The sequence below is a fragment of the Ochlerotatus camptorhynchus genome, unplaced genomic scaffold (assembly GCF_037179485.1).
Source record: "Ochlerotatus camptorhynchus isolate MF236.1 unplaced genomic scaffold, CSIRO-AGI_Acam_v1.1 ptg000414l, whole genome shotgun sequence".
In the NCBI taxonomy this organism is placed as follows: Eukaryota; Metazoa; Arthropoda; class Insecta; order Diptera; family Culicidae; genus Ochlerotatus; species Ochlerotatus camptorhynchus.
In genome coordinates this window covers 134,310-206,398 of record NW_027040900.1, presented here as the reverse complement: position 1 = coordinate 206,398, position 72,089 = coordinate 134,310, and the positions used below count along the sequence as shown (strand labels likewise).

General features: G+C 42.0%; 1 protein-coding gene across 1 annotated transcript; it reads left to right on the top strand.

The window, feature by feature from the left end:
* Positions 1–48,011: 48,011 nt before the first annotated feature.
* Positions 48,012–53,841, top strand: LOC135711000 (uncharacterized). Its single transcript, XM_065233737.1, has 2 exons — positions 48,012–48,964; positions 49,458–53,841. The coding sequence occupies exons 1-2, from the start codon at positions 48,012–48,014 to the stop codon at positions 53,839–53,841; spliced, it is 5,337 nt and encodes a 1,778-aa protein (XP_065089809.1).
* Positions 53,842–72,089: the final 18,248 nt, after the last annotated feature.

The window sequence follows — 72,089 nt, the reverse complement described above, 5'->3', positions numbered from 1 at the left end:
CAAGTTCTATGATTTTCTCTAATGTGTGCAACATGTTGATGGGACGAAACTCTTCGGCTTTAATCGTTCCAGCAACTTTTTGAATAGGAATCACTAAGGATTCCTTCCAAATTTGTGGCACATGTCCATTCTGCAATGATTCATTAATAAGGTCCAGAAAGATGTGGCCAATGACATGAAAGCAATCTTGAATAACTCTAGCATTAACATTATCTACTCCAGTCGATTTTCCTAATGAAAAGCAAATAACTCTTAGTTCATCTAATGTAATTGGGTGAAAACCTTTAAATCTACAACTACTATTAACTGGCTGTTTTATTTCATCAGGTTCATCGGCCAATTCAATGGAATGATTAATCAATCAAACACTTTCGACAAAATAATCATTAAACTTAGCAGCAATTACTTGTTCTGACTGTTCTAATGTGGCATTAAAAGTTATGGACCGCGGTTTGCAATTACTAGGTTTTAATAAAGATTTAATTTTTTTCCATAACTCTTTGCTGTTGTTTTGATGCTGATCAATCTTTCTTTGTACATATTCACAACGAGTTTTCTTTATCGATTGTGAATACTTATTATGCGCGATTGTGTACCTAGTCCAATGATTGTCATTATTAGATCTACAAAACTTGGAAGACGCAAAAGATCCACATTGTACCAGCTGTTCGAATTTTTCAAAGAAACACACTTTTGCTCAACTAGTTAATTGATACACGTTTTGAAAGCGTTATTAAAAACAGATGTAGATTCATCTAAGTTACCGGCCGCGAATGGAAAATCCACGCTCCTCTCAACAAGATTCGAAACAGCTTGCTTCCAGCACTTCAGTTTTACAAAATTATCGTTATCGTTAGCATGGTCTCTGACATTAATCACTAATGTCTCATGATCCGTCATTTTCAAATCAGTATCCGTAACTGAACAAAGGAATCAAAATTGGAATAAACGTGGTAAATTAAAGTTGTATTGTACCTGGAAATACGCGTATACTAATTTACCGTTTACTTTAAATTGAAAAACTCAGCTATTTACCAGCCAAAGATAATAATTCCATTGGATTCAAATTCTACGGATACCTAGATTCAAACAAATTCCAAGGACAACAATTTTTATGGGAGCTTCTGGAAGAATTCCAAGATAAGTCCAAGGAGAATCCCAGCTGATATTTGTTTAGCCCCTCCCTATTGCCCATCCAGGCTACGCCCTTGAAGCAAAGATGTATCAAATTTCAAGCCTCTCATATGACCCAAATGAAGGTAAACGACATCCGACACTGGCAGCAGGTGCCGAATTCCGCACAACATCTCCATCCCGTGTTCGATTTCCCCGTTGCTGTTCGCGGTTGGAATTCATCGAGAAAACAAAGGTGTGTCACTGATGTGCATCAGCCACACTTTTCCCATTCTGCGCGTGCACAAATGGACGGACGGACTGTACGGGTAGTGAAACCTTCAAAAGTACATATAAGACACAAATTTGCAAACCATCCCCGTCGTCATCTGCCAACATTCGAAAAAACCCCCAACGGGGAAGAAGATCTGCGCAACAAATGGTCAATTTCTCTTTCGTCGTCGTCGTGGCTTTGACTGCTGCTGCTGGCAAACATCGGTGTCAGTATCTACCTGCCTACCTACAATAAAACTGCACGTGCTTCCCTCGTTTGTCGCGAGCGTGAAAAGGGGCTTGTCGTTGTCGGGGAGGAACCATGTCACATATTGTTCAGCACACTTAAATTGCATTAAAAGTACATTCTTCCGATGATGATGATGATGATGGCGAGAGCATTGTCGCGTTCGCAGCTGATGGCGGTTGGGTGCGAAAATTTCCTTTACTTTCTGTTGAATTTTATTGCTAATTCAGGTGGCACCGTCTGTGTCTGTTGGGTTTGAGGAGAAAATATTTAAGGAAGCAACAGCAGTGATCACGAGACGGGAGTGTGCAAATGGCGAAGACGCCCTCAATGCATGTCATTTCTGGTGGCTCTCTGTGGTCGATTGACGATTGATGTGTTGTTTTAGATGCCATCTGCGTGATTTGGCAGCAATTTGTGAGGTACTTACCTGAGGAGAAATTTGACACCTTCAAACTCTTCGGGATCTAATTCGATCGGTTATTTAAATATTGAACTATTGAAGATCTCCGTTGATGAACACACCTTATCGGGTGTAGCTTCCTTATCATTATGCTCGTCTTAATTACCATATTTTTACAACGAAAAATGGTGCTCCTCAATTCATCGCATCTCCTAATTTTCCCACAGCATGCAAAAGGCAAAGATAGCCGCAGCAACATCGTTGAAGTTTCCTTAAAGATGTATCATTTTCGCGGAAGAAAGCGGAAAATGAGTCGTCTTATAACCACCACCATCACCACCACCACCACCAACCGCGGAACGGTCGCAGTCAATGCATTCATTGCCAGAGGGGCCAAAGCCGAAAACGAAAAATCGATTGTGAAACAGGAAAATAAAGCAAACCCGCATGAACGACGAACGCGCGGCGGAGACGATCGAAAATATTTAATTTAATAATTATAATCATCGTCGTCATTATGGTCTCATATAAGCGGCACCTCCAGAGCGGTGCAAGTCAACGACGACGACGGCGGCGGTGTGGTGCAGGAAGTTGTAGTAAAGCCGCTTGCGGAGCGAAAAATTGCGGGGAAATTTGTTTGATGAAAAGTACACGATCGATTCGGTTCGATACAACGACACATCTCGCTCGGTTCGAGTTATTGTGCTTCGCGCGACAGAATTTTGCGATCAGAGTACAGTCAATTCTGGTTTTACGCGACCCATCAACTCATGGACCGGGGACCAACGGCTTCACTTCCCTTCCGGAGGAAGGCGTGATCAGATATTTTATGCTTCATGAAATTCCGACGGTGCCGACTGGGATTGAACCCAGGCCCTTTGGAGTAAGAGGCAGCCCCGCTTACTCCTACATCAGCAGAGCCACTATTTTTTTTTTCGAAGACCACATGCTCCGGCGTTTCATCCACGTTGTCACACTCCGAACAGAGGGGTGACGCAGCCTGTCCGAACCGATGTAGGTATTTTCTGAAAGAGGCGTGGCCAAACAGGAACTGCGGTAGGTGGAAGATGGCTTCTCCATGTTTTCTGTTTACCCATGGTGTAAAAATCGGTATTAGTCTATGTGTCCATCTACCGTTCTCCGCCGTGTTCCACTCCTTATACCGATTAGCTGACGACTCCGATCTCACCACTTTCCGTACTCTTCCGGCTTCTCTCCGCCTGTAGCACTCGCTGTCCTCCGCCAGGGTGATGCATACTGCTTCCGACGAGATGATTCTGTAGGCACTCACCACTCGCATGGCCATGAGCCGGAACGTACTGCTCAGTTTTCTTTGATTCTGCTTCGTTTCCAGTGCTGCATCACTGGCCAGAAGACGCCTCTTGCTACTGCTGGGACCAGTGTTGTTCGGCATGTGGTGGGCTATCTGCAGCCACCAAGGATGGAGCCTTGTGGAACTTCCACTGTGATCCAAATCGATCTATGTTCCATGTCTGTCTCGTAGACCTGAACCCGGTTCTGGACGTAGCTCCTCAGTATCCTGTACAGATAGTCAGGGACCCTCATTCTACGCAACGCGTCGGCGATGGCCTCCAGCTGGCGCTGTTGAACGCATTCTTGACGTCGACCGCTATCACGGCCTCCTCTCCGCTTCTGTTTGGACGCCTTCTCGGTTCTCTCAACCACTGTCTGAATTGCATCCACCATTGATCTCCCTTTCCGGGATCCGAACTGCCTCTCCGACAATCCGTGCTCGCTCTCCGTGCATTTCGTCAGCCTGTTTGGGATTATCCTTTCCAAGAGTTTTCCGAGTGTATCCAGCAGGCATATAGGCCTGTACGATGCTGGATCCCCCGGTGATTTTGCTGGTTTCGGCAGCAACACTAGCTTCTGTATCCTCCACCTGTAAGGGAAGTGACCCTCGCCTAAGCATTTCTGCAGGACCATTCTGAACATTGTCTCCGCATCATCTTGGAGCAGGTCAATGAGTTCCAAGAGTCCCTGTAATTGGTATTCATTGACTACGAAAAAGCTTTCAACCGACTATACCACGAAAACTTGTGGGGCGCTCTGAGACGCAAGGGAGTCCCTGATAAGATTGTCAACCTCATCGAAGCGCAGTACGAGGCTTTCTCATGCAGAGTGTTGCACAACGGAGCTTTGTTTGACCCGATTCGGGTAACCGCGGGTGTGAGGCAAGGATGTATATTATTATCACCGCTACTGTTCCTCATCGTAATCGACGAGATCATGGTTGGAGCCGTTGACCGTGTACCGAACCGTGGGTTGCTTTGGCAGCCTTTTACCATGGAGCATCTCAACGACTTCGATTTGGCTGATGATGTTGCGCTCTGACATGCAGAGTAAGCTCGACGACCTTGTGGAACGCTCCTCTGAAGCAGATCAAACCATCAACGTCAACAAGACCAAATCGTTCGATGTCAACACGGAAAACCGTTCCAATTTCACGGTAGCTGGGCAGCAGTGGAGAAAGTCAAAAGCTTCCAATATCTTGTCAACCAGATAGCGTCAGACGGCGGCACCAAAAGCGACATAGGTGCACGGGTTAAGAAGGCGAGGGCTGCTTTTGCCAAGAGCGAATCAGATCAATCGACGCACCAAAATCCGAATTTTTGACTCGGAACGTGAAGTCTGCGCTGTTATACGCCATGGTGTGTATCAGCGGAGAACACTCAGAAGCTGCAGGTGTTTATCAACCGATGCCTGCGGTAGATAATTCATGCCTGGTGGCCCCACAATTGGATCTCAAATTCCAAGCTTCATCGTTTGTGCCATCAGAAGCCGATAGAGACAGAAATTCGTGAACGGAAGTGGAGGTGGGTCGGCCACACACTACGACGGAGCGGAAACGAAATCTGCAAGCAAGCACTGGACTGGAATCCAGCAGGACATCGCAGCAGAGGCCGACCCAGAGGCTCGTGGTGGCGGAGCCTAAACAGTGAAATTATGAACGTTGACCAAAGCTAGTAATCGCCCAGGATGGAAATCTTTCACAATGGCCCTTTGCACCCCTGGAGGTGCGCAGGATCGTTAAGTAAATAAGTATCCTGAACATGTCTTGGGACGCCTGGATCGCCATTTTCAATGCTACATTGGGGATTTCATCCTTCACCTTCAATCCTTTCATCACTGCTACGAGTTCCTCGTTCGTGACTTCGACGTTATCTCCCTCTCCCTCTCCGTACGGTGTAGGTGACCAGGTCACTGGGTCGTGCTTCGGGAAAAGTCCTTCCACGATGACTTTCAGCTTCTCTGGGCACATTTCAGAGGGGAATTTTGGGCCTCTGATTTTTGCTATCACGATAACTTCGAGTAGCTTCGAAAACGCTCATTCCGAACGACGGCCTGCCGTGTACGCGTGAATATGTAAGTGGAAAGAATTTGTTGAATCGCGGTGATCTCATTTGTTTTATTATACAGGGTGCGTGACGAATTTTTGCAGTAAATTTCAAATAGTAATTTCTCATGCTTATGCATCATGATTTAGATATATTTGGCAGCACTGGATAGCTTATACTGTTGGGTGTAAGATTTAAACAAACAATGTTGAGTAAACGTAAAGATGTCGAAACAAGAGAGCAATCTGTCAGCCATTGTCGCTTTGTTGCGCGCCGGAGTATGCATGAAAGAAATAATTCGGTCGGTAAATGTGTCTGAAAGAACAGTGTATAATATTAAAAAAGGCTTGGGAAAGTGATAAGACGGAGCACCTGCTCATACTGCTAATAAAGCACAGAAATGGCTTACGGAAAATATTTCGTAAATTTGGGAGGAAGAATTTTGGCCCCCAAGCAGTCCCGATATCAATCCGTTGGATTATTTTGTATAGGGCGTCGTCCAACGGGATACCAATAGAACCCCTCACACCACACTTAAGTCGCTAAAAGCTAAAATCAAGGCAGTGATGACATCTATGGATCGAAACATTTTAAAACGTGCATACTGCAGTTTCTGGAAGCGTCTAACTACAGTCGTCGAAAGGGAAGGCAATTTTTTTGAATAAATTTACTTACAACTTCCATATGTTGCGAAAGAAAATAAATCGCACAAAATTCATTGCTAGAATAACTAACTGGTGTATTTTTTCTCAAATATGCCATTTACTGCAAAAATTCGTCACGCACCCTGTATGTGCAACAGTTGGAAAAATTCCTTGTTTACGGAAGATGAGTGGTTTTTGGCGAGAAAGTGAGCGTTCATCACCGGATGATTCGGATGCGGAGGATGGCAGAGTTCGCGTTCCGATACTGGCAGTAGATAAGCAGAAATTTTCATTGTCTACCCCAGTGACCAAAGCTCCAAATACTCCAGAGTGGTTATCGGGTACGTGGCCGTTGAAATCTTTCGACGGAACATTGCCGACTAACAAGCCGAAAGCGGAATGGGTTCGCTTCCGCGATCAATTTGAGAGAATTGCCTCATGTAAAGCGCCGGTAATTCCCAGCAAGAGACTCACGGGTATGAAAATCTTTGCCGGCAATTACTTGTTGAGCATTATCGAACTGCGAGAGAAGCTCATTAATCAGGATTCGACTGATGTTTACATCGATACTGTTTCTGCATTGAACAGTTATTTCGATCAGACGTGTGACTCTGCTAAAGAACGTTTGAAGTTTCGTGAGATGCGTATGAACGCGAATGACTCGTTTGGAGATTGGGTGTTACGGCTAGAGTGCCCAAGCAAAATTTTGCGATTTCAAAGACCAACAACGCAAAGAAGAATTTGTGCAAGCTCTATTGAGGCGATCGATTTCAGAAATAGCAGACAAACTCTATGAGATGTCTGACATGTTCGAGAATGATCTTCAACGAATTATCAAACACGGCAAGCATCTGGACTACATCCGGATGGAAGTTGAACAAAGTACCTAAGAAGTCAACAAGCTTCTCGAGTTCGGACCAAGGTGTAGAAGATGTTTAGAATCGTCCAGTTAACGCTTTGCATTCACTAAAGCCAAAGTTGGGATCACGTCGGTTTGAACCGTATCGCAAAAGGCAGCCGGAGTCAGAACGTGTCAACTTCCGTTATCGTCACGGTAATCCACAGCAGCGAAATATTCGAGGTAATGATGATGTTCGACCTTGTACGAAATGTGGACGTTTGCATGGCCCTAAAGGATGTAAAGCTTTTCGGGTGAACTGCTACTCTTGTGGAAAAAGTGGGTCATTATGCTGAGTTCTGTCACACACCGAGAACTACCAACTCCAACTATTATGACCGTGCCAATGAAGTGAAAGCCGAAGCTGAAGTAATTAACCAGGTACATAATGAAATATCCTCACAGTGAAATAAAAATAATAACTGAGAGCCTACTTATCTTGTTGAATGTTTTCTCACGCCTATATAATAATAAAAATAAATGATATGATATGAATGATTATATTTTTTTCTATTTCTACTTCTTTTTTGTTTGCAGTTGATTACTCAAAAGCCTAATCTTCAACGATTTTTGGAAGATCCTAGGCTTGTTGATTGCGTAATCGGTACTGAATGCATCCAATTTTAAATTGATTCTGGTGCTAATGTGAACACAATAACAATCGATAGTTGGAACATGATCAAGGAAAAATGTAGATCGGTGGTTCATGATTTGGTAGCGTACCCAGAGGATATTTTGAAAGCCTATGCCCATCAACGTCCTCTCGAGGTCGAGTGCTCTTTTAGAGCCTACATTTGAGTGGCAAATCAAAAATCTTTTTTCATCTCTTGCATCTAAACCCATCTGCTTGCATTGTTCTCCACCTTTATGCAAGAAATCTTGAAAATCATAATCAATCGTGTTTCTATCTATTAAGCGCGAGTGCATCTCACAAAAGCAAAGCAAAAAATTTCCTGCATCTTAGATAGAGTCACCCCCCTCGGGCAAATCGTAGGGAACCATTACAGTTGGCCAAATTTTTCGTTGTAAGGGGAACTCAACTATCATTGCTCGGATTTGAAACGTCACAGAAGCTGGACCTTATCCGCGTTGGCCCTTCCAAAACAGATGAAGATAGGAGTGATTATGTTCAAAAATCTCAAACTACCTTCAGTCTGGTGACGGATGCTCGAGAATTTCCTAAGATTCTAGCGATAGGCTGCGGACTATGGAGTTGAAGGGAATAATCGAGCGAGCAGATAAGGAACATGATATTATTACACACGTCTCACCTCTTGTACTAGTACCAAAAGGCACAAATGATTTCCGGATAGTTATCGATTATAGGGCCGTCAACAAAGCAATAATTCGGGAACCTTACCCTATGCCATCGCTAGAGAAAATCTGGTCAGACATTCCAAAAGGGACAATGTTCTTCTCGAAGCTGGATTTAAAAGACGCATATTTCCATGTTGAATTACACGAAAGTGTGCGCCATGTCACAACTTTCATGACCGCGAATGGACTTATGCGTTTCAAAAGGCTGCCTTTTGGTCTGTCATGTGCACCCGAACATTTCCAACGGGTGATGGAGAAATTGTTGATCAAATTCAAAACGTTATAGTTTATCTCGATGATATTCTTATTTATGGCTAGACGATGGATGAGCTAAGGAAAAATGTGGTGGCTGTTAAAGAAACGCTGTTCGAAAATAACCTCACCTTAAATAAAGAAAAGTCGATGTACAACCAACAGTCAGTTGATTTTTTGGGGTTCACTATCGACGGATGCGGTATTCTACCTACCAAGCAGAAAATATCAGATATCAAATCGTTCGAAAGGCCCAAAAACACATCCGAAGTTCGAAGCTTCCTAGGTATGATGGCCTTCATAAGCCCGTTTATCAGTAATTTTACGCATAAAACCAAACCGCTACGGGATTTGTTGTCAGTCGATACTAAATTTGAGTGGAATGAAGAGCGTCAGATTGCTTTTGACGCGCTGAGGGATGCAGCTGAGAATGATTTGTTAAAACGTGGGTATTTTGATGAAAGGAGTTTTAGTACAGGATACAGCAGATACCGAAAATCGTCGGATCATCGTCTGTGCGTCAAAAAGTCTGACCACGGCAGAGTGCCGTTATCCGCAGTTGCATAGGGAGGCGTTGGCTATTATCTGGTCAATGGAGGGATTCACTTACTACCTTTTAGGAAGAAGATTCACATTGAGGTGTGACAGCGAAGCACTTATGTTCATGACAAAAGCGAAGGGCAAAGATGTTGGGAAACGGATTTTGTCTAGAGCTGAAGGTTGGATGTTGCGGATGGATCATTATTGTTTTAAGTTCGAGCATGTATCGGGAAATGACAACATTGCTGATGTGGTTTCAAGAATTGGCAGCAGGCGCGACGATCCGCCGTTTGGTATTGATAAGGAACTCCATGAGCTATGTTAAGTTACAGCGGACCCAGGAATTATCAATGATCATCTACTAGCTTTGACCACGGTTGAAGTGAAGGAAACATTGATCAAAGATAACGAACTCCAGACTGTTATCAAATGGCTTGAAAGGAATAAAAATGGCCAAAACAAATCGCAAGGTATCAAGCTTTCCAACGAGATATGTACGTGCAAGGTGAATTGTTGATGAAGCAGGAGAAAATGATTCTACCAAGTGCACTGCGTACTCGCGCGTTGCGGTTGGCTCACCGCAGCCATCCTGAAATGTCCACTATGAAAAATGTTTTACAGCAAGGATTGTGGTGGCCGAGCATGGATCGGGAGGTGGAAGATTTTGTCCGAGGCTGCCCGAAGTGCCAGTTGGTAACTGCAACAGGTAACCCATTGCCTATCACGTTGACGGAACTACCAAAGAATCCATGGGACTATGTCTCTATGGATTTCTCTACGGCGTTGGACATACACAATTGACGGATTTCACGCCAACTCGTCTTCGGAGTTGGCAGCACCCTCTCAGAACCTTATGAAACTTTGTGGGTGTTGAGACTTAGCAATTTTAAGCAACTTTGAGTACTTATTTTTTTCAAAATTTATCTCGCCTAACATTTGATAAGGGTCAAAGTTTTTTGTCGATTTTTTTTTCAAATCGATATAGCTTAAAAATGACAAGCCCTACAAAATAGTGATGTATGGCGAACTTTTAGCAAATAATCTGAAATTTTATAAAAAAATTTAAATAAATTAAAAAAATGGTTTCTACACTCTAAAAAAATATATTTAAAAATTAAAAGTCATTTTCCCAAAAATGGTACCCCTCAGATTTGCTTGATATTTTTTCTCATGAAAGGCAATATAATTATCTAACTTTTCTTCATACATCGCAAAGTGGGCGCTTTTAAGGAAAAAAAGTTGTTCGAACAACAACTTTTTCATGTTAATTTTTTTTTAGCGTGTTTCACTCAAAGTCGAATAGTAATACGCGCACAACCTTATTAAAATCCGTTGAAACTTAATGAGCATAAAGATTTTGACCTTTTGATAATCTGGGCGTGCTTAAAACAAAAATCTAGCCTAACATTTGAAAGGGCCTAATACAGAGGATTTTCCTGCATTTCGAATGGTGTTTTAATAAATGAAAACTCTAGTGTTTTTGTTTAGTGCATAATTTATTTTCCTATAATTCTCCATACATAATTTGAGTTTTTCATTGATTATTAGTCTATCGGAAACAGAGTGAAATTTTTCGGAGTTTCCTTTGAATGTGAAAATCGCTTAGTAGAAATTATGTTTTGAGAAATAGGTACAAAACAATGAAATTTTTGTGTACCAGGTATAGTTTTTACATGACTGAACAGCTCCTTGAGTTCATCGGACATCTTTGTGTATTGATCATTTGATATGAAGCAGAAGTTCAATTTTGTTATGCTTGTATCTGTTTGTTTAACTGCCCAGTCATACAGTTCTTGTGGAGTTGTGATTGTGTTTCCATAATCTCGAGCAAGACTTGCTCTCTTTGCCATTCGTTTGAGAGTTCCTCCAATTGCGTCACATGGGCCTTTCCCATGAGACGTTGCGAAGAAGTGCCATGCGATGGATCTGTATCTGTAAAATTAAAGAAAAGAAAAAAAAATATTACCACACATTAATATATAACGCTGTTAAGGTGATAGTACCATGAACGGGGGTGGTTTTGATAATAGGGGTAACTTTGGTAATGCAGCTAAGCCAAAAATTTATGACTTAAGGCACATCGTACGCAATATTTTGGATAGGAAACCGATGTTCCCTTCCAAAATAATGAATACGAAGAGCATTAAGTCATAACTTTTTGGATTAGCTGCATTATCAAAGTTACCTCCATTATCAAAGACATCCCCGTTTACGGTACATCGAAGCCGCATCTGAATTTTCCCCATGTTTGTGGAGCACGAGCTGCATAAACCGCATATCGTACAGTCGTGAAAATTTGATAGATTGTTCACCGAGGTTGGCCTACCAATCGATCAAATTTGTACGATAAGCGGTTCATCCAGCTCGTGCTTTAAAAAAATGTTGAAAATGAAGTTGTATCTTCGATGTACAATCCTTAAACCACACAGTTGAAACAGTTAAAGTTATTATTATTTACCTAGTGTATCATCAAATTCCTGATGTTCTGATTGCTGATGACTTGTTGATGGTTGCGGCTCTTCAAACTTCCGAGCATGGCTTGATTTCTTTCCATCCGATCGCCTCTTTTTCGGGAGAGGTGTCCTATTGTGCACTAAAATTCCACGACACGATTCACAAATACGCATTGTTACATCCAATTGATGATCAAAGCCCCATGAATGTATTTTCTCTATGAGACTTGATGATAAATTACGTAAATTATTGCGGCTGCAATTGGGATTGTTTATGTTGGCACTACATTGCACCCTTTTAATAATCAATTCAGCAGATTTTTCCATTGTTGTATATATAAACACTTTTTCGTTTCAACAACTATGCAGCACTACACTTTCAACAACTATGCACTACAGCAACTATGAGCATTGTTGTGATATCACCAAACTTAAATATTAGATTATGTCGGTAGAAACAGACTGCGGTGCTTTAAGTTTATACCTTATATCTCTCATGTGACTACCTGCGTTGTTATATAACTGCTATATAGCAGGTAACTTAACGATTATTTTAGGCATGCCTTAAATAATCGTTAAGTTACCTGCGCTATTATATGTATTCACTTGAGAGATGAGGTATAAACATATATATGCATATTGCTTACTAATGGACACACCTAATACATAAAAATAAATGAATGATTATTTTTCTAATTAAATTAATCACAAATACATGAATTGAAATCTTTTCATGAATAAAACATACTAAGTGATTTTTACTTAGTTTACCTGTTGATTTGGAATAATTTGAGGGTGGTTTTATAGAAGTTGGATAGAGTGTATGCATATATTATAATACAATCCATCACAGGAAAGTGCAAACCATGCTGAGATGGCTGTTCCTCATTAGAACGTTTTGTTCTGAACTCTTATTGGACGATTTGCAGGTAACTTCTCTGTACCCTTTTCAAATGTTAGGCTAGATTTCGCCCAGATTATCGAAAAGTATACCCATAAAGTTTAATCGAATTTTAATAAGGTTGTGCGCGTATTACTATTCGACTTTGAGTGAAACACGCTAAAAAAAAATTAACATGAAAAAGTTGTTGTTCGAACAACTTTTTTTCCTTAAAAGCGCCCACTTTGCGATGTATGAAGAAAAGTTAGGTAATTATATTGCCTTTCATGAGAAAAAATATCAAGCAAATCTGAGGGGTGCCATTTTTGGGAAAATGACTTTTAATTTTTAAATATATTTTTTTAGAGTGTAGAAACCGATTTTTTATTTTATTTAAATTTTTTTATAAAATTTCAGATTATTTGCTAAAAGTTCGCCATACATCACTATTTTGTAGGGCTTGTCATTTTTAAGCTATATCGATTTGAAAAAAAAATCGACAAAAAACTTTGATGTTAGGCGAGATAAATTTTGAAAAAAATAAGTACGCAAAGTTGCTTAAAATTGCTAAGTCTCCACACCCACAAAGTTCCATAAGGTTCTGAGAGGGTGCTGCCAACCACTGGATGAGTTGGCGTGAAATCCGTCAATTGGAAAGCCCTTGTTCTCACTGACAACTATTCTCGGTTTATAGTTGCGTTGCCGATGGATAAGATGGATACGGAAGCAGTAAAGAATGCACTTAAGCGGGTTTTCAACACATACTACATACCGAAAACAATGAAAGCGGACAATGGTCCTCCTGATCTAAAAACATGGCTACGGAGCGTCTGGGGGGTAAAACTTATTCACAGCACTCCATTGAACCCAACAGAAAATGGGCTAGTGGAAAGAAGCATGCAAGGTATCAACAAGATAACTACCATTGCGAGATTGGGAAAGATGAATTGGAAGGAGGCCTTAGCCGATTATGTAGCAGCCTATAATACATGGCCACATCACGTTACAAAAATACCGCCAGCTGAATTGATGTTCGGGAGAACGGTGAGAGGTGTATTGCCAGATATACGAACGGATTATCAGCAAATCATGGACGAAGAATTACGAGACCGAGACCAATCATCCAAGTTCAATCGCAATGTTAAAGAAGACCTTAGGCGTAAAGCTTCTATGCTAAACATCCAGGTGGGGGACATTGTTTTGGTAAGTCAGGCGAAACGTGATAAAGCGGATTCGCAATACAAGAATGCTTTGCATGAAGTGATTGGAATTGCTGGAGCTGGGCGTGCGACAATTAAGGATTTAACCACACAAAAGGTCTATGATCGTAACGTTAAATTTCTGAAGAAATTTGTGAAACGCAAGATGAGTAAGTCATTTTTTTTCACGGTTATATCTCTTCTAGAATAGAGGCTTTATTGAAATTTCATGATAATTCCTCAATCTCCATTTTATTTTATTTTAATTTTTTAGCTGCAGCAGAGGAAGTATTAGGTTCACACTCTTCTTTGCAACCCGAGCAGGAACTGAACGTTGACGACATGCCACCGATGACAACAGAAGCTTCTCCTCCTGATGGTATAGGTAATGATGAACAGTCCTTACCCAAACGCCGAAACACAAGAGAAATCAAGCGGCCGCAAAGATATCTTAATACTGTGAACAACGATATTTGAAGTGATGTGAAAACTTATTAGTACTATTTCTTGAATTATTCATGCTTTTGTTAATGGGGAGGATGTTGTATTCTGGTTGAGCGTGCACTAAAGTGTGTGAGAGCTTTCTGGGAGAGTTGGGCATAAAGGGTCGGAGACGACGAAGGTGGAAGATGGTGTGTTTTGATAATCTAAATGAGTAAGCGTAGTGTTTTGATTGGAATTTAATACCGATGATCCTGGGGATATCACAGTGATCTCGTCCAGATCCCTGCACTCGACCACTGTCTCCTGGGATAGAGCTGTTACGCTCGCCCCTTCACCAAGAGACTTTTCGACGAGCTCCTTGAAGGCTGAGCTCTTGATCGAAGGATCCTTCTTCATCTCAAAGAGCATCTCGCCTTTCTGGGTGCGCCTGGTTTTCACCACGTTCTCTCATAGTTCCTTCAACTCCGGATCCTTTCAAACTTTCCGGAGGAGTGCTGCATACGTCGTTTTGTCCTTTGCTTCGCTTCCGATGAGGCCTGGGTTTCTTCTTCTTCTGTTCTTCTTCACTTCTTGTTCCTGCCGGTTTTTCCACTTCTCCTTCGGCTTCTCGATGGTACGCCATCCATCCTCCTCGTTGTCTTCCTGGCCGTTCTTGAGTTTTTTCAACTCCTGTTCTTTTCCTGGCGTTCCCCTTTTCCTCTTCTCCGAGCGTGGATTTCGGTGTCCCATCGGTCCCTGTGCTTCAGCTGCTGCTTTCTCGATCAGTGCCCTTTCGGCAATCATGGCGGCTTCGATGCCCGTCACCATTTCCTTTATTGTCTTGTGGAAGTTGCTCGTATCCTTGATGAACTCATGAAGTTCATTGATCCTCCTCCTGACCTCCATTATGTTGGTCTTCCCAAGCTGCAGTCCTTCTTGGTACCATAGAGGTAACTCTAAGACCAGAAGGTCCCGAATAAACGTGTTAAAGTTTTTGGATCAGCTCTGGTACTCTCTTCTGTCTCAAGCTAATCGATGCACCCCTCGACACATAGGACAATAAACGAACTCCTCATTTTGTCGGTCAAACATTCATACACTGTACGAAAACATCCGCAATATTTCGAATGATTATTGCATAGCTCGAGCCCTTTAACAATATGCATCCGAATTTCGGATGATTGTTTTATTGTTGAATTCGTCGTCAGATGATGAGCAAGCTCAGGTTCCTGGAGTGTCGTTCAGTTCGATGGTTGAATGCTGGTCGAAAGGAAGAGGAAAAATTCGGGACACAGGACGTTTGTATACTCCACTGGCAGTTCGTAATGTCACGACCCTTACTACTCCGTCTGCTCCGGGATGAATTTTTTTGATGTGTGTGAGAGGCCAAGAGACAGATGCCCTTCCATCCTCCTGGACAAGAACAATTTGCCCGATCTGGATTTCCATCGGAAATGAGGATTTTTCGCGCTGATGATTCAGTTCCGTAAGGTATTCCTTCCTCCACCGGTCCCAGTGTTGCTGGATCAGTTTCTGCAGCTGCTGATAGTGATTCTGCCGATTGGTGGGAATATTTGTATAGTTCGGCTCCGGAAGGCTGAGAAGCGACGTTCCGATGAGGAAATGCCCGGGAGTGAGGACATCTAGCTCAGTAGGATCGCTTGATAATGACGTCAGAGGTCGACTGTTCATATTTGCCTCGACTTGGGTGAGCACAGTCGCGTAGTCCTCGAAGGAAAGCTGGGTGGTACCAAGTGTTTTTGCTAGCGACGTTTTTGCTGTCTTCACAGCCGCTTCCCATAAGCCACCGAAAGAAGGTGCCCTTGGAGGAATGAATTGCCACTGGATCCGGTGCATGCTACATTCATTGACGATTGCTTCTCTGGTGCGTTTATTATCGAAAAGACGGTACAGCTCAGCTAGAGTGTTGTTCGCTCCTTGAAAATTTGTACCGTTGTCCGAGTGAATTTCGGCTGGCATGCCATGGCGGGCGATGAAGCGACGCAAAGCTGCGAGAAAGGCCTCCGTGGAAAGGTCGCAAACCAATTCTAGGTGAACAGCCTTGGATGCAAAACAAACGAATACGGGGATGTATGCTTTACGTGGTGCTGCTCGTCGGTGTGCGGGTTTCATGTAGACCGGTCCGCAGTAGTCCACTCCAACTACGGTGAAAGCTCTGCTGGTTACGGTGCGAGGCTTTGGTAGTTGACCTACAGGTTGTGTGACAGGGACAGGGTTTTGGCGAAAGCATTGCGGACACTTGCGACACACAAGATTAGCGATGGTTTTTCCGTTCACCGGCCAGAATTCTTGATGCATCGTGGCTAAAGTCATGCGAGGACCAGAGTGCATGCAAAGCTCGTGATAATGCTTTGTGATGAGGCGTGTGAGTGGGTGGATTTTAGGAAGGATCATAGGGTGCTTGGTTTGGTAGTTCTCAGATGAGTGTTTGACCCAGCCATTGAGTCGAATGATACCCTTTTTGTCGAGGAAGGGACCATGTAGTCTCAGTGATGATTTGTTTGAAACGGATCGAGTTTTTGCCAGATCCTTCAGTTCTTCGGCGAACGTCTGCTGCTGTGCAATCTTCGTAAGCATTTCTTTGGCGTGCTCTAGTTCCCCTACTGCAGCGAATAGATGAGGATAGGGGTTAGGTTTGCGACGACAACGATTCACAAAACGAAGGACCAAAGCGGTGATCCGAACTAAACGCCAGAAGGATGAGTACCGATGAAACAGAAAGTGATGCTCCGGCGACTGCTGTACCACAAGTGCTGTTTTTCGCCGTTCCAGTAGATCTTCTGGTGGAGTACCTGTCAGATGTTTAGGCCAATTTTCATCCTCTTTCGAAAGCCATGGTGGGCCATAGCGCCAGATAGGGTTAACGACAAATTCTTGATGTAGCATCGCGCGTGAAACGAGGTCCGCTGATTCCAGTGATGGCCGTGTGTTAGTTGTTGAATTTCAGATGTTCTATTTCTGATGAAAGTCTGCCAAGTATTGGGTGGTGCCTTGATCCAGTGGAGTGTGACTGTTGAGTCTGACCAGAACCAGCAAGGAGTGCCTTCCATCCGCAGTGCTGCTGAAACCTTGGCGTAGAGTTTCGCCCCCCCCCCCCCCCCAGAAGTGCAGCACAGAGCTCAAGCCGCGGCAAACTAAGTCGTTTGAGTGGCGCAACCCGTGATTTTGCCGCAATGAGCTCGATTTTGATTTTGCCCTCCTTGTCGGTCGAACGTGCGTACATGCAAGCACCATACCCAACTTCGGACGCATCAGTAAAGACGTGGAACTGTATGGAGACCGAATTTGGTAGAAAGATGAGTCGAGAAACCTTGTAGTCTTCCAGGAGTGGCAATTGTGCCGCAAAACCATCCCATTTGCTAGCTACATCTTCCGGTACTGGATCGTCCCAGTCGACAGGGACTAACCAAAGGTGTTGCATTTGGATTTTGGCCCATGCTACGACTGGAGAGACCAATCCGAGTGGGTCGTAGAGCTTCGCAATTGCTGAGAAGATCTTGCGTTTTGTCCAGCTGTCATCGCTCGTAGATGGTTGAACCTCGATGCACAACTGGTCTGGTCCTATTTCCCATCCCACACCTAGTGTTTTGATTCTCTGGTCTGTTTCGAAGTGCAGCGTTGTGTCAACTCCAAGTGCTTCAGTGGGTAAGTTTTGCAGGATTTCTGAACTATTTTAGCACCATTTCCGAAGTTCGAGGCCTCATTCTGCCATCATAGCTTGAATTTCCCTTTGAAGCAGTACGGCTTCTCCATCGAGTCCGCTCCCGATAGTAAGTCGTCCATGTAGAAGTTGTTTTGCACGGCGCTGGCTGCAAGTCTGTATTTCTGCCCCAAATCCAAAACCAGTTGCTTCAACACCCGAGTGGCGAGAAATGACGATGGAGACAAACCGTAGGTGACAGTCTGTAGTTCGTACACCTGGATTGGTTGCGACGGATCGAATCGCCAGAGAATTCGTTGAAGCGGTGTGTCGTCTTCGTGGACTCGTATCTGGCGGTACATTTTTGCGACATCTGCGACCAACGCAATGCCATGTTTCCGGAAACGGAGTATCAAATTCAAAAGTTCATCCTGAATCGTAGGTCCGGTGAGTAGGGCTTCGTTTAGTGAATAGTTCGTAGACGTTTTCGCCGATCCATCGAAAACCACACGTATCTTCTTAGTAGAACTAGACTCTTTAAATACCGGATGGTGTGGAAGGTAGCACACCGTTTTGCCTTCATCCAAACGGGGATCGTTTGCTTCGCCGACGCATTTCACGTGGCCTAACTCAATATATTCCTTCATGAAGGCACTGTATTGCGATCGTAGATTTGAGTCCCGTTCCAGCCGTCTCTCCGTTTGTTGAAATCGTCGTAGAGCTGTCTGCTTCGATTCACCAATCATGTTATTGAAATTCATGCGCTTAGGGTATCGCACAATATACCTGCCAGTGTTGTCGCGCTTGACGGTGTTCATGAAGTGCGTCTCGCAGTCTTCTTCTTCCTGCGAGCGTGGAAGTTTTTCTGTAAATTCCTCCACCGCCCAAAATTTTTCGATTGCCTTGTCCAGGGATTCCACTTTCGTAACGTGACAACTAACCCGTGTTGGTTCATCTATGCATTTTGTTTCCCCGGTTGCCACCCATCCGAAGACCGTATTGACAAATACTGGGAGTGTATTGTCGAATTTGCGGATTTGTAAACGGCCACGCGTACATGGAACTCGTATAAGTATTGTACACCCAAGACCAAATCGATCGGACGAGAGACGTTGAATTCTGGATCAGCTAGAACAATATCGGATGGAAGTTTCAATTGAGCTAGTGGAAGTGAAACTGATGGTTGGTCATCGGTAATCTGTCTCAGAACCAAGAAATCCATTGACGTCGAGAAATTCTGCACCCGAGAAGAGATTGTGGTGGAGACTTCATAAGCTGTGCGGCTTCGTGATCGTCCAATACCGGTTATTTCCACCTCCTTGTCGCGCCGAGACAATTGGAGCAGCTTGTAGAGATTTTCTGACATCAAATTGACTTGAGACCCAGAGTCGAGAAGCGCCCTTGCGTGGTGTGTCCTTCCCCATGCGTCCTTCACCTTGAGTAGTACTGTGAGCAGAAACAAGTGTGATCTTGATTGCCCCTCCGCCACATTAGATGGAACCGATGCCACTGAACTAGAAACCGATTCACCAGAGTTCGAAGCACCGCCGGTTGTTGATGGAGCAGAAGTAAAGGGCGAACACGAAATTATTGCGACACCGAAAATGTCATGCCGATTTTCTTATAATGTTTAGAATCAAACCAAAATTTTAGGGTAGTTTCATACATATATTTACTTCAAAAATCAAAAGAAAAGTTAATCGATGGAGCCTTGAGTGTAAAATTGAACGCATTTTCGCTTGATGCCCTCCATCAAAGTCTTTACAGTGTCATCCGGTACTAGTTTCTCAGTTTTTTTTTCCATTTTCTTAACATATCCTTCTCGTCTTTCACTGTCTTCTTGCTCTTCCGAAGTTCCCGCTTCATTATTGCCCAATACTGCTCCACCGGGCGCAGCTCCGGACAGTTTGGCGGATTCATGTCCTTTGGAACAAAATGGACAGAATTGGCCTCATACCACTCCAGGACACTTTTAGAATAGTGGCATGATGCCAAATCTGGCCAAAATAGCGGAGCTTCGTCGTGCTGCTGCAAGAACGGCAAAAGGCGCTTCTCGAGGCACTCAGATTTGTAGATCTCGCCATTTACTGTGCCCTTTGTCACCAAAGGCTCACTCCTCAGTCCGCAAGAGCAGATGGCCTGCCAAATGAGATATTTGGAGGCGAACTTCGACATTTTCTTCTTCTTAAATTTGTCGTCCACATCGAACTTGCTCTTGCCGGTGAAAAACTCCAACCCCGGAATTTGCTTAACATCGGCTTTTATATACGTTTCGTCGTTCATCACACAGCAGCCATATTTTGTCAGCATCTTCTCGTTGAGCTTCCGTGCCCGAGGTTTAGCCGTCGATTGTTGCCGCTCATCGCGGTTTGGGAAGTTCTGTACCTTGCATGTATGTAGTCCAGCTCTTGACTTGGGCTTGAGACGTTGGGATTTACTTTAATCATCCGCTTCACCTTTCCCTCCGTCTTTTTGTTCTCCGGTCCCGGTTTTCTTCCAGCTCCTTTGCCGTGGTCCAACGTCAACCGCTCCTGGAACCGCTTCAACACTCTGGAGACGGTTGAATGGTGAATGTTCAACATTTTTCCCAACTGCCGGTGCGACAGGTCAGAAAATTCCAGGTGTTTGGAAAGAATTTGTTCTCTCAACTCGCGTTGGTTCACCTCCATTTTCGTTGAATCGAAAAACACGACTTCGAGTTTGACAGCATGTACACAATACACATCAATGAGAAAGTGTGCAAAATTTGGTTGATTTTTACCCAATGGTAAAAAAGTTATGCCCTGTTGAATGTGTCGCAATCATTTCGTGTTCGCCCTTTATTCACGTCTTCATTCGCTGTTAGAGTGGAGGTAGGAGTGGGATTAGAACCAGAACCAGGGAAACCAGGATGAAGCAACGAATGATGTTTCTTCGAACACGTTCTACAACGATATTTTGAAGGACAATCTCGCGCTAAGTGATTCCGGCCCAGGCATTTGCTACAGAGCCGCTTGGAGTTGGTAAGCTGCAGCCGTTTATCTACCGGAAGATTAGCGAATGTTGGACACCGAGTAATCCAATGTTTTTCACTACATGCGAAGCAGTTTGAGGGCGTGTTTTCAGTCGCCGAGTTGACCGAAACTTTAGCTGGACGGAATTTGCTACCACTAGACAACGTTGTCGTTGAGAACATATGCTGATCGACCGATACCGCATCCAAGACTCGAGTTTGCTTTTAGAGAAAATCGACCAATGATCCAAACGACGGTTCCTTTTCTGGTACTACATTCTCATCCCACCGCTTCTGAACAACCTCGTCCAGTTTCGAAACCATCAAATGCACTAGCATCGATCCCCAACCGCTTGACTTTTCTCCTAATTGGTCCAGGATCTTCGTGTTGCGCTCAAAACAATCTGTGAGTTCGTGTAAGCCAGTCGCTGACTCCCTTTTACCCTGGGGTACTCGAACAAGGCATTCAAATGACGTTTCTTGAGAAGATAGCTGTTAGAGAACCGATCTACCAAAGCATCCCAAGCAACCCTATAATTAGCCTCACTAATTGAATAAGAATCGATCAACTTTAGAGCATCGCCGTTGTGCTTAGCTAAGCTAAACAATGTTTTCGAGTTTATCGACACGGACTATAAGTTTTTTAAGCAACTAGAGAATAACAATGCATTCAGATTTCCTGAAATAGTTCATGTTAAGCTAAATAAAACATGAACAAACAGTAACAGTAAGGTTTGTTGTTAGTGTGTTCCAAAGGGATAACCATAACATACAACATTACAGTTTATGGCTTTTGGTGCACCATATTATTGCAGATTTTGTATGTGATCTAAGGATTGCTTGCAGCTCGATTATTTGGAACATCAGGAAATGCTTCGTAATGAGCAAAATTACAGTCTGGATGTTCAAATGAACAGTCAATCCAACACAGGAATAAAAATGGAATCTATCTTTAATAAACTACCGTCATTTCATGTTGTATCAAATTTCACAGTTGATGCTATGCACGATGTATTCAGTAATGGAATTCTTCAATATGGACTAGTTAAGATTTTGAATTATGCTCTCTATGAGAAACAATGGATCTCGCTTAAGCGTTTAAATACTCGTAAGAACGAATTTGCAAAGACATTAACAGATGATTCATTGAAAAAGATGCCTGATATCGGAGAAACTTTTATATCGGAGAATCCTGATAATGATAAAGTATGGGAATATTCCCGAAGTTTAATACGTTTAATCGATAAAATTCTTAGTTAGTTTGTATAATGTAGATGATTTGAAAAAAAAATGGCAGGTCTTAATAATCAGTCCACACATAGGATTGAGGCGTATATTTTTTTGAGTGTAGGCTAGTTGATGCCCCAGACGAGAAACTCTGCTGGTCAATAAGTTGAATATGTTCGATACCGTCTGTTGAACGTAAAAGATCAATATTTCACCCCTTATTAAACCCCGTTATTAAACCCCGTTTCTTAAAATAAGTTCAAATGTTTCACTTTCCCACCGACGAAAAAAAAAAAAAAAAACCATACCAATTCCCATCACTCCGCTAGACTAGAAATCAATCGTGTCCTCCCAATTATCGCAGGTCACGTTCGCCAGTCATCAACAAATGTGTGCGAATTGCTTTTGGCTATACAATGTTACAAGCTTGCCGCCGTGTGATATGTGATTGCTCTTCCAGTTGCTCACCCGGCTAGGCTGTAACTTATGTATGGCCATGTCTAAGCAACGCATGTCGTCATCCGGTATGAAACCGTAGAGATATGAATTGGTAATATATGTATGAATATGATGGGGCCGGTTGGTCGCAAGTTTGTTGTCACTTGCAAAGCGGAACCTGCCTGCCTGTACTATTTGATCTGGTTAGAGTGCGGAGACGCGAGGACGGGCTGTTCCCGCAAAGTGGCCTCTCTCGCATAGGTGGTCCCAAAGACCAGGTTCGCAACTATGTTCAGGCGCCTAGATGAATGAGCTTTGCTCTCCGGTGTCCCGATCTCCCCGGGGCGGCCGACGGCCACTTCTATTGAAGGAGCTCTAATCTATTAATGGATTCTGGCGATAAGGATGCAGCTTTGTGAAAAGTGAATTGATTTAATCCACGCACCGGTGCCGTTTGATTTACAATGCATTGAAAACCGATTTCGGGGTCATTCCTCTCAGAGTTTGGAAAGACAAAAAACCCGATTATCGTCAAATATTGACAGTTGGTCAATCCACTTCCCAAAATTTCCAAGATCCGTCTCACCATCATCTCGGACAGGTTGAATTCTCAACATCGCCGTCGACGGTTTTTTTTCCCGCTCGTTGGTCCACCGACCGCGTGAAACGTGACAGAAAGGGAAAATTCCACACGTGAGAGAAGACAGGTTGACAAGATTTCACGTTCACGTTCCTGAAAGCCACCACACATGTCCATATGAAAAACCGTCCGTCGATCGGTCGGTCGATGGTGCTTTCGGCCTTTCGGATCATCTCACACCGTGCAGCGTGCATTGATTGGTGTACTACTAAAAGATGCTGACTTGTTGTTTATTGGCTTACCACCATATCTCCGTCCATCGGGCCAAGTAAACAAAGTTTGAGAGGGTTCGGAGCGAGGGAAGGAGGGTTTGTAGAGAAGGGCATTCGAGAGTGATATGCTCCGTCGAGAGGGGCCGCTGCAGAACGCATCTCTGCGACACACGACGAGCGAGCAAGCGATCGAAGACGGACGGCTTTGCGGCGAAAGCGAAAACCAAACAGAGACTCTTCACGCACTTGGGCCGGTTGAGAAGAGAGTGTTCGGGTGATAAAATGTAACATATAAAACTTATGTAGGTCAGAACGACTTTAAGGGTCGTTTGATCGAATGCCGTGTGGTCGAGTTTCGCAGAATATATTAATGTAAGTGAAATTATTAGATTTATCGTCCATGGAATTCCGGTTTCCGACCGGCTTTTGTCAGATTTCTTGCAGTGGACTCTTCCGAAACGATTAGCAAAATCACTTTAAATGTTCGTTAAATGTTACAATGGAAGCAAAACGGACAAACCGACGTAACACTCGTTTCCAGGCCATGGGCAAAAAAAATGCAATGGCGAGTGATCTCAAACGTCAATTTTATCATGACGTTTGCCAGAGTGACGACGATCGACAAAATCTCGTTAACAAAATAATGAAACCATAAATACAGAAAGGATGCAACTCCGGATTAGGGAATTGGAATGAGCCAATGGAAAAAGATTCTGTACTTATCGGGTCACTACTGTTGTTTGTGGCGACATATCCCGGAAATTAGCGTTAGAGTTGTTACGGTATACTTTGTAGATTGGATACTAGTGACACACACGTCTCTTTTGAAAATTCTCAGTCAGGAATAATGCGTGGGAGTAAACATTGATTTCAATCTTAACAAGAATACCAAAAGCATGATTGTCGCTATTCCCAGCCACGCTCATCTTTACCGTTGTAGCATATACCAAATAGAGTGTTAGCTGGTGGGCGTTGGCCAGATTTTGATTTTTCAGATATAATCCTAAATAGGACCTAGATTATTTAATACTCTAGTAACCTCAAGTCCGTGCTCTGTCACAATGTTACAATGGTGAACATGAACCCACAACTTGGACGTCGAGAATTTCGCTCTTCTGCCGTTGTCTCCAAGGGAGCACACGCAGGGTTGATTTCTGGCTCCGGGAATTGTATAACGTCCACGTGTGTCCAAGTTGGGAGTAAAACTGGAAATAAATGTCCGATTTATGAACAACGGACGGAACAAGGCCTAGTCAGGCTTGTTAAAACAGACATTAGTCACAACCACTCACATACACCATAATTTCCACGTAGAATTGGAAATTGTCACCATATTCTATGAAACTTTACCTTTTTCCTATCTTGAATGTGTAAGACCCGCTTAACGGAAAGGGACCACAGTGCCTTTTTATTACACAGAATCCTTAATAAGGTAACACTGACAATTAATTTATACACTACTAACCAACAACTAACTCTTTACCTTATTAACTGTGTTCGCGCCCGTCGCGGGAAATCTTTCGGACACACATAAAAAACTCGCGGTTTACATACAAAACACCTTTTATTACGCGAACACAAAAATACATTTATTACAGGACGAAATTACTGAGGAGATGTTTACTCCGCGACGATTTATTGTAACTGATATTTTTGCTACTATCTATTGTTGACGCAATCGGTAGCGATCGGTCGTCAGCTGTATGTGTATAAGGAGCAAGAATGGCTCGGCGGGAGAGATTCTCTCTCGTATCTAATCTTAATTAGGGCTGCACATGCAAAACTGTGGCATCGATATTTCTTTTCTTCTCGCTCTAACATATGCCGGCCGCCTTACCTAATTTCAATCAGCTATCTTACTCTAACATTAACTAACATTAAGGGGTTATGCCACCCTAGAATACAGAAAAATGCACCAACTTCATTATTTTTTTTGTTATTTAATAAAGTCACATACTAAATTAACTTATATGGGCTTACAGTACACATAATTAGGGGTGCTTACAGTATTTTTTTCATAAGGGGAAACCATGTGTGGCAGTTGGCAGCACTGCGAGTTCCTGACACTGCTTCCCGTGTAGTGTTACGCGGCCCACACTTTCTTCGTCGTAAATATGAACCTAGAACAAAAACGAGTGGTATTTCTTATTTTATATAAGAATACCTAGAGAAGTACATAAGGAGATGAAAAAAATTTGAATTTTACGCAAATGGGACTTGTTTTTGCAAAAAATCAGTTTTTTCGCCTGAAATTTATTTCTAAAATTGTTTACCACAATTGCATTTTTTGATCAATTGAAAAGTTAGTATGTACTTCTCTAGATAATTAATCAGAGAATGCAATCGTCAAAGTCTAGATCAAATTGAGTCAAAATTGCAGATGCTACCGTGTGGGCCGCGGAGAGAAATGTTGTATCGAAAAAAAACGCGGTTGAAGTTTGAGGTACAGATATTTGGCAAAAGTAAGGGAATATATATAATTGAATTTTAATTTGTTCGACATGGAACCAATTGTCCCTTATTCTTGACACTTCAGAGTACCTTTTTATGTACAAAAAATCGAATTTTGAAAATCCTAGGGTGGCGTAACCCCTTAACATCTAACAACTACAGACAAATAAACACAAAACAATCGATCTTCTCTGCTGCTACCGGTGCTATATACCTTCGCTGACCCAAATTTGCTGCTACTGTTCGGCTGGCCACGACCTTGGCCTATATTTGGATCAGCTGTTCTCGGATTCGATGGTATACATTGCTGCATTGCTGTTTTTCGTTGGTGCTGCTGGACTTGGTTGTTGTTTCTTGCAGATGGGATACTCCTTCTCGTTTAATTTCCTCAGTGACATCGTCGATCAGAAGTGAGTTGAGCATAGAACAGTGGAACAGAAATGGGGTATACAGGTGTAGTCATAGTAAAACCGGAACAACATACCTGGCAAACTGCTGAAGTGGTGACAATGCCGCAGCAGGAGTTGTCCGTTGGCTGATACCTTCATTCTGTTCGATAACGACGGTTTCTGAACTGGATTTCTGGTGATATTCACGATGACTTTCGACGATCACAACTGATTGCTGGTTTCTTTACAGGTTCACATTCGATGTTTGATACTGCATGTTTTGGACTGGCTCTGAACCTTGTTGACGATGTCGGATGATTTGCGGACGGATTTCGACTGGACTAACCAGACTACGCTGGTGGACTGGATGCCATCGGACGTGGACTCGTGACGGAACGGACATGAAATTGGGACGAGCGATTATCGTCGAAAAGGGTGGAATGCTTCGATGTATGTCGATGGTGGTGCAGACTGCAGATGCAGGCCAAGTCGCTGAAAAAGATGAGAGGGTGCTTTTTTATCTTTATAAACATATAAACTAACGACTTGCCTGGAACGGAGGCCTCCGTGGCCTCCGTTCCAGGCAAGTCGTTAGTTTATATGTTTATAAAGATAAAAAAGCACCCTCTCATCTTTTTCAGCGACTTGGCCTGCATCTGAGATCGAACCAACAAAAACAAAACGCTAGTACCAATATATCAACCACATTGCAAGGACAAAGCACTCGTCTCTAACAGGATCATATTTCGTTGCGAAATTCTCCAGTCCAGCCAACGTATTCAGAACGCGCCGCTCACGCTTACTAAGGGCCCTCAAATCATCCATTGATAGTAATTTACAGCACTACACTGCACTTTGACTAACTACGAAAGGCGTATTTAATCAGTATATTGTACACTGCACAGCGCTTTCAATAAACACTCCCGATCAACTTGACGTTCCACAAATTTGCGACCTCAAGAGACATATTGACTTCTCAAACGACAGCAGCGAGGGGAAATCAACCAGAGAGGACAAACAAACCGATAACTGTAACTAACACTACCTCTACACGAAACACTAACTCCCTTACTACACTATACTAACTTTCCTAAAATAAAAGAATTAAATGTAACTAAAAACTTCACACTTTTCATTTCGGACAACTAACTCGATAACACGATAACACTTATGTTATTTTGTTAGAATTGATTACCAGATTTTGTTTTGTTTTCATTCCTCTTTTAATATTTGTAAAAACAATTGAAAATCTTTGCGGGATTCAATAACATCATCTAATAGCCCAACTAACAGTTTTCGCAACCCAACTAACAATTTTCACAATGTAAACGCTTTACTCATTTCACTTATACAGTCTCAAGCTGTATTCAAACGTTATACGATATGAGGAAACCTTTACTCAACCTCTATACAAGCAAATCTGGCGAACTTAGTCAGCTACTTATGGCTGTTGGAACGGTCGGGAGAAGCTCTTATTGCATAACCATTAACGCTTCTATACAGCTGTTATCCTGCTGTTTAGTTGTGTGTGAACTTGAAAGGCGCTTATTCAACCTTTTCCCCGGTTATCCAATAATCACTACACAGCTTTCTCTTGAAGGACGGTTCAATATTTTTTACACTTTTTTTGTTGGAGGAATTGATCATGTTTTTTTTTTATTGCGAATCAAATTAATCGAAATTAGTTTATAAGCAACACTACCAAATTATTTACACTGTACCGGAACCTGGAATCGAACTCGAGACGACTGCTGTCAAACTGCACAAGTCTAAAAATAAGCCTAGTTTACTGTACAATAGTTTCCACAGTAGCGCTAACACAGTTTATTAGTTGAGTACAGGTTATTTGGTTGTTGAAAAAGCACTTTTGATGTTCATGTTATGCAGCAAGAGTGGTTGGTTGTGTAGAAGCCATCAAACAAGTAATATTTTAGCTTTATTAGCTTTGTTTTGAAGCTAAAAGTTTAAAGTTGATTAATATTTGTATAGAAGTGACATTAGCGTTTATTGGCTCATGTTATTCAGAGCGACTGACAAATTGAATAATGGTTGTGAAAAAGTTGAATAAACGCTCTCCAAAACTATTTTGCTAGCTTCTGCTTGTAGCTGTATCTGCAGCTTTGTTTCAGCTACTTTACAGCACAACGCTGGAAAAGTTGGCTTATAAAGCTGAAAATGTTAGTTGGGTAGGCAAGTCAAATGATCAACTCAGTTAAACATGGTCTCGTCGGTGAACAGGATTACCGGATTTTTTTCGCTTAAGGAAGTTCAAGATTTTCTTGCATCGTTCGACGCGTAGCTCCTGGATGCGGTTGGTAATCATGTGAGCTTTTTTTCCGTGCGCTCGACTTTGCCCCGCAATCTTCTTTTACGATCTTTCGTGCCGTAAAGTCACTGATCCCGTGTTCCTTTGCCATTTTCCTTATTGAACGCACTGGATTCACCCGAATCTTCCTTTTGATAGCTGCGATAACCCTCGGAACCCGAGCTGACCTCGGACTACCTGTGGCTACCTTCGCGGATAGTTGTCCTTTCTTTTCTTGGTCTAAAATCTTTTTGACGGTCCACCGGGACAATCCCACGGCGATTTTAAATGTCTTTTTGCGACATTTGCGCGTGGGACAAATCACGAATATGCCGCCACTTCCGCATGGTGCAACTGTCAAACTAAGTAAATCATTTTCTTTTATACACAGCCTACTACGGTATGAGTTATAAGTTACGTGCATGCAAAGAAAACCAAGGCATTGTATGCACAGGTGAAACGGGAACCTTATTAGTACGATTGTGCAAACATTATCACGCATACGGTACTTTAATTTTATTGCCTAGCCTTTTCTCATCCAAAAGATCTATTTCATCCCTATCTATCCGGTGTTCATCGCCTCTTCGTATGACTTCATGGCCAAATATAACCTTTTATGGAGAGAATCCGGTGGAACTGTGAGGTGTAGTGTTTAAAACCTTTTCTACTTCTGAGATTCGGGTATTCCAAAGGGTTTAATCTGACCGCACATAGGTAGGGATACACGCATTTATGGTTGTGTTTAACCTCTCCACGGGGTTTGCTTGACAATGATGTCGTGAATTAGTCCAATGCTGGATACGGAATCGATCGAGGAGGGACTTGAATTCCTTCGATAGGAAATTAAACATTCGGGAACGGCATATCGGTGAAATAAGTTATCAACTAAAATCCTGTTAACTTGGGAAGTGGAAATCTTACGCAAAGGGAGCAACCAACAGTATTTGGAGAACAGATCCATCACTACAAGAAGATGACAATGGCCGCGTTTACTTCTTGGAAGCGATTGAATAAAATCAACTGCAATTATTTGAAAGGGTTTTGTTGTAACCCTCTGCTGTCCCATCACCGGATGTTGACTCTGATTGCTCGGTTTGCTTTCCTTGCAGATTGCACACTTTTGTATATATGCCTTAATTTCTTTGGCCATATGGGGCCAGTAGTATCTTCTACGAATCTTGGCGAGAGTTTTCTCATAGCCCATGTGTACAGCTTCATCATGTTCGTCAAATAAAACCTTCTCTTTCAAAGCGAATGGCACACAAACTTTCCACTCAAACCGGTAATCAATGTTCTCGGGACTGGAGACGAACTTCTTCAAAATACCATTCTCCACCCGAAAGTCCTTGAAGTTTTCCGGTTCTTCAATCACCTTCTGTGTCACATAATTGTGGACGTGGCGGACGTGGCACTGACCTGAATTTCCATATCGTGTTTTTGCAGTTCAAGGCTCCAACGACATAATCGAGAGGATGTCGACGCGTCGGTGATTACTGTGAACTTGGAACCTTCGATATAAATTTCTCCAATGACCTGAGAACTGCTAAAGCTTCCTTGTGAAAATTAGGCTACCGGTTTATCGACGTCATCGTGAGTTTGGGTCAAAACCCCAGCAATAGCTGAATCACTGGCACATATTCTAGAAGATTACAGGTAGTTGAGCGACCTTTAAAAAAGCCGTGTTGTTTACTTGTAATCTAATTAGATTTTTCACCTGCTGAAAAATATTGCCGTTTACGATTGATTCAAAAAGTTTTGGAATGCAAGAAATAATAGCAATTCCACGATACTTTGGAATGTATGGTTTTGCACCTGTGTGTGCGTGTGTGTGTACAATCTAACCCCTACTGTCCGGCAGTGTTATTATGGAAGAAAACTGCTTTTTATTACAATTAAATTAAAGCAGGTTTAGTCCGGGAGTTAGAAGGTGTTAGCTCTATTGCAGCTCCAGTGACCCATTTCAGAATGCCTGGTAATTCACGACCACTCCGAGGTCACTTTTACTTACAATAAGCCCCGCATGTTCACTCTACTTTTATCAAATGGATAATGGTATCATAAACACACTTCCAGATTCAAAAAATATTTTTTTCCAAATCTGGCACGTATATAGTTTTGAAATTTGTTCAACTGTATTAAATCAATTTGAATGGACATTTCTTATCAATTTTGTTTCGAATACCTCTTGATTCATCTGCTGGCAGCACTTACTGGCCCTTACCGGCGACCAAATCATCTGCCCGCAAATGCAACAACGTCTAAATCTCAAAGCTCTCCGAAAATGCAATCGAGATATGTATAAGAACAATCTTCAACTGGAACGTACTCGCCAAATCAATACATCCGGGAACATAAACCGCGAATTCACGAATTTCACCACACCCAACTGCGAAACACGTTCAGAAGCACTTTTGGTACAATTTCGATCAATTTCTTTCGAAAACACAACAAAAAAGTTACAAGCGAGCCAACATCAACAACGATTATGCCGAGCTCTTTCACGCATCTTGCAGCGCGTAAATAAACTGAAATTAAAAATTATCACTCGCGATGCCACTAATTTCTGGTCCGGGAGAAAATCAAACAACGCAGATCGCGACATCTCTTCTGATGCTTGCAAACATGTTGAATCACGTTTTCTTTCTCTATTCTAAAACTTCCCGGAAAGCGAGAAAACTAATAATCACACACGTATAAACGTCCGGGAGGCAGAGCGCCAGCGACAATCTGGCAATTGCAGCCAAAAACTATGAGAGCGAACGCACGCACAAAACAGAGAACAAACTTAAAACACAACCGTATCCAAAGGCGTTCGAAACTGCACCCGCACTTTAGGTGAATCATCCTGTCATGCAGGAGACGGATTCTTCATCGCCTTTAACTGGTTTAGCGCATTGGTCACAAGCGGAAGTCATGCTGACTCAGTTTCAAAAAGTGATTTAGAAACAGCGGTGGAGATGCTCTAATATGCAAGGAAGAATTGGATTCTCAAGATCGCCCAATGCTAGACAGTATACACTACAATATGTCTGATTGGATAACTTTTTCACTGTTTTCACAACACAAAATATGCTCTAATTTGACGATTATCGCAACGAACTGCACTTTCCACTAACAACCAGTACAATATTACAGGTATACCTAACGGAAAAAACGAATAACGATAGCCCGTGTGATAAAAAATCGACAAATTTAGCAGCGCACAATCACGACGATGTGAATAACAACAAATCAACCCAGTTCTCGTCTTCGAATGTATGGTTTTGCACCTGATTGGAAAATAGGTAAAAAATAAGATGATTTCCAAATTTCAGGGAATTTTCCATTTTTCAGAGACATGTTGAAAAGACGCTCTAGAGGAAATGCGAGTTCTTCAGAAAGGTTTTTCAAAAATATGGGTGCGATGCCGTCAGGTCCAGACCCTTTCGACGCGTTTAAGTTTTTTAGTGCATTGAGGACTTCATGTTGAGAAAGTTCGTTGACAGAGATGTTTTTAGAAATATCAGGAATGAATGCAAAGAAATCGCGGTCACAATTTTCTTCGGAAAATGTGGTGTATACTTCTTGGAAGAAATTTGCAAAGAGATTGAAAATTTCAGAAGAATTCTCACATTTGCATCCAAATTCATTCGCGAAGGAAAATTGCTGCCTTTTAATTCCGTGTTTACATAATTAAAAAAGTTCGTAGGACATGACTTGACTTCATTTTCGACTTTGCGGCTATAGTCCTCATATGCAGAGTTGATGGCTGTATTTAATTGGTTGCATAAGTTGTGATAGTTTCGCAAATTGGTTTCAGTATTTTCTTTTTTGTATAGTTTATGAGCTTTCTGTTTTTTATTCTTCAAATTTTTCAGTTGTGGATTGAACCATGTGGGTAGTCTATTGTTTTGTGTTCGTCTTCTTTTTTATGTATAAGCTATCCAGTGCTGCCAAATATATCTAAATCATGATGCACAAGCATGAGAAATTACTATTTGAAATTTACTGCAAAAATTCGTCACGCACCCTGTATAAGTCCCAATTGTAGACGAAGTTTGACGATTTGAGATAAACTTATGTTCGGATGTACCTATGTTGTCTATTGTTGATGTGCATTGGCAAGCCTTTTCGTGGCCAATAGTCAGGTTCAATGCAGCGACTCAACGAATGATGGAACTAACGACGAACGATGGGACGCCTCGTGGAGGTCCTACTTGGCTTCAGAACAGCTTCTCAGCAGCAAATAAAAGGGACCTAGAATGGGGAACTAGAAATTGTCTCCTGGGCCTGGTTATGGCCAGGTTAGCAACCGATTATAGATTAAAAAAAAACTTCACGGAAAAAAAAACAAACGTCAGGTTCGAACACACGCACAGCCTACTCCGTCGCGATCTAGTGCTTTCTCTTTGGCTTCATGTGCCGGTTCGGATGTTTACTGGCTTTGTACGACTTGTATCCTTCCCTGGTAAGGATTTTCCGCACCGTTTGAAATTTGGCGTTGTACCTCCTGTCTCGGATTCGAAAGACCGGGGTTGGCTTTAACGCAGCTCAACACCTTGCGATTTACTTGCAGCTGACGATCCCTGGTTCCAGTTTTTTCGTAGGTCCGCTGATTCCTTTCCACACTCAGGGTTTACTGGTAGGTTTTGAGCACTCAACAAACTGTTGTTTTCGGTACTTCAGCACTCCGGATTTTCCAGGTGTTTGTGCACAATATTTTGTCTTCTTTCGAGTTCCATTTGACGTTATTTTTGAACGCGATCGACTACTTTGATCAAACTTGCACCAGTTGATCTCTATAGAAGTGTAAACAAACCACTGTCAAAGATTTCATATTCGGATCGTTCGGTGTCATTGCATCGTAAACAGCTTACGGACTGGTTAGTATGAGATGGATAATAACTAGACAGGTCATGACTTTTCTCACACATTTCCTGTCAGTTGGTGAAAGGTCATTTTTGGATTCAGCTGCTGCACGGGTAAGTTGAGCAATAATTAGCTGCGCCGTGGGTGATTTGCCCATAACTAATATAGGCGGATTTTCACATTTCTGGCGATCCTGCCAGGAGTCGAACCTGGAATCTTGGAGACCACCGATAGGTAATAAGGGGCAAATCACCCACTTGCAAGGAAAATTGGAAATTTGAACGCGACCGGGACGGCCGTTCTGAGAAAACCAGTGAGGACGGATTTGCGAAAACGATCCCGAAATGCTGGAAGTGACGTTGGGAATTAATCTCATAAGACAGCTACACGCCGCTTTCAAGGATAAGCATGGCTCGGGTGCCATATGTACAGCAGTAAGGCCTCGAATGCCATCATGGAGGTGTACAAGCTGACGCTGAACAATGTGAACGTGTTGGATTTGCACTATCTACACTCGGAGGAAGCGCTGCACGCCAGAAAGCTGACCCACCGGACGCAGCAGTTCAAAAAACTGTTCATCATTAAAGGACGCGAGTTGCTCTCGGCGGATGGCATACCGATTATCAAGCACCGGCTATGCTGCGGGACCTGGGATTGAGGTAACAGGAAGCGATGCATCAAGATTCAGTTAACAAACGGGAATTTTGCCGAGGTCTCAGCGGGGCATGGCCAAGTACTATGTCCAGGTTGCCCGGCTTCATCGGACCAAAATCCTTGAGATCATTAAACCCATTCTTTGACCACTAGACTATCAGTACTTGGCAAACCGTGTTCATAAACCGCACTACATAGGTATCTCTTATACGCCTTTTGTCTTCCATCTTATACAAGTAGTGATAGTCTAGTGGTCAAAGAATGGGTTTAATGATCTCAAGGATTTTGGTCCGATGAAGCCGGGCAACCTGGACATAGTACTCGGTTACCCCGGCCATGCCCCGCTGAATGGCATTCCGTGCCTTCTCGTGGTATTCGTTTTTCAGTTCCTGGTAGTCCTGGGACATATTGAGACATTCTTCGGCCGTTTTCAGGTGAAGATTGATGTCGTCTTCGCTGGATGACGGTACCTGCTCGACCGTTAGAGGCGGCGACGTTGAGGACGAAGGAAGTGGTTTCTGTTTTTCGGCTTCTGCTCGCTTCATAAGGGCTTCCCGTTCACGGGCGATTTGGTTTCTCAGCTCTTCCGGAATGGAATTGTTTAGGACGGTTATAGTGTCACTGAATTTGTGGGCATGTAGGATTTCTGCCAGGACTTTCTCGTCAATGATAGGATACATTTCGGCTAGCTTTTGACGAGTCATATGCGAGGCCAGATCTTGCGGAGCTTGCTTAGCCCAGCCGTTGATTTCGCTCCGGTACACCGTTAGGGCGTACTCCATTTAAATAATGTCGTTCAGGTTGGGGGAATCCTCGATGGTCTTTTTGAGCAAAACGGGATACTTTTCCTTCGCTTCCATTTGCTGTGCCAATCGAGCATCTTTTTTCATAACATCTTGTTTTCCCCCTGCAGCTGTACATGGAATCCAAGAACGACAAATACAAACTGTTCTGCCATTTCGGTAGCCATTAAAACCTTTGTTCGTTCATTGGTTAGTTCGTCTAAGAAGATGGCACCCGAGTCATGCTTATCCTAGAAAGTGGCGTGTAGCTGTCTTATGAGAATAATTCCGAACGTCACTTCCAGCACTTCGGGATCGTTTTGCAAATCTTCCGCTTTGTCTTTTCTTTTCGTTGTGTTCCGGGGTGATTTCGAGCTGACGGTAGACCGATCGATTTCGTAACCCCCCGTCCAACACCACCACTACCGGAGGGATCACCGGAAGGCACTTGCGATACCATTGTTTCATTGCAATCACATTCAAACGCGAGTAGGCCGCCAACCACACCGGCTTCCAAATTATCCGATGTCACGTATTCGTATGTCTTTTGCTCTTCTTGCAACAGATTTGCTGTCCAATCACCGTCCTCGCTCGTTTCCTCAGAACGGCCGTTCCGGTCGCGTTCAAATTTCCAATTTTCCTTATAACTAATATCGGCGGATTTTCACAGTTAGAGTCGGCAAAGATCGGAGGATTTCAGTGTTTAATCATGGTGCAATCGGTATCTGAGATGAGGCCAGCAGCATCGATCCTCACAGAAAATGTGCATGCTTAATTTGGTTCCTCAAGAACACAGAAAAGCCTATTAGAAGGTCCAATCGTTTATTCTAAATTGAATTGAATTTAATTAATACACGCAGAGCCGGAGAGTACAAGGCTTCCATGAGTCCAACTTTGGTGCGGCGTCCCAGTGTACAGTTGACTAAATGTGGCAGATGAGAAAAGCCAGATGGAATTTGCTGGAGTGGCCAAGAGTTTGAATTAAGTTCGGTGGAGACAAGTCAAAGAAAATGACAGATCACTCACCATGATTTACTTTTACGCTGGTATCATCTTTATTCGAGAATGTTTGTGGCATACCCATGCTTCGAAGATCACCGCATGCGATAGGCGAATGCGGGAAAAATTATGTAAATATCAGTAACCTCGCTTGGGGGTACCAACTGGATGCTATCGACCGACGAACTTTATCAATGGGAGCTTTTCGGCTTTGCAGTCATACAGCAATCAAAAAATTAGATATTGCTCTTCTTCCGACAGTTCGGTGTAATAAACTCTCATTAACTTCAGAGGAGTTTAGAGATTATAAGAGGAATTAGAGAAAGATCAGAAGATCATTGGATCATTGCTGAAACTTTCAAGAACTTTCGAAGAATTATTGAAAATTCCAAGAACTTCAGAAATGTCTTAAAAATTTCAAGAAAATAACGGAGGTTTCAGAGAAGTTCCATGACTATAAGGAAAAATTGTAGAACGTTAAAGAAGTTCCAAAAAGTCCCGAGAAGAAGTTAAAGAGTGGAAACTACAGACATATCCAGAGAAGTTCAGGGAAGTTTAAAGATTTGAAAGAAACTTTCATGAGCTTTAAAGAAATTTCGAAAACTTCAGGAAAATTGCGGGAACCTAACTATAGATCAAAGAACTTCAACGCATTTCAATCAAACTTGGGACAGTTGCGGGAAGTTTAAATAAATATGAGATATTCAGGCAAGTCTAGAGAACTTTATTGATCTTTAGGATGGATCAAATTATTTCAGGAAAGTACCGACAACTCCAGAAAAGTCTGATCTTGCGGAAAAGTTTGTAGATCTTGAAGAATTAATAATTTTTGGCGTATTGTGTTTTATTAATTAGAGCGAACAAAATTTCGTCTACATTTCTGAAAAACACTCATTTGTGGATGCTACACAGTTATGTAACGAGTTCTAATTATCCAATTACAGCACTGTACCGGATTCATCTTGAACCCCACCATGTAACCGAAAAGTGTGTAAACCTTATGTGATGGTAGCAAACTCTATACTAACCGTCAAAAGGTAAACCAGCGGGCTAGAATGCGACCATTTAGTGCAGTGAGCGTTTGACACTATATGAATTGTTAACTGCTAGAAAGATCGAATCACAAGCCTCGCTACTTTATAACTGATCCTTGCCAATTTCACATGCCACACTCAGTGCGTTTGCCGCCCAGCGACAGTCGCACGCATTCCGCATCATTTCGTTTTCAGTTTTCCAATTCCAACGTGTGCCTTCTTCATCCGCTTCCCATCAGGCGTCCCAGCCCCATACCGGCCCAATGCTGACTGATAGACACTAATTGTGGGAAGACTATGCGCTTAATTCGCAATCAGACCGGTAGCTGCATCAGAAAGTGCATTCCCCGCGAGTCCGCGAATCGAAACCGGGACGGACGGACGGACGGACGGACGGACGGACGGACGGACGGACGGACGGACGGACGGACGGACGGACGGACGGAGGAAGGGTGACAGATTTGGAAGAATTCAAAGAAGCCTCGAAAGCCGCTCCGTTTGGGCAGAGGAGGGCAGGGGGAGGGGTTTGGTGCGCCAGCCAGTTACAAATTGCTCCCGCGCTGAGGGATGGCAAATGGGTGGAAGGCGCGCTCCCGCATCGAATGGGCCTGCTCCAGCAGACGCTCGGTCGGCATTTGAATGCGCACCGTGCGGCAAATGATCTTCTGCGGGGGGAACCGAGCGAGAGTGCTCTCGGTAGGTGGGTGGCTGACTGCCTGTGTGTAGGGTTTGAGTTTTATGGAGTGCTCTTTTTATTCCTCCATTGAGATGAGCCGAGTGATGGGCTTTTAGGTTTGTCCGGCAGCGTGCGGCGGCATCGGGTAAATCGGGTCTCGGAATGGAGTGATTTATTTCATTTGCCACGTTCATCTACACCACTCTGACGGGGCTGCTGGGAGATGGCGCTGATATCCGAACGAGCGATGAAAAGGCAGTTAGAGACAATCGGAGAGATGATAATCTTCTTGGATCTTGGCTGGGGGAGTGCTTTGGGAAGATTATCGCACCCTGGGACTGTGGAGCGCGGTGTTGGCGGTGGACCACCCACCTTGACGACGTCGGCTGGGGAAGGTGTAATGATGGTACTTTGCGCGATTGATTGAGGTGGGAATTTTTGAAGCGTGAAGCCAAAATGGAACTGATTTGCGGAATTGGTTTCGCTACTCGGGGCGAATGGTTATTGAAATGCTTAATTATTTCGCAGCGAAAGTAACTTTGAAGACGTTTCTTCTATGTAACTTAATGGGACTTAATTTGAGCTGGAAGGAAAGTGAATATTTGTGACAGGTGGGGATTATGAACACGGGACGTCAATTGTGTCGCCAGAGAACTTTGAGGGCAGCTCAAGTAAGCTTGATCGATGAGATCAAGGGACTTCAAGGACAAGTTTAATCCATTAATGCCCAAATTATTTCAACTTCATAATAAACACGTGATTTTTTCTGGAACACTTTTCTGTGTTCTAAGAATAATTTTAACGACTTTTAAAGTGAAGTCTACGGTCAAATTAAAAAAAAAAAAGTTGATCATATGCACATAAAAATATAACAAAAATTATTTATGCTTAAAATCTGTTAACAGCCATTTAATTTTTGAATGTGCTTCGATACATGTGAAGGTCTTAGAATGTAACTAGGCTCTGTTCGTAAACCACGTAGATATTACGGAGGGGATGTGATGCGGGTTTGTGATTGTCTACGGTCTATACGAATTTTCAAAAAAAAAAAATATATATATTTAAGGACGATTGTCTACGCAGGGGGAGGGAGATGGTCTAAAACCTCTCAAAAACGATCTACGTAGCTTATGAACAGCCCCCTATTGAAAAAATATATCTTATACTGAATAAAGGTAGAATCAGATAAGTATTGAAAGGGTTAGTTTAATATCAAACATATCGATTGATTTGTGTGTTCCTGTGTCATACCTACACACACAAACACACACGCAGATAGAGAGAAAATTATTCAAACAAATGAATGACGACGGCAATACGCTGGACATTGAAAGGCTATAGAAACCGGTGGAAAGTAACGATTTGAAGTAGTAGCAGTAGTAGTAGTAGTAGTAGTAGTAGTAGTAAAATTATGTGTATTTCTGTTGATTATGGTAGTACATTGATTTATCATTTTCATTGATTATTTGATGTATAATTTGATATTCTAATTTAATATTTGCGTTTTTCGACTAGTTTACAGAATACCCCTTTGGGGATGTGTTTTATTTGAATTGTAAAAAGTGATAACCTACCTAACTACGAGTATAACTTAACCTAACGTGCTATATCACGTATGATTTGATGATTTGATCTCAGACAGGTGTCTCACGGTGTGGAAGAACGAGAGTTACTAGAATGCATAAAACATGACAGCGCTGGTTGGTTCTTTGTTATCGAAAAAGAAAATAAAATGTGGAATAAATCTGTAGCTTACGATAGAAAAAACAAAAAAAAATCAAAGCATTTTATTGTTTTGCGGAATTTTCCACGTTATGTTGCGATCTTGCTCAGTGATACGCTATACACAATAAATTATACGCAATATTCTTGGTAAGCCTTATATATGGAAAACATCTTTTTTCTAACTAGTTCGTTTATTTGGAAGGCTCAATCACGTTAGCTTTACGGAGCCGATAGTTTATTGTTCTTTGTTTGTAACAACATTCACAACAGGTAAGAGAGGGGTAGTGAGCTGTGCTCGAAGAGAGACTTAGAAAATTTTCAGCCGTCAATTTTTGCTCCGTTTTTTCTAGACTTTTGTGAAGTTGTAATTAGTGTTCCTTCAACTATTTGCCACCCCAGAGTTCTTAAGCCACTGATCATCTCGGAACCTAGCACCATTGGTTGTTCTTTGTGGCTCTTTGTGTTCCTTACAAGTGGGTCAGATTCTCCGTTTAGCAGCCTGAATCCATTCAGCCACAATTGTGCTTTCATCATCTGACTAATCAACTGATTGGCCATACAGGATTTTTGGTTCGCTTGTCCGATACTAAGAATAGGAAAACCTATTTTCGAGCCCAGTCAACCAACCCTTGAGTATGGAGATCACTGTAACAGGACATCGTTCATGGATCAATTTGGTGAGTCCGTTGCAATTTATTCTGGTGCTTATAATTGGCAGGATCCAATATTGGACAGTTTGATGTTTATAAAGTACTATCAGTTAAAACTGTGTTTTTGAGATTTGTCTATATATATTCTTTGGTGCTTCCTACATCGGTTGCAGGACAGTGTTACCGATTTATATTGGATAATCCAAAGCTATGTTGATCATTATAACATTAAATTTTGAATAACAACCCTAATAAACAAATACCATAAACGAACTGTATCTCGGATAGGTAAACCATCCCACATAGGGTTTGGATGATACCCCGAACACGTCGTTAAGCTCTCTTTTATGGTTATTTTTATTAGGGAAATGATAAGACAATATTATTCAAATGTCGTAATAATACCTCTGACCAAGGAAGAATGATTTATATAGTTTTCATAAAAGTTGGCGATACAAATACTAATGAGGAAAGGAATTCCGCATTTCCTTTTCCCAAGTCCTTTTCCTCTCCTTCCCTTCCCTTCTTCTCTTTTCAGAAAGCGAGTAATGGCGCTATAACCATATGCCATATAGGGCTAGGACAAGAGTTAGTGCTCAGGTCCCAACCGCTAGAAGAAAATGGTAGCGAGCAAGGGCGCTATAACCTAGGCGAATACAGCATTCCCTCCGTATAGGTTACGTCCGCACACCGCTCTCTGTTGTCCTTCGACTGAGGTCGGCTGGATCGATTGAGGGATGGCAGTGGGTTGGCGGTGCCGTCCACGCTTGTACGGAGGGAGGACTGTACGCTCGAACACAAGGGGTAAATACCTGTGTTCCATCCCAGGAGATCGGACAATCAAGGAGTGTACATTAACTTTCTTAGCTCTGTCACTCCCAACGATTTATATAGCCTATTTTCAAATCCTGCATACGGAGCGGTTGGTACGGTATGTCCCCGCTCTTTGATTACCTGTGGATTAAATGTTAACCACTGTCTATACTTATTAAGTAGACATGGTAAACATTCACTTCCACAAAAATTAACTTAACGCTACACAGTAGGCCTGGCCGCTTTATTGTTTGTTTCACATCCTTGATGTGCAGCAAGCATTAATAATGACAAGAAAAATGATAGATGTATCATTTTCCAGGATTCTTTCAAGTACTGGCTGTGTATGTGTAGACTAGACTAGACTAGACTAGACTAGACATTCACAACAGGTAAGAGAGGTGCATTGTCGAAGGATAGGATCAGGGGAGCAGCTTGGGGGTAAGGTTTCGTTGCCTCATCAGAGTGTTGTCACCAGTATGAACGGTAGTGCGGTTCTAGTTTCGTCTGGAGTTCGATTGGCTATGGTGACCATGGAAAACATGTTGGATTCCAAAATAGCGTCTGGAATCTATATCTGGCCTCTACACGTCGTCCATTTTCGGAAATTCCCACATTGTAGTGTATTTGACAGTTTTTCTTAAACTGATGGCCGCCATTTTAGATTTCAAAATGGCATCTGGCATCGATTTCCGGCCTCTACACGTCGTTTCCTTTCCGGAAATACTCATATTGTAGAGTATTTGACAGTTTTTCTTGACCCGATGGCCACCATCTTGGATCCCAAAATGTCGTCTGGCATCTATTTCCGGCCTCTACACGTCATCTCCTTCCAAAAATATCCATATTGTAGGGTATTTGACAGTTTTTCTTGAACCTATGGTCGCCATCTTGGATTTCAAAATGGCATCTGACATCGATTTCTGGTCTCTACACGTCATCTCCTATCCGAAAATACCCATGTTGTTGGGTATTTGACAGTTTTTCTTGAAACGATGGCAACCATCTTGGATTCCAAAATGGCGTCTGACATCGATTTTCGGCCTCTACACGTCGTTCCCTCTCTGGAAATACCCGTATTATAGGGTATTTGACAGTTTTTCTTGACCCGATGGCCGCCATCTTGGATTCCAAAATGACGTCTGGCATTGATTTCCGGCCTCTACACGTCGTCCCCTTTCCAAAAATATCCATATTGTTATATAGTTACATAGACTTGGTCACCTGAACAACTTTGCTGAAAACAGCAACTTTCTATATGGCCAGGCTCTCGAGATACAGTTTATATAGGAATTGCACATGCACACTAGCGCTGCGTAGTGAGAGATTTCTGAACTAATATGGCCACCATCCGAAAGAACTTGGTCACCTGAACAACTTTGCTGAAAACAGCAACTTTCTATATGGCCAGGATCACGAAATATTCTGTGTTGGAAATATGATCCATATATTATAGCGACCGCCATAAGTAACATAAAAGTGAAGCGCCTCTAGCGGCGTAGTTCCCAATTTAACCTGAATCCAATGGCACAGGCATGTTGGTCTAGCCCAGTACAGCAACTTTGTCGAAGACAGTATAGCTTTATGTATTGAAACAAATGAGATAATCCACTACAGCCCCCATTAGTGAAAATCCCATAAGCTGTGGGTATCCTTATTCGCGGATAACCCGGCAATAAGGATCCGGCAATAAGAGATACCGGCAATAAGGAAGCCGGCAATAAGGATTCCTGACTGTACCTGCAGACAAAGGCAGATGTAACGTCATGGTCATTGTGGGGAGGATTATCGTTTATCATCTTAATTGGATTCTATATCTTCGTTAAGGCACGTTAACAAACCGCTTCAATCAATATTAGTACACCACACGAAAAACCACAGGCTCTTCCGCTACATTACATATATCAACCACCGACACTTACTGACACTTACATTTCTACCAGTCGTTTACCCAGGAGGCTCAACATTTCAAAGGGTTCCACCAAATCATCGGTGTGCTATACCGGACGACCGAGCACCTGCGATACGCTGACGCTGCACCACATCGAGACATTCAACCCGTGAAGAATTCAAGCTGTTGTCAACTAGTACCCGCTGCTTGGTTTTCATTTTGTACTTAACTCATAATTGAAATAAAATCATACTTCACTTCTGTTTCGCCCGTCAACGAGTTCGCGTCCTGTTTTAAAAATTCGAAAAGACCCTCCAGGTCTTGACTTCAATAATCAATATTTTTCATCAGCTACGTGATAGCCGTCCCAAACGATCAAAAGGAAACCAGAAAAAAAAATAACGGCCCTTCTTAAGGCCACCATATGAAAAACAACCGGCCCTTTCCAGAGCCAACAATTCAAAAACGGAAAGCGTTAAGATAATAGATTATCGAACAATTCAAAGAACTAAACGCTCAACATATTTGTTCCGTCCACTAGCGGTCCTACGTCAAGCTTCCGTTTGTGGCCCTAGGCACAGACCCTTCAATTTTTTTTTGTTATCAGAAATGAGTTATCCATTACAATCGATTTTAAACTATCTGTATTTAACACTAAAGGGTGTCCACGATGAAATTGCCACACTATGAAATTGCTCTAACTTTTTAACCGTTGGGTAGAATTTAATGAAAATTTTGGTGGATTTAGTTCATAGTGAATTATTTACATCCTGCAAGTTTTAAAGTCCTGTGATCAAAACTCGCGGAAATGGAGTCGAAAGAACAGCTCGTGCGTGATAAAATCTTGCGCATTCATCACGAGAACAAGGATCTCTCGCATCGTTCCATCGCTAAAACGTTGGGAATCGCGAATTCCACGGTGTCGCGAGTGATTAAGCGGTTCGAGGAACGGTTGACCACCGATCGGAAGCCCAGAAGTGAAGGAAAAAGTATTCCGTACAACACCAAAAATCACAACCGCGTAGTTGGGGCCTTCAACCGAAATCCGAACGCCTCCGTTAGGGATGTGGCTAAGAAGCTGCACCTAAGCCGAAGTTTTGTCCAGAAGGCCAAAACTAAGGCTGGGCTTCGAACGTTCAAGGTACAAAAGGCCCCTAATCGCGACGAGAAGGAGAACAAGTCCGCCAAAACCCGTGCCAGGAAGTTGTACCTCAACATGCTGACGAAAGTTGAATGCTGCATCATGTACGACGAAACATATGTGAAGGCCGACTTCAAACAGATCCCCGGCAACCTGTTTTTCACGGCCAAGGATAAGTTCAGCGTTCCGGAGCATGTCCGCACTCAGAAGATGTCCAAATTTGCGAAGAAATTCCTGGTTTGGCAAGCCATCTGCACGTGCGGGAAGCGGAGTGCACCTTTCGTGACCCAGGACACGATGAACGGACAAGTGTACATAAAAGAGTGCCTCCAGAAGCGGCTGCTTCCTCTCCTGAAGGCCCACAACGTCCCAACAATCTTCTGGCCGGATTTGGCCTCATGCCACTACTCCAAGGACGTGCTGAAGTCGTATGCGGACAATAAGGTCAATTTCGTGCCGAAAATGTTCAACCCTCCCAACACTCCGGAGCTCCGCCCCATCGAGAAGTACTGGGCGATTATGAAGCAGCACCTTCTTAAACGACCTAAGGTAGTGAAGACAGTCGAGGAACTGAAGAAAGTATGGGTTTACATGCAAAAAACGGTTGATTCACAGGTTGTGCAGAATCTTATGGCCGGGGTTAGGGCCAAGGTGCGGGCATTTGCGTATGGACTGTAAATAAAATACGAGTAAAATGGTAAGATGAAGTTTAATAGTTATTTCTCAATCCCTGAAAATTTGATGGCAATCGGATGAAAACTCGAATTTTGCGAATCAATTTTGTGTGTGGCAATTTCATCGTGGACACCCTTTATGCACTAAAAGTCACATGTTTTATTCAAAAAATATCGTGAAAAATACCAAAACTTGGTTGTTCCATCCATAAGAATCTACGGATAAATACATTTCAAACAGCGTTTTTCTCGGCTTGCTATTTTTCCAGATGGGACTGATATGATCTTATAGGCATTTCGGCAAGGCACCATTTCCCAGCATTTGGTTCTTCGAGCCATTTAACCCGTTCCAGAATGACGTTCATCTAAGCGAAGTTTAGGATCGGTGTCTCTTATTTTAAAAGAAATCAATACCGCTGAAACACCCAGCAAACGAAAGCTTAATTTCACCCTTCTCATATGAGGCTAGTCCATACTATCTAATGTTCTATCGAAGGGTCTAGATTTTTTTTTAACTCTTTAACTTTCTCGACCATTGAAGCCCAAAAAAAAAAATGTATGGAAGAATGACCCCGTTAGAACATTTTGAAACTAGTCTCAAACGTTTGAAGGGTGTTTCAGCGATACTATTTTTTTATAATCCTACCAGAGACACAGTGTCTGCGATCCAGTTCGAAGGGTCAAATGTTGGAGAATGGTACCTCGCCGAAATTTCCTCGATACACGAGCTGAATAGTTTAGTTCACTCACTCAATTGAGCTTGTGAAGCGTTCGAGTACTATTTCAATGTCCTGGATTTGTTCCTACGTGTAATTTTGCATTTTTATTCGAGAGATCTCAAAGATCTGAAGCCAGTTCCACCATCAATTTTGCTTTCACTTGCGGCAGTTTAGTTTCCGCACTCCTTCGATGACGCATAGAACTCCCAATTCCTGAAACCTTAAACACTAAAAATGTATCCAAAGCTGGACCTGCATACCAATGAGGCCGAAAATGTTTCATGCGCCCAGAAAACCGTAAGCATTCCGCATGCCAACTAGTGTGCCGAAGCTGGGGTAGCCGTAGATCAAAAACTCCACTTCCGAAGCGAAAGAGAAAACATCCGCTCCGTTTCGTTGGTCGATTTGGACCTCGCTCAGGGCGTCAAATGGCTTGTAATGGCCTTCAGCGATTCAGCGAAACCTGAATGAGAGCTGCATTTGAGCAAATTTATTTTTTTCCAAATCTTGCTTAATTAAACAATTTACGAGCTGCGCACGCAGATCCGTTTATTTGTGCGCTTTTTCCGCTAAAACTAATTTGAATAAAACTTTGATTTAGCGCAAAAAAAAAACAAGATCAATTTACGTTTGAGCAACTTTACTAATTTACTTCCCATGCCGGTTGGTTTCCCGATTGCAAACGATGGATATCTAATTATATTTCGACGAATCGAGAAAATGTTGATCAACAGGCTGGCTGCCGAAACTGTGTTTATTAGGTGAAAGTGCGTATAGATGCGTGAAGGATTATGATGCTGTGATCTTTAGTGTCAGTTTGCGAGGTTTTATTACAATTCCGCACGTTATCAGATGGCAAATTGGGACCGTTTTGGTTGGCAATAATTTCCATCCTCAATGGCGGCGGAATACAAAAGGAAAAGTTGCCCCATTCTCGCAGTGTCATCGAAAATGGACGAACCGATAGTGAGAGTTTCACCCGACAAGGGGAAAAATCTCCAAGCAATTTTCGGATGACTCGTAGATGGCACTCCCTCTGACCAAAAACTGAACCCAAATCCGCATTGCCACCCCGAATATGTAGTTTGCTTGGATACGAAGGGGATGGCGCAGTGCTACGCCCTGGGGCAATTCGCTCTTCTGGGGTCCAGCCGAATATCGAATCTTACACATTGTTTTCACCGCACGCCTGTTGGTAGCGAGGGGGTCCAGCAAAAAATATTAAGAGAAGGAATCGAATCGAACATAAACAGAAAACGTGAGCTCACACATGACGGTGATAATACAGGAGGAAGGTATGTTGGACACAGAGCGAGTGTTTTTTTCTGTTGCTACTTTCGGAATTGGAATTTTTGGCATGACGAAAATTTGGTTGCTCTGATAATTAACGGAAACATATGTTTTTTATATTTTTTCCCTCCTTTTTGCCGAGGATGATTTGAAAGATGGAAAGTTGTAACGGGGACGGAGGAGTGCTGACTGAGCTTACAGTTTGGAAGCTCAATTGTTTATGCTGCTTCGCGAATTTTCTGCAAGAACCAAAACCAACCACATTGTCTCTAACCCATGGAAATTGGCCGGTGCAGGGAGTCTCGAGATCAACAAACACAACGGGCTTCAACTTAACGCTACAGGACTAGTGAGATTACTTGCTTTTACAGATTTAAGATCGTGTTTTTGCATCTACCTAACCTAGCTCTTAAGTGAAACATGCAGGGTTTATATCTAATACTGTGCCTACTAAGCACAACCCGCACTCCTCTCCTTTTCGAGTGGATTTGAACACAAAATGGAATGCTTCTACTATATATGGCTTACACTAACTTTTTCATTTACCTTTCCATATGTACCCTTAGATTTGATAAAGAGTCACAAATTGTTGAGACACTGACTAAAATCTAGCACTGCCACATTCGTCCTGCGAGTTTCAATTCCGTTCTAACGCATTGAAATGCCATTGGATTATCTTCATCTTACGGATGAAGGTAAAAATGGAAAACAAAATCGACGGAAAACAAACCAAGAAAAAAAAATCAATACAAATTGAATATTAAAAGTAAACTTTTGAATCTTATGCAAGAAGATTTAAAAAAAAATCGAAATTAAACCGTTGGTGTAAAATGAGCAACCTGTCGGGGTGGTATGAGCGACTTTGTAAACAACGGGTAAGAATATTATGTTCTCGTGAGGCTTTATAAAGGGTCAAAAATGAACAGTTTTAGCAAAAAATATTTAACAGAACCAATTATTATCTGTAGAATAAATTAAATTTCAGAAGTACTGCCAATTTAAGGCTATCTTTTTTTAGTCTTGTGAATGACTGGTTTTTTACCAAAGCAGCTGTTTCAAAACGTGAGTTCATATGATACAGACATATTTTTGACAGGAACGCAAAATTGAAGAATTTAATTTGAAATTGTTAGAAGTACATTTGATCATATGAAGTTCAGTATGTTCAAACTTGCGGATAAACAATTAAATTGACTGAAAGTCGCTAAACCGTGTGTTAAGCCCACTGTGCAGCAAGTCAGCGATGAGTCTACCTCACTGGTAACTGCCGAGCCGCTGACTGTATGACAGATACGAGGACTGGCAGGTATGAGATGATGTCACCAGCAAAGTGAAGAATAAAATCACAATTCTAGGCTGGAACGTGCACAGAAGTGATCTTCGTAAAATTAGAATTAAATTTACTTAAATTATTTGCGATTATTCACAAAACTTACTTGCTAACTAAATTTAAACTCATAAAAGTAAGTTTCTTATTACCTAAATGAATTAAAATACCTATTCTAACAATGTGTTACCTAAAACTAGCCTATAAACCCGTAAGAGCCCCATCAGGTCAGAGCACGTTGTACACGGGAGAAAAGAATACTAAAATTCTGTAAGTAGCTTCAAATAATCCTAATATCCGATCCTAAAATGTGTATTTAACTTATAGTTGAGCTGATAAACAACGAGCTGCTACAAGAATTATATTTCTCTCGCACAATCCGAATCCTCCCCAACATTCTCAAAGAATTTTATAACCTCAATTCGAGATGCCGGGAAGTTGTACGAAGTGCGATCAGCCGGACACCCCGGAGATGGTGGCTTGTGACGGTTGTAAAGCATGGCTGCATTTCAGTTGTGCAGGAGTTAGTCCCGGAGTGGAAAATCGTGAGTTTCGGTGTGAAAATTGCACCGCGAAGCGGGAAAAGAAACGGAAGGGTAAGAATGTGGAAAATCCTCCACCGAAACCCAGCTCGAAGAAATCCGCTACGCAGAATCTCCCCATGCCATCGACCTCCGGAGCGGAATCTGCTGAGGAAGCAGAAACTGGTGAAAACGGTAGCAGTGTTGCTGGTGATAATCTGGGTGATGAAAAACCCTCGGAAAAAGCAGCTGGAAGTGATTTGGAAACAGCTGAATCGAGAGTGCAGATCGAGTTCCGTCGTATGGAAGCACAACTCTTGAAAGCGGAAAAGGAGCTCAAAATGGAACAACTTATCCGTGAAAGGCAGCTGAAAGTAGAGAGGATTCTGGCCGAGAAGCGACTGTCGATGGAGCGGGAGCTTAAGGAGAAACAGCTTGCGCAAGAGAAGCTTATGTTGGAAAAACGGTTAGCTGAAGAGGCAGCGTTCCAGCAGAAGAGACGTTCACTCAGGGAAAAGTTCGAGTGTGAGAAGTCCGAGCTTAACGCAGCTGCCAATGATGAGCAAGAAGGCGCGGTTGGAGGAAAGCTGGAGAAGAAAAGTGCACTTGGTGGGAAGCACCACAAAGTAGGTGATATCGAGCCCTCCCACAGCCGTGTGTTTGACTGGTTGAAGAACAAGAAGATTCCAACTCACGGCACTAGCAACGTTGGTGCGCACGAAACCCCTATGCGGAATCCCGATGTGGTCAGACACCAGCAGAGAGGAAAATGTGCTGTACAGGAGGAGCAAGACAGCAACGACGATGAGAGCGATGAAACACCAGAAGCTGAAACCGCTTCAGTAGAAAGTTCGGAAACCCGCGCATCCGTGGCCTGCAATTCACTGGCTGGCACAGCATCGCGGTACGAACCTGGACCTACGCGAGCTCAGCGTGCAGCTCGGCAGATACTTTCAAAGAATCTGCCCATATTTACGGGGAGATCAGAAGAATGGCCACTGTTTTATAGCAGTTTCGTAAACTCCACGGAGGCTTGTGGGTTCACAGAACTCGAGAACCTTGTTAGACTTCAGGAATGTCTTAAGGGACCGGCTTTAGAGGCTGTGCGTAGTCGACTTCTCTTGCCGCGAGGGGTACCACAGGTCATAAACACTCTCCGTATGCTCTACGGTCGCCCCGAACAGTTGGTCCACACACTCTTGAATAAGGTCCGGAAAACTGACGCTCCTAGAGCCGACCGCCTCGAAACCTTCATCCCATTTGGAATGGCCGTTCAGGAGTTGTGTGACCATCTGGAAGCAGCTGATCTTCGTGACCACCTCGTAAACCCGATCCTTCTTCAGGAGTTAGTCGACAAGCTACCTGCTTCAGCTTCAAGGAATCATCCACACTCATAGCGAGGAGTCTGCTGTAGTTCCAGGACCGAGCAAACCGTGCCTCATTTGCCAAAAGTATGGCCATCGAATAAGAAACTGTGACAAATTCCGCGGTCTTGGTCTATCCGATCGCGTCAAACTGATGCGGCAACGTAAGTTGTGTGAACGATGCTTGAATGATCATGAAGGTTGGTGTAAATTCAAAATCACCTGCAACGTTGGTGACTGTCGTCAGCGGCATCATCCTTTGGTCCACCACGATGGAGCATCGGCCAGGATAGTCCCTCAACCAACACCGACGCAGGCGCAAAATCCGGAATTTCACCACGCCCACGTTTCTACGAAGATGTCGGTGATTTTTCGCATCATCCCAGTCACTCTTCACAACGGGTCGAAATCCATAACAACGCTCGCCTACCTAGACGAAGGTTCTTCGATGACGCTAATCGAAGACAGTCTAGTTGCTGCACTGAACGCAAAGGGATTTCCGCAGCCGCTAACGCTGCAGTGGACTGGTAATATCGTTCGCCAGGAGCCGGCTTCGGAGTGTCTGACACTTAAGATATCTGGAGTTGGGAGCAGAAAACGCTTCAATCTCACCAACGTACGAACCGTGAAGAAAATGCACCTGCCGAAACAAGGAGTAAACTTCGAGGATATTGGTAAGCGGTATAGTCACCTGAAGGGTCTACATGCAGCAAACCGAGCCAATGACGAGCCGAAGGTTTTGATTGGCCTAAACAACGTCTATCTACTGGCACCTATCGAGTCGCGGATTGGAAAACCTAACGAGCCAATCGCCGTTCGATCGCAGTTGGGCTGGACGATTTACGGTCCACGGGAGGTTACCACGTCAGGTGAATTATTAGGTCTTCACGTCAGCCTCACGAACGAAGAGCTCCACGACCAAATCCGAGAATTCTTCACCATAGAAGAAACAAATGTCTCTGTACGCGCACTTCCAGAGTCCGAAATGGATCGCCGAGCAAAGGAAATACTGAAAACCACCACAGTTCGAGTCGAAGGTGGTTACGAAACGGGTCTCCTTTGGAAAAAGGATGACTTCCAGTTCCCGGACAGCAAGAGAATGGCAATCAAGCGTCTTGACCACCTAGAACGCCGTCTAAAAAAGAATCCAGTCATCGAGCAAAATGTGAGGTTGCAGATAGAAGAATACCAAAGGAAGGGTTATGCCCACAAAGCTTCACTTGTCGAGTTGGCAAAGGCAGACCCACGGAAGGTTTGGTATTTGCCTCTGAATTACGTTCTTCACCCGAAAAAGCCGAACAAGGTCCGGCTTGTCTGGGACGCTGCTGCCCAAGTAGACGGTGTCTCACTAAATTCAATGCTTCTCACCGGTCCCGATTTTCTAACATCCCTGACAGCGGTAATTCAACGGTTCCGTGAGCGACTGGTGGCTTTTGGAGCCGATATATGTGAGATGTTTCACCAAATTTGGATGAGGGAGGTTGACAAACATGCCCTGCGTTTCCTTTTCCGAACCGATCCATCAGCCAAAGATCCGGACGTATTCTTGATGGACGTAATGACGTTTGGCGCGGCGTGCTCTCCAGCGTCTGCACAATACATAAAAAATTTAAATGCTGCGCAGTTTGCCGAACGATTTCCAGAAGCGGTGAAGGCGATAATCCGTCGCCATTATGTCGACGATTACCTGGACAGCGCGGATAGCGTTGACGAAGCGATCGAGCGAGCGAAGCAGGTCAGATACATCCACTCTCAGGCGGGTTTTGAGCTACACCACTGGGTTTCAAACTCGGATGCGTTCCTCGCTGATCTTGGGGAATCCGAGGTTGAAGAAAGGATCCCGTTACACGACAGCAAGGATAACAAGACGGCCAGGGTTCTAGGCATCATCTGGTGTCCAAAGCAAGACGTGTTCACCTTTTCAACCTCTTTACGGGACGATCTGATTCCTTACCTGACCACACCGAAGCGACCAACAAAGCGCATTGCGCTAAGCTGCATCATGTGCCTCTTCGACCCGATAGGGTTGTTGGCGCCTTTCACAATCCAGGGAAAAATCCTGATGCAAGACCTGTGGCGAGCGGGTTGCGAATGGGATCAGGAGATGGATGACCAGTCTTACGCCAAATGGACGCATTGGAGATCCTTACTGCCGCAAATCGAGAAGTTGAAAATACCTCGATGCTACCTGCGTGGTGCACCTCCTGAAACGTATAGTTCCCTACAGCTCCATGTGTTGGTAGATGCGGGGGAAAAGGCATATGGTGCCGTTGCATTTTTCCGTGTTACGACTCCAAAAGGATCACGATGTTCGTTAGTGATGGCCAAAACCAAGGTAGCCCCTTTGAAGCCATTATCTATTCCCCGTCTGGAGCTGCAGGCGGCCGTTTTGGGCGTACGGCTTCTCAACACCGTTGTTGCAAATCACGATGTGCAGATAACAAAACGCGTGCTGTGGACCGACTCGAGAACGGTCCTGTCTTGGATACGGTCGGATCACCGAAACTACAAACCGTTTGTTGCGTTCCGGATCGGGGAGATTCTTCAAGAAACAGTAGTGGACGAGTGGCGCTGGGTACCAACCCGATCTAACGTGGCAGATATGCTCACCAAGTGGGGCAACGGGCCGGTTTTGGACAACAACAGCGCCTGGTTCAATGGCCCTGACTTTCTTCAGCTACCGGAGGAATCATGGCCTACACAAAAGCTTCCTCCATCTAACACTACCGAAGAACTTCGAGCATGTCACATGTTCCACAATGATCAACTCTCCGAGCCGCTGATAGATGTCACTCGAATTTCCCGTTGGAAAGTGGTTTTGCGCACAGTTTGCGTGATTTTCCGCTTCATTTCGAACTGCCGAAGACGAGTTCAAGGACGAACAGCTGAACCGATTGAGGTTTCAGTTAAGCTGCAACGGATTTCCCTGCGTGCGCCAGTAAAGACGGTCGTTCCACTGAAACAGGAGGAGTATGAAAAAGCTGAGTTGGTGCTGTGGAGGTTGGCGCAACGTGAGTGCTTTCCCCACGAGATTACGATTCTTTCCAAAAACCAAGCGCATCCGAAGGAGAAATGGTCAACGGTAGAAAAGACGAGCAAGCTCTACCGTTTAGGACCGTTTCTGGACGAACACCAAGTTCTACGAATTGACGGTCGAACGAAGCTGGCAGAGATGGTTCCGTACGACACCCGTTTTCCCATCATTTTACCGAAGAATCACCCAATTACCGTTCTCGTGCTGGAGCACTATCATCGACACTTTGCCCACGGTTTCAAGGAAACAGTCGTCAATGAACTTCGACAACGTTTTTACATCCAAAATATTCGAGCGTGTGTGGGGAAGGTAATCAAGGCGTGTCAATGGTGCAAAGTTCGGAAATGTCAACCACGAACTCCGAAGATGGCTCCCTTGCCAGTCGAGCGTGTAACACCGTTCATGAAGCCCTTTAGCTATGTTGGGATTGACTATTTCGGCCCGGTAACAGTAGCAGTAGGGCGGCGTGTCGAAAAGAGGTGGGTCGTTGTCTTCACGTGCCTGAGTGTGCGAGCTATCCACCTGGAAGTGGCCCATAAGCTGAACGTGGATTCTTGTATCATGGCAATCCGCCGATTTGTTCTGAAAAGAGGTCCGCCAATCACCATCTTCTCTGACAACGGCACGAACCTTAAGGCTGCCAGTAAGGAACTCCAGGAGCAGATTCGACGGATCGACACGGCTGGCGCAAACGTCTTCACGAATGCTAGAACGCGTTGGACATTTAACCCGCCATCCGCCCCTCATATGGGCGGAGTATGGGAGGCTGCCATGGCAGCCCTGATCACCGTAGACCGGCTCAACGATGAGATCCTTCTCACCATCATCGCGGAAGTAGAGGAAATAGTTAACGCTCGGCCGTTGATCTACATGCCAGATGATCCTATAAACCCAGAAGCGCTAACCCCCAACCATTTCGTCAAAGGAAGTTCTACTGGTCTTCAGGACCCTAGCATCGCACCAACGAATTTGGCAGAAGCACTTCGTAGCTCCTACAAACGTTCACAATACGTCGCCGACGAACTGTGGAAGCGCTGGCTTAAGGAATATTTACCGTCGTTGAATGTTCGGACCAAGTGGCTGGAGAGCAGTGAACCACTGAAAGCAGGAGACCTGGTGTTCATCGTCGACGACCATGGCCGGAATGGCTGGATTCGTGGCCAAGTTGAGCAAGTCATCCCGGGCAAAGATGGACACATTAGACAGGCTATTGTTCGTACGAATAGTGGACTGTTTCGACGACCGCTGGTCAAACTTGCTCCTATCGAGATGGCGAAGGTTGGTAAATCTGTCCCGGAAGTTGACCCTGGACAAGGTTTACGGGCCGGGGAAGTGTTAAGCCCACTGTGCAGCAAGTCAGCGATGAGTCTACCTCACTGGTAACTGCCGAGCCGCTGACTGTATGACAGATACGAGGACTGACAGGTATGAGATGATGTCACCAGCAAAGTGAAGAATAAAATCACAATTCTAGGCTGGAACGTGCACAGAAGTGATCTTCGTAAAATTAGAATTAAATTTACTTAAATTATTTGCGATTATTCACAAAACTTACTTGCTAACTAAATTTAAACTCATAAAAGTAAGTTTCTTATTACCTAAATGAATTAAAATACCTATTCTAACAATGTGTTACCTAAAACTAGCCTATAAACCCGTAAGAGCCCCATCAGGTCAGAGCACGTTGTACACGGGAGAAAAGAATACTAAAATTCTGTAAGTAGCTTCAAATAATCCTAATATCCGATCCTAAAATGTGTATTTAACTTATAGTTGAGCTGATAAACAACGAGCTGCTACAAGAATTATATTTCTCTCGCACAATCCGAATCCTCCCCAACACCGTGAATCAAAAAGTAATTGATGATATTCATCACTACGGCCCTTGTGGTCGGAGGTGAGACTGGCAGTTCAAGTGTTGCACTCAGGGGTTGAAACAGTTGACGTTTTTTACTACACTCGCTTCGTTGTCGTGCGCGACAGTCTGTTTGTATTCGAACACTCATGCTCTACCGTCGTCTCTCTCACACAACACGAGCGGTAGAATAACATTCGAGCTAAAAGAAAATTATCAAAATAGCTATCATTTGACATGTGTGATTTCGTTGTAAGTCCTCAATTTGGTGTACATCAAACCATTTCTGATCAGAAATATTATTACTAGGACATCATTGTTTGCTATTTTCAGAATTCACACAAGCACAACATCAGCAGCTCTTATTATGAGAAAAACTAAAATATATACATTGGTGACGGTCTTCGGCGACAGTGTCGTATGACAGAGCCTGTCATATGACATTTTAGTTTGGTACTGTACTATGATAGCTTGTTTTGCAAGTGTCAGAGGCAAAGGCAGTCAATTATCACAGAAAATGTGTCGACTACCGTGACCGCTTACAAGACTTTGCACTATATTTCCTACTGTACTGGAAATACTTTAGCATGTAAGGATGCACAACAAACATGAGCTGTGTTTGTTCACATCGACTGATACTGAGTGGTATCGTCGATAATAGACGATTGTTGTGTATTAGAGAACGCTTGCGCAAAAAGACTAGGGTGGGAAACGGATTCGAAAATCAAAAATGTCATTAACCACATAAATACGTACGTAGACTATATAGGTCCACCGTTATATAATTGGCAATGCACCCGTGTACTGAATGGGAATTGTGGGTTCGAATCCCACCGGTGCCCTTTGATTTTTTCGTAAATTTTCTCACACACACGTCTCTTACCGATGATATGTGCTTACCTCTCAGTATGTTCAAACTTTCTTATAAACAAATAAATTGACTGCAAGTCGCTTAACCGTAAATCAAAAAATTACAAGGGACAGCAGGTATTATATAATAAATGTTATTTGTTAACTGCAGCAGGAGCTTGTGTTTTGTGTACACGCAAACCAAAAATGTATTAAAATGAATGTTAGTCCCACTTCCTATCATCCTCTGTTCATGAACATCGCAGCGAATGTTAGAAGTTGACCTTACAGGCGATGTAATGTTTTTTTTTTGTCTTTTTTATTTCGTGTTCTATCTACGTTTTCGACTATACCAGTAAGCTTTTTATGTATAACGCACACACTTGCCTCGAATCTCTCCAGCAGAAACAGCATACGAAACCGAGTATGAGAGGAAATGAGCGCTTCGTGTTTGTTTTTGCTACTCATATTCAGAGAGCAGAGAGCAGAGTGGAGAAAGCACAGGTCTGAAAATCGCAACGTTCGGTGTTCGAGTCCAGTCGACATCCTTTTTCCAGTTTTTTTCGACACATTTCACTCACTAATACACTCCACATTTTCGGTTTCCAATTTTCTTGCATTAGACCGCTGCTAGGTATATCGTATCCTCGGTTCATGCGGTCTCCACTAACATCCTCTGATGATGAATCCCATATAATTGTAAGCGAATCTTACGTCCCCCGGTTGGGCGTAGGTATAGAAATTTGAGCGGGTTCTCTCTGTTTATACGCTATATTATGACTATGATTGACCTGAAAATAACCTTTTGATATGAGTTTTAGTTGGGACATGTTCAGAAATTTAACTTTTTTGGAAAATCTTGGTGGCCCTGAAAAGAACCAATGTGTACTTCCAAAGCTTAAAGCCTTAAAGCCTTTGGAAGATGATTATGATGTGTAGTCAGCTGGATCAGCAAATCGGACCGGACAATCCCATATTCTTCGGTTCAATGATTGGAGCCCCTCCCATTTTAGTTTTCTCGTTCAACTCCTTCTTTCAACAAGTTGGTAAATCTTAGCCTTTAGAAGAAAAACGATTAACACTTTTTTCTGCGAATTTATGATCCTGTTTCACGTCATGGTTCTTCTCTATGCCTGTTGAGATCAATTAGTACTTTTATTTATTTTTTCTACTGTGCTTAATCAAACGAGTAGAACTAAGAACGGATGTCGGTTACGTGCTCGAATAATTGAAAATTCGAAAAATATTTAATCGAATAGATGGAACAATCTTTACGATCAATCGTTAATCGAATAATTGGAGTTTTAGGCATCTCTAGTGTAATTTCATGTTTTTTTGTGGTCCTTCGAAAATGTCGAACAGCAGAATTGCAACCAGCAAGTATAACCCAAGAACCAAAAGCGGTGCGATGCTAGTTTGCATTGCTATGACGTCGACTGATTTAAGGGGCTTAGAGTGAAATTCAATTCTCTTCATCGATTTCCTCTATTTTGCACTATTTCTGCTATGTTCTTCTATCAACCAGAACAACAAACGTATCAATGAATTGTGTGTGAGCGTGGGTGAACTCCCTGGGGAGAAAGCCGCAAACACTGGCGATATACGCCTCCTCTACGATATCTCACGACGCCTGAGTACAGCAAGGATGAACCCGAGGATGCCAGTAAAAGACACGACTGGACAGTTGCTGAAACGCTGGTTTGAGCACTTCGAACAACTTCTTCAACTTTGACTATATGTTTTTAGTATTACTTCTACGTGAAGTCAACGATTTACATAGTTAAAGATGCTAATTTCAAATAACAGACTGTAGTGGTAATTTTTATACGATAGATGGAGTAGATGAAAGCATAGAGTTGATAGTTCCGTTAGAGTACGGCAGTGTGAAGATTGCATATAGATATTAGAATAGAGAGCTAGGACAACTTTTAAGGAAGGTACAAATCGGTTTTTTCATCTCTCTTTACCAAACTCCCCCTTTGGAGAGGGATGGTGAGGGGTGTCAACCTCCCCCCCGCCTCCACTGGCAAAAAGAGATGAAAACCGACCGCTCAAGTACCAACGGTGTGTTTGAAACAATTCTACCGATTTTTACCGCACTTCAGTTGTTATTTGAAGGAAGGCATCCAGTCGTAGGTTTGGAAATTGCAACTATTATTTACCCCTACCACGATATGTGCTCCTGTCATCGTCGACTTGACAATCTCGAGGGGACACGGGTGGGGTAGGTGCTGCTACTGTACCTTTCGACCATTGACAGTAATTGATGGTATGCTCCCATCCAGAGTTATGTACTTTGACTATATGTTTTTAGTATTACTTCTACGTGAAGCCAACGATTTACATAGTTGAAGATGAAGAAGCATCTTCAACTTCTTCAAGTTTTGAAAGCCAACCAGCCACCAACATCTCGGCCTACGGTGCGGCGCAGCACTCGCGTCAATTCTGAGGCCCCCTCACTGCAGGAGAGATGCTCAAAGCTGACCCCATGCTATCCACTCAAATGTTGCATCAGCTATTCTGTAATATCTGGAACACCGCGACTTTTCCGGCCGACTGGATGCAGCGCGTCTTAGTGAAGGTCCCAAAGAAGGAGGATCTGACTGTGTGCGACAATTGGCGAGGCATCATATTACTGTGTATTGATCTCAAAGTTCTGTACAAAGTTATCCTGAATCGGATACAGGAGAAGATCGATGCGACTCTCCGGCGGCAGCAGGCAGGATTCCGTGCTAGAAGATCTTGTGTGCACCATATTGTCTTGTTCCGCATCATCCTGGAGAAGTTCAATGAATTCCAAGAGTCCCTTTTTTTGGTATTCATTGACTACGAAAAAGCTTTCGACCGACTCAATCACGAGAATCTGTAGGGCGCCCTGAGTCCCGGATAAAATCGTCAACCTCATCAGGTTTTCACGTACAGACTTCTGTATAACGGAGCCTCGTCTGACCCTATCCGGGTAGTCGCTGGTGTTAGACAAGGATGTATACTATCACCGCTACTGTTCCTCATCGTAATCGACGAGATCATGGTGGGTGAAATTGACCGTGTACCGAACCGTGGGCTGCTTTGACAGCCTATCACCATGGAGCATCTCAACGACCTCTGATATGCAGAGTATGCTCAATGACCTAGCCGAACGCTCCTCTGCGGTGGGTCTCACCATCAACGTCAACAAGAACCAAATCGTTGGATGTCAACACGGGCAACCCTTCCAACTATACGGTAGCGGGGCAAGCAGTGGAGAACGTCGAAAGTTTCCAATATCTTGGCAGCCAAAGAGTTTCACTGACCTTGTAATCCTTAGAGCCCACTTTTCGGCTTCTTATTGTACTAATTGATGCAATGGTAGCATATAAAGCAAAGCATCCAATGCCTTCGATGGTGTACTTCTCATTGCACCTGTTATTGAGAGAGTTGCTAACCTTTGGAGTTTTTTCAACTATCTCTGAGCAACACTCTTTTGTTTTTGGCCACCAGACCAATGCGCCATAAGTAACCCTGGGTTTCACAATTGCCGAGTAAATCCAATGGATCATTTTCGGTTGCAGTCCCCACTGTTTACCGAATGTTCTTTTGCATATCCATAGAACATTGAATGACGAACAAACGCTGCTGATGGTAGGACTGAGACGGAGGAAGTGGGGCTGTCTACGGTGCGTTCCGGGTTTTCAGGATTGAGAGTTACAGATGTATCATCACAATGACTAACGTAGTCCGAATTGCTGAAAATTCGATCGACATCAAGCAGTGAATGGCCAATATATTGATTGTACTAGCCAGTAAGCTGGAAGACTCCTGATCTATATCCAGACACAGGTCCATGACGACTATGCTGAGCGCTGGCAGGAATCGGCACCACTGGGCTGGAGGAACCCGAAGCTTCCAAAACAGCGGGTTTCAAGGCCAGTAAGGACCTCGGTAAAGACATTGTCACGCCGTTTTAATGGCGATTGACGCATACGATCGCCGGAACCCAGGTGTGTCGGAGTTGTCGATTGCGATTCGTTTCAACAGCTGAGCTATCTGCTGTCCTTGCTTAGCCATTGCTCTTCCTAAGCTCAGCATGTGCGAGTTCCCGTCTCTCGGTGATAGAATTAATCGCACTACCAAACGACGAGACGGCAGTTTTGAACCGAGCACATTCGCGCACTCGCTGCACATCCAAAACAAGTTCGGGCTAGTGAGTGTGAACCTGGTGTGAACAATATTCAGAAAAGCATTGTTCAACTTTGTGCCGCCGTGCTTCAGGTGAATCGTCCTGTCGCAAAAAGCCATGCAGGAGACGGAATCTTCATCGCCTTCAACTGGTTTAGCGCATTGGTTTAGAAGTTATATGAAAGTCAAGCGCCTCTAGCGGCGTAGTTCCCAATTTTACCAGAATTGAATGACACAGGCCTGTTGGTTTTATTTATTTATTGATTTATTGATATATTGATTTATAGATTAATTGATTTATTGATTTATTGATTTATTGATTTATTGATTTATTGATTTATTGATTTATTGATTTATTTATTTATTGATTTATTGATTTATTGATTTATTGATTTATTGATTTATTGATTTATTGATTTATTGATTTATTGATTTATTGATTTATTGATTTATTGATTTATTGATTTATTGATTTATTGATTTATTGATTTATTGATTTATTGATTTATTGATTTATTGATTTATTAATTTATTGATTTATTGATTTATTGATTTATTGATTTATTGATTTATTGATTTATTGATTTATTGATTTATTGATTTATTGATTTATTGATTTATTGATTTATTGATTTATTGATTTATTGATTTATTGATTTATTGATTTATTGATTTATTGATTTATTGATTTATTGATTTATTGATTTATTGATTTATTGATTTATTGATTTATTGATTTATTGATTTCTTGATTTATTGATTTATTGATTTATTGATTTATTGATCTATAGATTTATTGATTTATTGATTTATTGATTTATTGATTTATTGATTTATTGATTTATTGATTTATTGATTTATTGATTTACTGATTTATTGATTTATTGATTTATTGATTTATTGATTTATTGATTTATTGATTTATTGATTTATTGATTTATTGATTTATTGATTTATTGATTTATTGATTTATTGATTTATTGATTTATTGATTTATTGATTTATTGATTTATTGATTTATTGATTTATTGATTTATTGATTTATTGATTTATTGATTTATTGATTTATTGATTTATTGATTTATTGATTTATTGATTTATTGATTTATTGATTTATTGATTTATTGATTTATTGATTTATTGATTTATTGATTTATTGATTTATTGATTTATTGATTTATTGATTTATTGATTTATTGATTTATTGATTTATTGATTTATTGATTTATTGATTTATTGATTTATTGATTTATTGATTTATTGATTTATTGATTTATTGATTTATTGATTTATTGATTTATTGATTATTTGATTTATTGATTTATTGATTTATTGATTTATTGATTTATTGATTTATTGATTTATTGATTTATTGATTTATTGATTTATTGATTTATTGATTTATTGATTTATTGATTTCTTGATTTCTTGATTTCTTGATTTCTTGATTTATTGATTTATTGATTTATTGATTTATTGATTTATTGATTTATTGATTTATTGATTTATTGATTTATTGATTTATTGATTTCTTGATTTCTTGATTTATTGATTTATTGATTTATTGATTTTATTGATTTATTGATTTTTTGATTTATTGATTTATTGATTTATTGATTTATTGATTTATTGATTTATTGATTTATTGATTTATTGATTTATTGATTTATTGATTTATTGATTTATTGATTTATTGATTTATTGATTTATTGATTTATTGATTTATTGATTTATTGATTTATTGATTTATTGATTTATTGATTTATTGATGTATTGATTTATTGATTTATTGATTTATTGATTTATTGATTTATTGATTTATTGATTTATTGATTTATTGATTTATTGATTTATTGATTTATTGATTTATTGATTTATTGATTTATTGATATATTGATTTATTGATTTATTGATTTATTGATTTATTGATTTATTGATTTATTGATTTATTGATTTATTGATTTATTTATTCATTTATCTATTTATATTATTATTATTAGCTCTATTTAGGAGACAATCTATGTATATATTTATTTATTTATTTATTTATTTATTGATTAATTTATTCATTTATTTATTTATTTATTTATTTATTTATTTATTTATTTATTTATTTATTTATTTATTTATATATTAATAAATTCATTAATTTATTAGTTTATTTATTTTCTTTTTCTTTATGTATTTATTTATTTATTTATCTTTTAATTAATTAATTAATTAACTTATTTATTTATTTATTTATTTATTTATTTATTTATTTATTTATTTATTTATTTATTTATTTATTTATTTATATATTTAATCATTTATTCTTTATTTGTTTGTTTATTTATTTATTTATTTCGTCAAGCCAAGTAGGCTGAGCGTGAAGCATGAACCGTTTTTCTTCGTACAAAAAAAAAATTGTATCGATCTGGAAATTTATGTTATTACTGATAAGTGATTGGAAAAATCTAATCCAAAATCAGGAACGAATGAAAATCACTGCTGATCTTGAGATCAGCAAAATCACAGCTGATTTTAATCTTAGCTGATTTTGAGGTAACAAAATCACCAAACGGTAAATCAATACCTTGGTATTACAGTCAAAAGAAGAAACCGACATCCGCCGCCATTTTGGCGGCCAACATGGGGGACAAAAATCCAATATGGCAGTCTCCGGACAGCGTATATGCATCCAAACTATCTATGGAATGGGCTCGATGAGTAGAAGTGGAACCCTTGAGTTGATTTTCCGCTTCTACTCATCAAGCCCATGCCGTAGATTGCATGGGTTTAGATGCATATTCGCTGTCCGGAGGCTGCCATATTGGATTTTAGTCCTCCATCTTGGATTTGTTGAAGCCATCTTCATCTCCATTTTAATTTTGGAATGTTCCAGACTCTAGAATTTAACATTTGTTCTAATACTATGACTTTCGATGATTTTGATCTTGGTTGATTTCGGGAATCGAAAATCGCAGATTGGTCGAAAATCATGGGTGATATTGATCTTGAAAGATGGCTGCTTTTGATTTTAGCCAACACTGTTACTGATTTAGGGTTAATTATTAAACCATTCTTAAGCTATTAACGAGGATTGATCACCTGCAAGCAAAAGCATAATGTCTCTGATTGTCATTCCCATTCATAATACCACCTCTCAATACCAACAGCGTCGTTACTGCGATATGTTTGAGTTGCACTTTCCTTCTCGACGACCGACCATTTCACCCGTCTTGCGATGCGTCGCCGTCCTTTCAGATTTGGATGCTGCCGTCGTCGAGTACCTTCGTAGCTAGGACCCAACGCGATATGTACTCTCTCCCCAAATCTCTCCAGAAACAACAACCACGATGACGACGATGACGACGACAACATATTGCGGCAAAGTGGCAAAGTCAAGGTACTGGAGAGGCCAGCTTGGTCTCGAGAGCATTATCGCCGGAGGGCTTCACTTTTGGCATTGGCATTGGTGGGTTATTTTTTCACTGACATTTCTTTTCTCTTTTTTTTTTTAAATGTGTGATTCCACATACGTGTGAGTGGTTGGTTGTATGTGTGCTTCGTTGAGAGAGAGAGAGAGAGAGGCTCGTTTAAAGGTTGCCTAGTTATATCAGCTGTTGGATCGAATTCAAATTGGAGACATGGTTCCTGAGATGTTCTGGTTGCTTTGAAGCATTTTGACCAACTACTAAGTCGAATGGCCCACCGCCGCCCGCCAAGTCAATTCGGATACTGTCCACCAACCACGGCAAAGAAATTTTTCAGTGAGAGTGCCCCATCGCTGCAGCCCCGTCGTCGGTGAGAGCGAACTTGAACCTACCTGCCTGCCAGTCTCTTCGAGGCTGCTCCACTCTGTCTCCCCGCGCGGTGTTGCGTGGCTCTGACTGACTTTGGGGTGGTGACGACGACGACGACGACTGGTTTGGACCCCAGACTCAGGGGGGCCAGCAGCCTTCTTCTCTCTTGTGCGGCGTGCATCTCTCACACTCTCCGCCACCGCCGTCCGTCGTCACTCGGGTTCCCGGGGTTCAAACTATACTCCGATGAAGTATAACGTTGAAAGCAAACAGGTGAATTAAACACTCTTGTCGAGACAACCGCACCGTTAAGACACAACATTGGCCGTTGATCCGCGCGCACCGGATTCGTGCTGACTGACTGCATTTTTGTTCCCAGTGTTTTGAAATCGGGCTGATTGGTGCTTCCGCTGTTCCGCTTGCGGTGGAACTCGCGCGACTCGGGATTCGAGTGAGTTGTGATCGGGCAGTGTTCTAGTTCTGAGCTCGCTCTGACGGATGGTTTCTGAAGTGTGGCAGCAGGAGTCAACCGGATTGTTGGCTTGATTGATTGAACGGGTGGAGGAAGAAGAATTTTAAAACTTGCTAGGGCTAGCTCGCCGATGGCAGCTGGCTGGTGGTTGTTCTGAGTGAAATCGAAAGTGATTGCTGGATTTTTGGAGAAAGCAGAAGAAGACGAACGCAAAACCTCGTACTAAAGGAAGAACGTTCACCGCTGCTGGGGAACGTGGATTGAAAGTAAAAGTGAGGAATTTCCCAAAGCGAAGGGGAAAAATAAGATTGAGCTGTTGAATTGCTGGTGGATCCCGAGTTGATTGAAAGTGCCAAGACTGACGGATTAATTGCCCGGGTGTGTTCGGTGTGGTGTGTGTGTTCGGGGGAAGAAGTTGGATATTGGTGAACCAGTTCGAGAAGAAGAACATCAATTCAAACAGGTAATTTGACAGGCCATGGACTTTAAAGGACGTTCCGTCGGTGATTGAATCGTATTCGTTGAAGGATCATTTCGAATTCTGCAAAGTGTGCCGTGGGGTATTGAATATCATTGGTTGCTATGGTTTCCACAAATGAGATGTATTATTTAGTGTGCTGTGAGGATCTTAACGGAAATGGTCGTTGATTCAACGGTATATTTTGAAGGCATGGAACGTACGGCGAAACATGTATACACAATAATGGAGTACACTAGACTTTTCAACGATATCATGGACTTCGTATGCGGATTCTGCATTAGAGTTGTGATTGAAGGGACAATTAGACAATGCAGTTTAATCAAGGACTACTGTGGTTGTTTATGTTTTAATATTAGTTGGTACTGTAATCAGCGTTTACTCTTCTAGACTGAAATGCTGAATCAAAATTATCCATTCATCGAAACTTGTGGTTTTCTACTCGCAAAAGGATGTTTTTAAAAATAATTTATTAAATACAGTGGAATTTTGGAATGATTCGGAATTGAGTAAATAATTTGAAAATTTACATACATGCATCTTCAAAAATAATATGATTCCAATGCATTGGACGACATCATTAGCGAATGTTTACGATAGTTAATTTCTTTTTTTGCAAAGTAAATGGCGTTATAGATATGAATAGTTTGGAAACTATTTGTGTGGAGAACTCAAATGATTGTTTTTCATGATTTTGTTTCGTGGATGCCTCAGAAGAGTGTATTAGCAACAATCAATACGAAACTAATGATTTTAAATTGGCTCACTACTTGACTAGCCTATTGGTCCCAAGCAAACGATTAACGTACCCCATTCTAGTTGAAATTCTAGTACTACACAAATACACAAAAGAGCGTGACATAATATATGCATCAACCCTTAGTGGATTTTCCTATGTTTCGAGGGGTGAATCGATTAGCTTGGGACCGAAGAGAGTACCAGAGCTGATCCAAAAAGTTGAGCACGTTTCTTCGGGACCTTCTAGTCTTAGAGTTACCTCTATGGTATTAGGGCCTCTTTTATTTATTATGTATATCAATCATAGTCGAACCATTTTACAATTTTGCGATATTTTGTTGCCGATGATTCCGTACGATGGATAACTTATCAGTTACAGGGTGATTAGGAATATTTGTCACTTTTAAAAATGGTCATAACTATTGAACGATTGCATGATTTTTTGAAATCCTGGAATCCCGGAAAGGGAATAAAGATAGTCGTTCGATGTTCTGAAACGCATGTTTGATTTTTTTTTCACTGTTTATCTCCTTCGAAGAATAAAAAAAAAAGAGATTTCTTCAAAACCAGGGACACCAGATTTGAAGACTTTTCATGATTGGTAAAGTTGTTTGAAGACATGCTGAATCGGAAGAAGACTTGCGATGGATTTTTTTTTAAATTTCAAACTGGCACATGAAGATTTTTGATAAATAAACGAGGAAGGCGACACATCTAAATCTCAAGTCTAGATGCTCAACAAATCTTCCACTAGCGAATCAATCTACGAAAAATCTTCTTTCATTTCTCGCATCTACTTGCATCGTGCATCATCTTTTTGCAAGAAATCTTCAGAATCGTCGTCAATCTTCTTTCTATCTACTCAGCGTGCGCGCAGCTAGCCACAGCAAAACACAATCTTTCCTGCGTCGTAGATGGAGTCGTCCCCCTTGTAAATAAATTAAGATTTTGACTTCATATTTCAAGCTCCTTTCTGAAAATGAAAAAAATGTAACCAATATCGGATACATCGGAACAAAACTTGATTCACTTGAATATTCACAGGACTTCACGGAGATTTTCGATTGGCTGGAGATCTTTTGAATACTTCTTGATCAATGTGTCATTTTGGAAGAATATCTTCACAATTATACTTGATCAACCTGAAGCCTTGAAAAATATCCAGAGGACTTTATTGAAATCTGCGATCAGCTAGAGATCTTTCAAATACTTCCTGACCCATCTGTCATCTTGAGAGTGCCAATTGAATTTTCGACCAGTTTAAGATCTTCCGATCTTGCTGATCAACTTGAATTCCAGGGCTGGTAACGATCATGGCTGTCAAAAATAGTGATTTTAGTGACCATGTTAAATAAATAAGTGACCAAATAGTGTCTTATAGTTGTCAAAATAGTGACTAAAAAGTGACCTAAGAGAAAATAAATGTTTGATGTTTTAGGCTACCTGGAAGGCTTAGAAATTTTATAATTTTTAAAGAAAAGAATGAATTTTAAAACACAAGCAATTCAATTTTCTCACTATTTTCATTCACACTTTGAAATTTATAGATCGACAGTAGACTAAACTTCAGCAACAAATAAATTTTAAAAATAGAGACTGGAAATGTTTTATTTGACATGCATATTTCTTAGAAATTTTAAATTTGAACTAGTTCTGCACTTAAATGCTATAATACTTCAAGAAATTTTCAAGAATCTGGACTCTGCACAGTTTTAAAAGCTCGTGGAATTTTAATATAATTTCTAAGGACCTCATTTCAAGGAAGTTCTGGGAAAAAAAACTTTCAGAAAAAATATCAAATGCAATCTGTTTTTAAGGTAGTTGTGAGGAATTTTAGATTTCTTGTGAAGCCTGATAGTTTTGGGTACAATTTCAAGAAACCTTGAATTGAATTAGAAGCAATGTTCAATGAATACTCTGAAAATTTCTGAGGAGCACAACTCCATCAGACTAAATTCCAAGGGCCTTCTGAGGATGTGCGAGGAAACGAATCTGGAGATTAAGTCCTTGGAATCTTTTTGAAAATACTAAAAAGAGGATTACAATTAAATCGGAGAATAACTCCAGAACATCTTCAAAGGAATTCGGAAAATAAATTCAAGAGGGTTCGCCAAACAAATAATGAGAAGAAATCTAAGGAATTTTCGAGGAGAAATGCCAATGCATTCTTAGGAGACTTACAATATGAGTAAATTCCAAGGGAAGTTTTGAAGTTCTTTTGTAGTTTGAGAAACTAGCCGGATGTTGACGATACTTCTCATCAAATTCTTAAACTTCTGTGAAGTTTTCGAAGTCTTTCTAAATTTTGTGGAACTTTTGTGCTCCCACAATGCTCATGGCAAAATAATTAATTCTATGATTTTCACTGAAGTTCTCAAGATTTTTTTGAAGTTAATGAAACTTATCGACACTAATTTAAAACTTCTTCAATAGTCTAGACTTTTCTGCCTAAATGATTATTGAATTTTACTGAAATTAAATGATCTGCCTTGAAGTTTTGACAATTTCCCTTAAGTATCATAACCATTATAAACGTTCTCTAATTTTCACGGGACTTATATATGTCTATCTGAACTTCTCTAAATTTAATAACCCGGAAATTTTTTTGATATCTATTCATAATTCCCTGACGCTTCTGACGTTTAGGATCAATCATAGAATTCATGGAATACCACATCATTCCACGGAACTCTTTATAAGTCTCTGCAAATTTTCTTAAGTTAATGGGATTATTCTAAAGCTATCTGAACGTCCTTGAAGTACTCGGAACTTCGCTGAATAGCATGAAACTATCTAAAAGTATCTAAATTTATTAGAAGTTCTTTGAAATTTCTTGAATTTATTTTATTTATTTATTTAATTGATTCCATCAACAGGCTTCAATAAGCCCCAATGATGTTAAGTAATACAAAAAACAACATGATTGTCTGTGCTTAAAACTTAAACATTACACTGCTATTCACGGTTACCTGTGCCCGAAAATATCGAGGTGAAACTACGGCGAAGCGTCTGACGTGGTACGTGAAAATCGAACACTGAGGCAACTCTGTTGAAAACTCGCTGCAGTCCGTTTATTGCTCCATTCATTCCGTAGTTCGTGCGACGAAAGGGAAGTCTCAGCATAAGACTGTTTCTTAGTGCACGTGGTCGTACATTCAAATCGATTTTTTCGAGGATAGTAGGACAATCGATTCTCCCTTGCAATATATCGGCAACAAGTAAAGCCCTTGCAGCGTCTCTTCGGGTCGAAAGAGTTTCCAAACCAATCAGCTGACATCGGCTTTCATAGCTAGGCAAACGGAAAGGATCTCTCCAAGGCAATCGCCGAAGGGCGAAGCGTAAGAATCGGTGCTGGACTGATTCGACTCTTTCAACACCATTGTTGTAGCTTGGATTCCAAACTGCTGAGCAATATTCAAGGACTGATCGGACCAGTGAGGAGTACAATGACTTCAGGCAATAAATATCAGTAAAGTTTTTGGTTATTCTAAAGATAAAGCCTAGTGTTCTGGAAGCTTTATCAACGACATACGAAATATGCTGCTTATATGTGAGTTGCGAATCCAAAATGACTCTCAAATCCTTCACGTGGCTCACTCGTTCAATTGCTGAACCCAATAGGTTGTAGTTGAAGATGATTGGTTCTTTTATCCGAGAAAAGGAGATTACTGAGCATTTCGCCGGGTTAACTTCCATTCGGTTCAAGGTGCACCAGTCAGCAAAAGCATGAAGCTGGCGTTGAAGAAAGTGACAGTCGGCAATGGAACGAATCCGAAGGTAGATTTTTAGATCGTCAGCATACGATAGTCGAGGTCCGTCAAGCACATAATTCACATCGTTGAAGTAGAGCAGGAAGATCAAAGTTCCAAGGGGGCTACCCTGGGGTATCCCCGATGTAGCAGGATAAGTATCAGATCGGTAATCGCTTATGGCAACCATCAGTTGGCGACCGGTTACATACGATCGAAACCATTGTAATAGGTTACCATTGATCCCAAGTCTGTCTAGTTTAGCAATAGCAATAGTATGGTTTAGCTTATCGAACGCTGCTGACAGATCGGTATAAATCACATCCGTTTGAGCTCGGTCAACCATGCTATCAGTTACATAAGATGTGAGGCATAGCAGATTGGTGGTGGTGGAACGACCTGACATGAAGCCATGCTGATCATCACTCAAAACATGCTTGCAGTGAGAAAGTAGTGGTTCCATTATGACTAGTTCAAAAAGCTTCGATACGGTGCTCAGTGAGGTAATTCCACGATAGTTGTTGACATCTCGTTTGTTTCCTTTTTTGTGAACAGGAAACATGTGAGCAAACTTCCAGCAAGAAGGAAAAATACCACAGCGAAGCGATAATTGGAACACGTGACAGAGCGGAGTCAATAGACTATCGATATTCTTCTAGAGAAAAACGGACGGGATTCCATCGGGTCCAGGGTTGCAAGAAGATTTCAGCTTGGAAGCAGCTCTTAAAATAGTCATATCGTTGATGTCGATGCCATTTAATGTATCGCCGTGCATTGGAACGTTGCTTGCTGCGAGGTTAACATATTCGTCAGATAGGCTCTCGTCAGTGAAAACATCGGCAAATTTGAGAGAGAAGAGTCGGCAAATCTCCTGATTTGTGGATCCCACTTCGCCATTGAACACCATGGACGATGGAAGACCGGATTCCTTTCGCTGCTTGTTTACATAGTTCCAAAAGGATTTCGGATGTGATCTCATCCTGCGCTGAATTCCCTGCTGATATCGCGAATAGCTTTGGCGACAGTTCCGTTTGAATTGATGGTTTAGTCGAACATAATAGCATTTTAATTGGAACGTACGGTACTTGGTGTATTTGCGTAGTGCAGCTCTTTTAGTAGATTTCAGTCTACGGAGCTCCTTAGTCTGCCATGGATGATGAGCTGTTTTCTGGTGACTTATCTTCGGGACATGTCTGTCGATAGTATACGCCAAAATGTGTGAAAACGTTCTTGCGGCTACCTCAACATCGTGATGATCGAGGATGTTTTCCCAGTCCAAGCTGGAGAGCAAGTCTGAGATGCTGCGGTAATCTGCTTTTCGAAAATCGTAGGAAACAGCAACGGGCGTTTCGTCGAAATCGTGAAGTAACTTGCTCTCCACAGTCACAATCAAAGGAAGGTGATGTGGAGTTGGTTTCACTAGTGGAGCGGGTGCACAGGAGATGAATGGAGCGACATCCTGAGAACTGACGAAACAAAGGTCCAAGCTGCGGTTGTTCTCGTTGACTACATGATTGATTTGCGATAACGTAGACGTACTGTAGCTATCAAGAAGCATAGTGGCTCCACAATGGAACACTGATCGTTCTGGATCCGGATACAGAAAACCGCTATGGGATGGTTGCCACGAGATACCAGGTAGATTGTAGTCTCCCAAGACAATAACCTCGTCAATAGCAGTTGCGCTTTCCAAGACAGCTTGAATTGAACGACAATGGGCGTCGATGAAATCTATATCTTGAGCTCGGTTTGGAGGTATGTAGACCACACATACAAACAACGTGCGATCCGCTAGGTCCACAGCTGCCCAGACCTGCTCTACGCTGTTCCACAGATCATTTTCAATTGCTCTGGCTTTCAATTCAGAACCGACAGCCAAGAGAACACCACCTCCCGTTGATTTTCGGCTGTTGCGGGGGTTACGATCACAACGGAAAACCTCGTATTCAGATCCAAACACTTGATTGGAGATCGTGCGGGAGTCGAGCCAAGTCTCTGTGAGAATAATAATATTATAGCATCGGTCAGATACGGATATACGATAGTCTTCTACGTTCGAGTTCATCCCGCCTACGTTCTGATAGTAAATAGTGACGTCCTGGTTAGTACTAGCAACACGTTGAGAATCTGTGTACACCTCACCTGAGAGGGAACTTTTGGGCATCCTAATTTCACTTCTGATAACAGCATTAGGGCAGCTTCGATGATCAAAGGCAGCAGAAGGCGGGGCTGCATCGGAGAATCCAGTGGTGCAACCCGCACTTCGAGTGTTAGAGAGTACCGATACAGTGCTGAAATTCGGAATGGCGTCAGGCGGTGAATGTTCAGAGGTATCATTGTACTTGCCTGGCATAGCAGGCTGGAAGACCCCCGAACCCCTACTTACAACAGGACCAGGACGACTGTGAAGAACGCTGGCTGGTACTGGCAGGACCGTGTTAGAGGGACTAGGGGCTTCCAAAATGCTATTTTCAGTGCGTCCTGGTTCCAAAGGTTGATGTATGAAAGGGTGTGCAATTTCCTGTGTACGGGAAACTTTTTTACACGATGAAATACTAGGTCGAATCGAGTACGTGCCTGTACAAGCAAGGTGGAAGACCCCCTCCCTACTTTCAACCGCAGGACCGAGACGACTATGAGGTACGCTGGCTGCAGTAGGCGGGACTGGGTTGGAGAGATTGAGGGCTTCCATCAAGCTTTCCATGGTGCGTCTCGGATGTGATAGCTCGGGTTCTGTACGAACAACGGTCGAATTATCGGAACAACTTCGAAGAACAGCAGCTGCAGCTAGGTTGCATAAATCAGCAGTTCCAGTGGAGTCAACATTCGGTTGGGTGATGAAATTTAGTGTGATGGGTGAAATACTAAAATTTGGAACTTTGTCAGGAAACGAAAAACCGCTACAACATGCATACTAGACTGATGCAAATTTTGACATTTTCGCTCCACAGTGCTCAAACGGTTCCAAATCGGGTCCTGATTAGTCTCCCAAAATTTGAACTCATTCGATAAGAAACTGACTTGGCACAAACCATTTGAAGTTTATATGGAAATTACTATAGGAAAACCAAATTTTTTGTTCATATCCATCTAACAATTTACCATCTCGCTCTGCTTTGAAAAATGATAACTTAGCTCGTAGAAAATTTTCTCAGCTACAACTTTGTCCTTAACCACTTTTCAATATAATGTAAGCATCAAAAGTTATCAATAATTCAAGCCACTAATGTCTTACGATTATGCTCAATCAACTGTTCAGCAGGCAACATTGGTTTTTCTGGCGCTTGGAATACAGCACAACAATCATGGCTACTATGTCACACTGCAAGATACAGTGTTGCTCACAAAACAGCTGCTTGATCATTCCATAAGATTATCAATCTCTTAAACAATTAATAACTATTTTATTTGACGTTTGGCTCAACAACTATATTCTGCTAAGTTGAAGCAGAGAAAATTTTCCATAAGTATAGCTTTTGAATTTTAGAACAGTGCAATTTGGAAAGAGGTAAAAATACAATGAACAAAAAGTTTTGATTTCCCATAG

Coding starts and splice junctions, on each gene's coding strand:
- LOC135711000 (XM_065233737.1), top strand. CDS start 48,012: ATGGTGGCTTGTGACGGTTGTAAAGCATGGCTGCATTTCAGTTGTGCA. Junction 48,965..49,457: donor CTGGCTGGCACAGCATCGCG/GTACGAACCTGG, acceptor CCACACTCATAG/CGAGGAGTCTGCTGTAGTTC.